General features: G+C 43.6%; 2 protein-coding genes, 3 non-coding genes and 1 pseudogene across 5 annotated transcripts; 2 read left to right on the top strand and 4 right to left on the bottom strand.

The window, feature by feature from the left end:
- Window positions 1-28,546: 28,546 nt before the first annotated feature.
- On the top strand, window positions 28,547-31,001 carry LOC100283645 (uncharacterized). The gene is made up of 2 exons (NM_001156546.2): window positions 28,547-29,819; window positions 30,457-31,001. Exon 1 carries the CDS (start codon window positions 28,673-28,675, stop codon window positions 29,813-29,815), a length of 1,143 nt encoding a protein of 380 aa, NP_001150018.2. The 5' UTR covers window positions 28,547-28,672; the 3' UTR covers window positions 29,816-29,819; window positions 30,457-31,001.
- A 19,014-nt stretch (window positions 31,002-50,015) lies between these two features.
- Window positions 50,016-50,846, top strand: LOC109939788 (uncharacterized; annotated as a pseudogene).
- A 1,333-nt stretch (window positions 50,847-52,179) lies between these two features.
- On the bottom strand, window positions 52,180-54,483 carry LOC103626986 (embryonic protein DC-8). The gene is made up of 2 exons (XM_008647343.3): window positions 52,679-54,483; window positions 52,180-52,579 (listed from the first exon to the last, which is right to left on the bottom strand). Exons 1-2 carry the CDS (start codon window positions 54,320-54,322, stop codon window positions 52,409-52,411), a joined length of 1,815 nt encoding a protein of 604 aa, XP_008645565.1. The 5' UTR covers window positions 54,323-54,483; the 3' UTR covers window positions 52,180-52,408.
- A 5,987-nt stretch (window positions 54,484-60,470) lies between these two features.
- On the bottom strand, window positions 60,471-60,542 carry TRNAQ-UUG (transfer RNA glutamine (anticodon UUG)). The gene has a single exon. It is a non-coding gene; the product is annotated as a tRNA-Gln (tRNA).
- A 9,779-nt stretch (window positions 60,543-70,321) lies between these two features.
- Window positions 70,322-70,393, bottom strand: TRNAQ-UUG (transfer RNA glutamine (anticodon UUG)). Its single transcript has one exon. It is a non-coding gene; the product is annotated as a tRNA-Gln (tRNA).
- Window positions 70,394-71,956: 1,563 nt separating this feature from the next.
- On the bottom strand, window positions 71,957-72,028 carry TRNAQ-UUG (transfer RNA glutamine (anticodon UUG)). The gene has a single exon. It is a non-coding gene; the product is annotated as a tRNA-Gln (tRNA).
- Between the last annotated feature and the right edge of the window lie 61 nt (window positions 72,029-72,089).

Here is a 72,089-nt window from a genome sequence, read left to right as displayed (position 1 = left end):
GTGCCCCAGGGGAGAGCGAATCTGAACTTGCCAGCTTCGGGAATCCGCTCCGCTAAAATTCACCGGACTGTCCGGTGAGTCAGCAGAGCAACGGCTACTTCGCGCGCAACAGTCGACTGCAATGCATTAAATGCACGCATGTGCGCGCAGAAGACAGAGCACGCGCGGGTGGCACACCGGACAGTCTACAGGACTTGTCCGGTGCACCACCGGACAGCCAGGCAGGCCCACAAGTTAGAGCTCCAACGGTCGGAACCCAACGGCCAGGTGACGTGGCTGGCGCACCGGACAGTGTCCGGTGGCGCATCGGACTGTCCGGTGCGCCATGCGACAAAGCCTTCACCAAACGGCTAGTTTGGTGGTTGGGGTTATAAATACCCCCAACCACCACACATTCAAGTCATCCAAGTTTTCCCACTTCTACACCTTACAAGAGCTATAACATTCAATACTAGACACACCAAATAGATCAAATCCTCTCCAATTCCACGCAAAGCTTTAGTGATTAGTGAGAGAGATTTGTCGTGTTCATTTGAGCTCTTGCGCTTGGATTGCTTCTTTCTTTCATTCTTTCTTGCGAACAACTCAATTGTAACCGAGGTAAGAGACACCAATTGTGTGGTGGTCCTTGCGGGGAAGTTTGTTCCCGTTTGATTGAGAAGAGAAGCTTACTCGGTCCGAGGGACCGTTTGAGAGAGGGAAAGGGTTGAAAGAGACCCGGTCTTAGTGACCACCTCAACGGGGAGTAGGTTTGCGAGAACCAAACCTCGGTAAAACAAATCCGTGTGTCTCACTTCTTATTCGCTTACGATTTGTTTTTGCGCCCTCTCTTGGACTCGCATTTATTTCTAACGCTAACCTGGCTTGTAGTTGTGCTTAAGTTGTTAAATTTCAGATTCGCCCTATTCACCCCCCCTCTAGGCGACTTTCAATTGGTATCAGAGGCAGGTTCTTCATTAGAGCCTAACCGCTCGAAGTGATGTCGGGAGATCACGCCAAGAAGGAAATGGTGACCGGCGAGAAGCCCGCTACAAGCCACGGGAAGGCTCCATCGGGAGAGTCCTACAACAAAGGGAAGGGGAAGGAAAAGGAATCCCCTTCACACAAGTCGCGTTGGAGCGGTGACAAGAAGAAGAAGATGAGGAAAGTGGTCTACTATGAGACCGACACCTCGTTGCCATCCACCTCCGGCTCCGACACGCCATCCGTAACTTCTAAGCGCCATGAGCGCAAGAAGTTTAGTAAGATCCCCCTACGCTATCCTCGCATTCCTAAACATACGCCTTTACTTTCCGTCCCATTAGGCAAACCACCAACGTTTGATGGTGAAGATTATGCTAGGTGGAGTGATATGATGCGATATCACCTAACCTCACTCCACAAAAGTATATGGGATGTCGTTGAGTTTGGTGTACAGGTACCATCCGTAGGGGATGAAGATTATGATGAGGACGAAGTGGCCCAAATCGTGCACTTCAACTCCCTAGCCACCACTATACTCCTCGCCTCTCTAAGTCGAGAGGAGTATAACAAGGTGTAAGGGTTGAAGAGCGCCAAGGAGATTTGGGACGTGCTCAAGACTGCGCACGAAGGAGACGAGGTGACCAAGATCACCAAGCGGGAAACGATCGAGGGGGAGCTCGGTCGCTTCCGACTTCGCCAAGGGGAGGAGCCACAAGATATGTACAACTGGCTCAAGACCTTGGTGAACCAAGTGCGCAACCTCGGGAGCAAGAAATGGGATGACCACGAAATGGTTAAGGTTATTCTTAGATCACTTGTCTTCCTTAACCCTACACAAGTGCAATTAATTCGTGGTAATCCTAGATATACACTAATGTCTCCCGAGGAAGTGATAGGAAATTTTGTGAGCTTTGAATTGATGATCAAAGGCTCAAAGAAAATCAACGAGCTAGATGGCCCCTCCACGTCCGAAGCACAACCGGTCACATTCAAGGCGACGGAGGAGAAGAAGGAGGAGTCTACATCAAGTAGACAACCCATCGACGCCTCTAAGCTCGACAATGAGGAGATGGCGCTCATCATCAAGAGCTTCCGCCAAATCCTCAAGCAAAGGAGGGGGAAAGATTACAAGCCTCGCTCCAAGAAAGTTTGCTACAAATGTGGTAAGCCCGGTCATTTTATTGCAAAATATCCACTATCTAGTGACAGTGACAGGGGCGACGACAAGAAGGGGAGAAGAAAGGAGAAGAAGAGGTACTACATGAAGAAGGGCGACGATGCCCATGTTTGCCGGGAATGGGACTCCGACGAGAGCTCCTCCGAGTCCTCCTCCGACGAGGACGCCGCAAACATCGCCGTCACCAAGTGCCTCCTGTTCCCCAACGTCGGCCACAAGTGCCTCATGGCAAAGGACGACAAAAAGAAGAAGGTTAAATCCAAATCCTCCACTAAATATGAGTCCTCTAGTGATGACAATGCTAGTGATGAGGAAGATAATTTGCGCACCCTTTTTTCCAACCTCAACATGCAACAAAAAGAAAAATTAAATGAATTGATTAGTGCTATTCATGAGAAGGATGATCTCTTGGACACCCAAGAGGACTTCCTTATTGAAGAAAACAAGAAGCATGTTAAGGTTAAAAATGCTTACGCTGTAGAAGTAGAAAAATGTGAAAAACTATCTAGTGAGCTAAGCACTTGCCATGATACTATTGCCAACCTTAGAAATGAAAATGCTAAACTTATTGCTAAGGTTGATTCTAATATTTGTGATGATTCTATTTCCAATCTTAGAGATGATAATGCTAATTTGCTTGCTAAGATTGAAAAGTTGAATGATTCACTTGCTAGCCTTAGGATCGAAAATGAAAAATTAATTGCTAAGGCTAAAGATTTTGATGTTTGCAATGTTACTATTTCTAACCTTAGGAGTGAAAAATGATATATTGCATGCTAAGGTTGTTGAATTAAAATCTTGCAAACCCTCTACATCTACCGTTGAGCATACTTCCATTTGTACTAGATGTAGAGACATTAATGTTGATGCTATCCATGATCACCTAGCTTTAATTAAGAAACAAAATGATCACATAGCTCAACTTAATGCTAAGATTAGTGAGCATGACTTAGAAAACGAAAAATTTAAATTTGCTAGAAGCATGCTCTATAGTGGGAGACGCCCTGGCATAAAGGATGGCCTTGGCTTCCAAAAGGGGGACAATGTCAAACTTAATGCCCCTCCTAAAAGATTGTCTAATTTTGTTAAGGGAAAGGCTCCCATGCCTCAGGATAACGAGGGTTACATTTTATACCCTGCCGGTTATCCCGAGAGCAAAATTAGGAGAATTCACTCTAGGAAGTCTCACTCTGGCCCTAATCATGCTTTTATGTATAAGGGTGAGACATCTAGTTCTAGGAAATCAACACATGCAAAATTGCCTAAGAAGAAAACTCCAAAGGCATCAAATGATCATAATATTTCATTTAAAACTTTTGATGCATCCTATGTTTTAACTAACAAATCCGGCAAAGTAGTTGCCAAATATGTTGGGGGCAAGCACAAGGGGTCAAAGACTTGTGTTTGGGTACCCAAAGTTCTTGTGTCTAATGCCAAAGGACCCAAAACAATTTGGGTACCTAAAATCAAGAACTAAACTTGTTTTGTAGGTTTATGCATCCGGGGGCTCAAGTTGGATCATCGATAGCGGGTGCACAAACCATATGACAGGGGAGAAGAAGATGTTCTCCTCCTACGAGAAAAACCAAGATCCCCAAAGAGCGATCACATTCGGGGATGGAAATCAAGGTTTGGTCAAAGGATTGGGTAAAATTGCTATATCACCTGATCATTCCATTTCCAATGTTTTTCTTGTAGATTCTTTAGATTATAACTTGCTTTCCGTTTCACAATTATGTCAAATGGGCTACAACTGTCTATTTACTGATGTAGGTGTCACTGTCTTTAGAAGAAGTGATGATTCAGTAGCATTTAAGGGAGTGTTGGAGGGTCAGCTATACTTGATAGATTTTGATAGAGCTGAACTCGACACTTGCTTAATTGCTAAGACTAACATGGGTTGGCTGTGGCACCGCCGACTAGCCCATGTTGGGATGAAGAATCTTCATAAGCTTCTAAAGGGAGAGCACATTTTAGGATTAACAAATGTTCATTTTGAGAAAGACAGGATTTGTAGCGCATGTCAAGCAGGGAAGCAAGTTGGTACTCATCATCCACATAAGAACATCATACGACTGACAGGCCACTCGAGCTCCTACACATGGATCTATTCGGCCCGATTGCTTACATAAGCATCGGCAAGAGTAAGTACTGTCTAGTTTTTGTGGATGATTATTCTCGCTTCACTTGGGTATTCTTTTTGCAGGAAAAATCTCATACCCAAGAGACCTTAAAGGGATTCTTGAGACGGGCTCAAAATGAGTTCGGCTTAAGGATCAAGAAAATAAGAAGCGACAACGGGACGGAGTTCAAGAACTCTCAAATTGAAGGCTTCCTTGAGGAGGAGGGCATCAAGCATGAGTTCTCTTCTCCCTACACCCACAACAAAATGGTGTAGTGGAGAGGAAGAATAGAACTCTATTGGACATGGCAAGAACCATGCTTGATGAGTACAAGACTTCGGATCGGTTTTGGGCCGAGGCGGTCAACACGGCGTGCTACGCCATCAACCGGTTATATCTACACCGAATCCTCAAGAATACATCATATGAACTCCTAACCGGTAAAAAGCCCAATATTTCATATTTTAGAGTCTTTGGTAGCAAATGCTTTATTCTTGTTAAAAGAGGTAGAAAATCTAAATTTGCTCCTAAGACTGTAGAAGGCTTTTTTACTAGGATATGATTCAAACACAAGGGCATATAGAGTCTTTAACAAGTCCTCAGGACTAGTTGAAGTTTCTTGTGACGTTGTGTTTGATGAGACTAACGGCTCTCAAGTAGAGCAAGTTGATCTTGATGAGATAGGTGATGAAGAGGCTCCGTGCATCGCGCTAAGGAACATGTCCATTGGGGATGTGTGTCCTAAGGAATCCGAAGAGCCTCCAAATGCACAAGATCAACCATCCTCCTCCACGCAAGCATCTCCACCAACTCAAGATGAGGATGAGGCTCAAGTTGATGAAGAAGAAGATCAAAAAGATGAGTGCCACCTCAAGATGACGGCAATGATCAAGGGGAGATGCAAATGATCAAGAAAAGGAGGATGAAGAACCAAGACCACCACACCCAAGAGTCCACTAAGAAATCCAACGAGATCACCCCGTCGACACCATCCTCGGTGACATTCATAAGGGGGTAACCACTAGATCTCGTGTTGCACATTTTTGTGAGCATTACTCTTTTGTTTCCTCTATTGAGCCACACAGGGTAGAGGAAGCACTCCAAGATTCGGATTGGGTGGTGGCGATGCAAGAGGAGCTCAACAACTTCACTAGGAACGAGGTATGGCATTTAGTTCCACGTCCTAATCAAAATGTTGTAGGAACCAAGTGGGTGTTCCACAACAAGCAAGACGAGCATGGTGTGGTGACAAGGAACAAAGCCCGACTTGTGACCAAGGGGTATTCACAAGTCGAAGGTTTGGATTTCAGTGAAACCTATGCACCCGTAGCTAGGCTTGAGTCAATTCGTATATTACTTGCCTATGCTACTTACCATGGCTTTAAGCTTTACCAAATGGACGTGAAAAGTGCCTTCCTCAATGGACCAATCAAGGAAGAGGTCTATGTTGAGCAACCTCCCGGCTTTGAAGATAGTGAGTACCCTAATCATGTTTATAAACTCTCTAAGGCGCTTTATAGGCTCAAGCAAGCCCTAAGAGCATGGTATGAATGCCTTAGAGATTTCCTTATCACTAATGGATTCAAAGTCGGAAAAACGGATCCTACTCTATTCACTAAAACTCTTGACAATGATTTGTTTGTATGCCAAATTTATGTTGATGATATTATATTTGGGTCTACTAACGAATCTACATGTGAAGAATTTAGTAGGATCATGACACAAAAATTCGAGATGTCTATGATGAGGGAGTTGAAGTACTTCTTTAGCCAAACGAATCTACAAGTTAAGCAACTCCAAGAGGGCACCTTCATTAGCCAAACGAAGTATATTCAAGACATTCTAAACAAGTTTGGGATGAAGGATGCCAAGCCCATCAAGACTCCCATGGGAACCAATGGGCATCTCGACCTCGACACGGAAGGTAGATCCGTCGATCAAAAGGTATACCGGTTGATGATAGGATCTTTACTCTATTTATGTGCATCTCGACCGGACATTATGCTTTCCGTATGCAAGTGTGCAAGATTCCAAGCCGACCATAAGGAAGCTCACCTTACGGCCATAAAACGAATCTTGAGATATTTAGTTTATACTCCTAAGTTTGGGCTTTGGTATCCTAGGGGATCCACTTTTGATTTGATTGGTTATTCGGATGCCGATTGGGCGGGGTGTAAGATTAATAGAAAGAGCACATCGGGGACTTGCCAGTTCTTGGAAAGATCCTTGGTGTCTTGGGCTTCAAAGAACTAAAATTCCGTAGCTCTTTCTACCGCCGAAGCCGAGTACATTGCCGCAGGCCATTGTTGTGCGCAATTGCTTTGGATGAGGCAAACCCTTAGGTACTATGGTTACAAATTAACCAAAGTTCCTCTTCTATGTGATAATGAGAGTGCAATCCGCATGGCGGATAATCCCATTGAACATAGCCGCACTAAACACATAGCCATTCGGTATCATTTTCTAAGGGATCACCAAAAAAAGGGAGATATCGAGATTGCATATATTAACACTAAAGATCAATTAGCCGATATCTTTACCAAGCCACTATATGAACAAACCTTTAACAAACTTAGGCATGAGCTAAATATTCTTGATTCTAGGAATTTCTTTTGATATTTTGCACACATAGCTCATAAATATACCTTTGATCATGTCTCTTTTATATGCCATGACTAATGTGTTTTCAAGTGAATTTCAAACCAAGTCATAGGTGTATTGAAAGGGAATTGGAGTCTTCGGCGAAGACAAAGGCTTCCGCTCCACTCATAACTCATCCTTCGCCGCCGCTCCAAGCAAATCTCCAACTTTGGTATAATCTTCACTCATATTTTATTTGCCAAAGGGGAGAAAGTAGTTTTCAAAGGGCTTATATTTCACTCTAAGTATCCGTTTTTGGCGATTCATGCCAAAGGGGGAGAAAGTATTAGCCCAAAGCAAAAGGATCGCACCACCACCCTATTTTTAAAATGAATTTTCAATTTGGTATCTTATTATGTTCAAAAGGGAGAGAAAGTAGTATTTTCAAAACTGATATCCTAAAACCCTCTTGAACACTAAGAGGAGGAATTTATTAAGGGAGAGTTTTGTTTAGTCAAAGGAAAAGCATTTGAAACAGGGGGAGAAAATTTCAAATCTTGAAAATGCTTCGCAAAATCTTATTCATTTACCTTTGACTATTTGCAAAAGGACTTTGAAAAGAATTTACAAAAGAATTTGCAAAAACAAAACATGTGTGCAAGCGTGGTCCAAAATGTCAAAATATAAAGAAAGAATCCATGCATATCTTATGAGAATTTATATTGGCTCAATTCTAAGTAACCTTTGCACTTACAATCATGCAACTAGTTCAATTATGCACTTCCATATTTGCTTTGGTTTGTGTTGGCATCAATCACCAAAAAGGGGGAGATTGAAAGGGAATTAGGCTTACACCTATTTCCTAATTGATTTTGGTGGTTGAATAGCCCAACACAAATAATTGGACTAACTAGTTTGCTCTAGTCTATAAGTTCTACAGGTGCCAAAGGTTCACAAAAAATCCAATAAAAAGACCAAGAAAAGGGTTCAACAAAGAGAGCAAGGGATAACCGAAGTGTGCCCTGGTCTGGCGCACCGGACTGTCCGGTGCACCAGGGGACTTCAAGCTGAACTCCTCACCTTCGGGAATTTCCAGAGGCGCTCCGCTATAATTCACCGGACTGTCCGGTGTACTACCGGACATTGTCCGGTGCCCCAGAGGAGAGCGACTCTGAACTCGCTAGCTTCGGGAATCCGCTCCGCTAAAATTCACCGGACTGTCCGGTGTAACACCGGACTGTCCAATGAGTCAGCGGAGCAACGGCTACTTCGCGCGCAACGGTCGACTGCAATGCATTAAATGCGCGCCTACGCGCGCAGAGGACAGAGCACGCGCGGGTGGCACACCGGACAGTCTACAGGACTTGTCCGGTGCACCACCGGACAGCCAGGCGGGCCCACAAATCAGAGCTCCAACGATTAGAACCCAACGGCCAGGTGACGTGGCTGGCGCACCGGACAGTGTCCGGTGGCGCACCGGACTGTCCGGTGCGCCATGCGACAGAAGCCTTCACCAAACGGCTAGTTTGGTGGTTGGGGTTATAAATACCCCCAACCACCCCACATTCAAGTCATCCAAGTTTTCTCACTTCTACACCTTACAAGAGCTATAGCATTCAATACTAGACACACCAAATAGATCAAATCCTCTCCAATTCCACGCAAAGCTTTAGTGATTAGTGAGAGAGATTTGTCGTGTTCATTTGAGCTCTTGCGCTTGGATTGCTTCTTTCTTTCATTCTTTCTTGCGAACAACTCAATTGTAACCGAGGCAAGAGACACCAATTGTGTGGTGGTCCTTGCGGGGAAGTTTGTTCCCGTTTGATTGAGAAGAGAAGCTTACTCGGTCTGAGGGACCGTTTGAGAGAGGGAAAGGGTTGAAAGAGACCCGGTCTTTGTGACCACCTCAACGGGGAGTAGGTTTGCGAGAACCGAACCTCGGTAAAACAAATCTGTGTGTCTCACTTCTTATTCGCTTACGATTTGTTTTTGCGCCCTCTCTCGGACTCGCATTTATTTCTAACGCTAACCCGGCTTGTAGTTGTGCTTAAGTTGTTAAATTTCAGATTCGCCCTATTCACCCCCCCTCTAGGCGACTTTCAAGAAATCACTCCGAAGCCAGAAAATGGTGAGGTGGTAGTTTTCAGAAGTTTCTTTAAAGCAGGACTGATGTTTCCTCTGCATGAGATGATTGCGAATGTTTTGGAAAATTTCGAAATTTACCTTCATCAGCTGACTCCTAACGCTATCGTTAGGCTCAACGTCTTTATCTGGGCTCTTCGAAGCCAAGGAGTGGAGCCACTTGCCGAAGCCTTGTGCCGGGTGCACGAACTTCACTATCAGACAAAGGCTAGAGAAGATGGACTGCACAAGAATTTCGGCTGCTATAACTTTGCCTACCACAAATACATGAAGACATCAGTGGTTAGCTACCGCACCAAATGGCCAACCGGTTGGAAAACTAAATGATTTTATGTTAAGGTTGATGAGAAGAAGGAGAAGCTAGTTCAGAGCCCACTGGACGTAACCTTCGGGTTAACTAGGCCCCAGTGCCGCATGACGCCGGGATCATCATGCCCAAATGCTGTGGGCGAATTTAGAGTTGTGTCCGAGCATATCAGTACTAGGGATTTGGTTCAGGAATACTTAGCCAATAGAGTATTCCCAACGTTAAAGGAATGGAGTATGCCGAAGCTTAAAGGAGAGAAGAAAAAGAATGAACTTGTTCGACTGTCCTATCATTTTAAGTTCAAGAAACACTTCAAAGAACCCTGCCAAGAATGGTTGGATACGATTGAAGTTATGTGCAATGAAATCATGGGCAATTATACGAAGAAATAAGATCAATTGATGACGGCAGCCTTCGGCACCCGATCGAAACGAAGGCTGAACCGAGTAATGGACGCTCTGAAATTTGAATACCCAGACTATGAACGGTTAAGCAAAGGTGCCGAAGGGCCGAAACTAAAAAGAGTTGTCAATGTTATGCAAAGACAAGCTGCCGGAATGATAAAAGAAGATGAAAATTTAGCAAAAAAGAAAAAATCCAGCCCTGAGCCGAAGGTGGCCGTTTCAAAGAAAAGAAAAGCTACAGCTCCAAAGCCAAAAGCTGATTTAGAATAAGGAATTCCCTCAACACCTTCTGCCACTGACGCAGAAGAAATTTTAAAGGTAATGACCGAATCTCTACCTAATAAGCTAAGCCCGCTGGGACCGGAACTGATGAAGCTTTTACAGAAGAAGAAGGAGCCTTCGGTTGCCGAGAAGCCCGCTGAACCAAAAAAGCGAAGGATTATTACTGTCATTGAGGCTATTGAAGAAACACCACCGTCGGCCTCAGCGCTGAAAACAACAGAAGCCGAAGCTGCTCCTGCCGAAGCTTCTACTTCCGAAGCTGCAGCAGCCGAAGCCACAAATTTGGAAAACACACTTACTGACATTGATGAAATGATTTTGAATATGGCTGAGGAAGAAACTGCTGCAGCTGCTGAGGAAACCCCAGCTACTGTGCCTGAAAAAGAGAAGGAGCTTGCCGAAGATGCTTCGGAAGAAAGAAATTTCAACTTTCAAAACAAAATTGGGCAAGAGTTGTCTAAGGCTGAAAAGAAGAGCTGAGGGACTTTGCTATATCTTGTGGGTACTAGCCAGGGGCGCTGCTCTTCGGTGGTATAGACGAAGAGAGTTTAGGTTGCCTTCGAGACCGGACTGGAGCGAAAGTTCTCAGCACTTTATCGAAAAGTGTTGGTTTTCTGAAGCTCGAAGCCGATCTCAGCAGATACCTTCGGCAGCATATCGCCGATAGCTTGTTTTATTCTAACTTTAAGGTAAAATTCTTCCCTTAACTTTTTTATTGTTTTGATATGAAGATGTTTTCTGATGAAGGTTATTTTGTCAGAGCCTACTACTAAGCAAAACCTTGAGGATGCAACAAGACCTCGAGGACAAGAAAAACGAAGTTATAATTGAGGGCCTAGAGAATAAGATAAAGATCATGAAGCTGCCCTAGAAAAGAAAGACTTTGTGATTCAAACAATGGAAGGTTCACTGGCAGAAGCTCAAGCCGAGATCGCCAGATTGAACAGTGAACTTTCCATGAAGTCAAAAAGCTTTGAGCAAGAGAAGAAAGATTTCGAAACAAAACTCGAAGCTGAAGTTGAAAAAGTTCAAATCTGTAGAAATCACTCAAAGATCTTCAAGAAAGATGTTTAAGCTTCGGCACCCGGTGCATTCAACGGCTGGAACATGTCTTCAACTCAGCTAGAGCCAGTTCTGAAAAGTTTAAACCTTCGGTTGAAGACCTGTCGGGCACATTTGATCATATTGAAGGTGAAGTTGATGCTCTCGACGAAGTTATAGCTAAACATGGTGACTTTTGTGCTCTGCTAGCTTCTCGAGACACAACTGTTGCTTTCATGAAGGCTGGCTGTACACATGGAAATATTGTAAACAGACCAAACTTCAGCCTGTCACCAGCAGACTTCGATGACATCCCCGGCCTGGCCCGAAGCATAGGAAACAGATTCGTTACTCAAATCTGGGCAAAGGGCGGGCGAAACTTGGCTGGTGACGAAGCTCGAAGCCACCTCAAGCCGGTAATAAACTTGTGCCTGCTGCTTTACCTTCTCCTTGAAATTTGCACTTTCCTTATACCACTTTGTTATGTACAGGATGATGAAGCCGAAGATCAGTAAGCCGAAGCTTAATGAGTAATGATGAAGTGATGAATCTTGTAATATATTTTACCTTTCCATCCATGTATGAACTGCTTTGATGTGGACGAAACTTGTCCTTTTTGAGCCGAAGGCGAAAAACACCTTCCCTTTTTTCGTACACAACGAAGCATAAATCTTGCTTTTTTCATATTTGCCGAAGTCTTTACATTGGAGCTGAAGGAATTGTCTGTACTCTATGATATGATGATGATGATCCTACGGATGTCGAAATGAATGTTTATGTATGCAATGTTGATGTAATGTAACATGCAAATGAATGCCCAAACACACACATACGAAGCCACATCCATAACCTTCATTCCCTTAGGAATGACTGAAGTCTCTTTGCCGCTTATTTTTCGGCTTCACCGCTTATTTTTTGGTGTAAGTTCTGCATCCCCTTAGGAACGTCTTTTGAACTTCTTCGCCTTCTATTTCGGCGGTATCTTTCACGTTGACTTTTCGCGCTTCGCCTTATATTTCGGCGGTATTTGGCTCTGCATTCCCTTAGGAACGACTTTTGAGTAGAAAACTTACGCTGCGCTCCCTTAGGAGCAGCTTTTTGTAGCTTCGTCGTGCTCTGCATCCCCTTAGGGACGACTTTCGAGCTTCTCCCTGTTCTCTCTTTTCTTTCTCTGCACTCGAAGGTGCATGCTCAGATTTTATATTTTACATATTTTGGGGGATTTTGCTCTCGTAGAGCTGAATAAGAAAAGGCAAATTACATGCTATGGCCCCATTAAAAACCTTTCTCCCCCTTTAGAAAGGAAAAGGGTGCCATAGGAAAAAATAAAAAAATTTACATCAAGTTACACATAGTATCGTCGAAGCTCATCTGCATTCCAAGATCTAGGAATGTCGTTGCTGTCCATATCCTTTAATCTGTAAGAACCCGGTCTTGACGAAGATACTACCAGAAAGGGTCCTTCCCACTTCAGCTGAAGCTTGCCTACTGTGTCAGGGTTGGCTACTCTCCGAAGCACCAGATGTCCTGGCTTAATGTTTTTCAACCGAACTTTTCTATCACGCCATTTTATTATTTCGGCTTGATATTTGTTGATATTTTCCACAGCCTGAAGTCTAGTCCCTTCTATAGTATCTTTTGCCACAGAATAATTAGCTTCGCCTTCTACCGAAGCTACTGTTCTTATTGACCCCGCTTTAGCCTCTTCGAGGGTTATAGCTTCGTCACCGAACAATAACTTGAAAGGTGTAAAACCTGTTGATCTTGATATAGTTGTATTGTGGCTCCACACCACTTTAACCAACTCATCTGGCCACTTTCCTCTGGGCTGATTGAAGATTAACTTCATTATTCCCGTCATTATAATACCATTTGCCCTTTCAACTAGTCCGTTTGATTCCGGGTGCCTGACTGATGCAAAATGAATTTTCGTGCCGATCTGATCGCATAAATCTTTGAAAGTTTCAGCATCAAACTGTGTTCCATTGTCCACAGTTATAGACTTCGGCACACCGAAGCGACAAACTATATTCTGCCAGAAGAATTTTTGGACTGTAGCCGAAGTTATTGTAGCCAAAGGCTTCACTTCGATCCACTTAGAAAAATATTCTACCGCCACCACGACATATCTCAAGTTGCCCTGCGCTGGTGGAAGTGGACCTAGCAGATCGAGGTCCCATCTTTGCAACGACCAGGTTGGTTGTATTAGCTGAGTCAATGGCGAGGGTTGCTTCTGATCTCTTGCACACTTTTGGCAATTTTCGCATTTTTGAACCAAATCTGCTGCGTTCGAAGCTGCCTTCGGCCAATAGAATCCTTGTCGAAAAACCTTTCCCAGAAGAGGTCTGGACCCAATGTGGGATCCACACAATCCTGCATGTATCTCCTTCATCAGTTCTATACCTTCGGTTTTGGATAAGCACTTGAGAAGTGGGGAACAAACTCCATGTTTATATAATTCCCCTTCTATTATAACATATGGTCTTGTTCTTGCTTCCATTCTTTTGTTATAAACCTCATCATCCGAGAGACAGTTACCCTGGAGGAAAGAAATAATCTCATTCCTCCAATCTTCACTATGGACAGGAGATATTGTGAGCACTGCTCTTTCGAGGAGTTCAACCGAAGGTGCTCTTATTGTCTCAAAAAATACTTTCGAAGGTAGAGGAAGCCCCTGTGCCGCTGACTTGGCTAGCAGATCAGCATGCTCATTTTCCCCTCTTGGAATATTCTTAACAGAAAATCCTTTGAAAGAAGCTTCAAGCCTTCGAACTGTGTCCAAATATTTCTCAAGCTTCGGATCTCTTGCCTTGCAACTTTTGTCAATATGACCAGAAATAACTTGAGAGTCTGTTTTAAGGACTTCCCTTCTTATTCCCATTGCCTTTAACTTTCGAAGCCCAAAAAATAAAGCTTCGTATTCAGCAATATTATTTGTACAGCTAAAGTCAAGCCTTGCTGCATAGCATGTTCTGACTTTGGATGGTGCAACTAGGACAGCAGCCGCACCTGCACTGAAGGTTCCCCAGGAACCGTCGCAGAACACTGTCCAAGCTTCGACATCTTTATTCGCTTCTTCTTCCTGAGCCCATGGCGTCCAATCAGCAATGAAGTCTGCTAACACCTGGGACTGAATTGAGGATCTATGCACATTGTCAATACTGAATTCGTTAAGCTCCACAGCCCACTTTCCAATTCTTCCAGTAGCTTCTCTGTTCCTCATAATATCCTTTAGAGGCTGTGATGAAGGAACAATTATGTGGTATGCTTGAAAATAATGACGAAGCTTCCTGGAGGCCATTAACACTGCATACAAAACCTTCTCCAACTCTGTATAGTTTTTCTTTGATAAACTTAGAACTTCAGAGACAAAGTATACTAGGGTTTGCTTTTTAATTTGTCCTTCAAGCTTCTCCTGTACAAGCGTCGCACTCACTGCAGAGTGCGAAGCTGCCACATAAAATAGTAATGGAGCCCCTAGCGCAGGTGGAGTTAATGTTGTTAGATCAATCAAGTATTGCTTCAGCTCTTCGAAGGCTTTCTGAAAGTCGCCTAGAGGGGGGGGTGAATAGGCAAATCTGGAATTTATAAAGTTTAAGCACAACTACAAGCCGGGGTTAGCGTTAGAAATATAATCGAGTCTGAAAGATAGGGCGAAAACAAATCACAAGCGAATAAGAGCGGATGACACGGTGATTTGTTTTACCGAGGTTCGGTTCTTGCAAACCTACTCCCCGTTGAGGTGGTCACAAAGACCGGGGTGCTGTTTGGTTCACGAAATGTAACGTAAAGGGTAATGGTAACGGTTTACACTCGATTACGGACGGTAACAAGTTTGAATAGTCCGGTATCAATTTTTAGTATGGTATCTGATTACAGTTGGACTAAAACAAACATAATTTAACGTTATCACTTACCCATTACGTTACAAATATTTGAACCAAACGGTACCCGGGTCTCTTTCAACCCTTTCCCTCTATCAAACGGTCACTTAGACCGAGTGAGCTTCCTTCCTTGATTTCCCGGGTCACTTAGACCTCGCAAGGGCCACCACACAATTGGTGTCTCTTGCTTTGCTTACAAGGCTTTGAGAGTAAGAATAAGAGAAAGAAGAAAGCCAACCAAGCAACAAGAACAACAAAAGAACACAAGCCGATCTTCTCACAAGTCCTAAAAACTAGAGTTGAATTGTGGACTTTGATTTGATCGGAGGCTTTGATTTGTGTCTTGGAGTGTTGTGTATTGCTCTTGTATTGAATGAGGAGTAGTGAATGCTTGGATGCCTTGAAGAGTGGTGGTTGGGGGTATTTGTAGCCCCAACCACCAAAATGGCCGTTGGGGAACTCTGCTGTCGATGGGCGCACCGGACACTGTCCGGTGCGCCAGCCACGTCACCCAACCGTTAGGGTTCGACCGTCGGAGCTTCTGACATGTGGGCCACCGGACATGTCCTGTTCACTATCCGGTGCGCCATCTGCGCCTGCTCTGACTTCTGCACGCGTAGTCCGCGCACTGTAGCGTTATCAGCCGACCGTTGAACTCGACCGTTGCGCTGGCGACCGTTGCTCCGCTTGGCACACCGGACAGTCCGGTGCTACACCGGACAGTCCGGTGAATTATAGCGGAGTGGCTTCCCAAATTTCTGAAGGTGGCAAGTTTAGAGTTGATCTCCCTGGTGCACCGGACACTGTCCGGTGGTGCACCAAACACTGTCCGGTGGTGCACCGGACAGTCCGGTGCGCCAGACCACGGCAGCCTTCGGTTGTCTTTTGCTCTTTTTATTTGAACCCTTTCTTGGACTTTTTATTGGTTTGTGTTGAACCTTTGGCACCTATAGATCTTATAATCTAGAGCAAACTAGTTAGTCCAAATATTTGTGTTGGGCAATTCAACCACCAAAATCATTTAGAAAAAGGTGTGAGCCTATTTCCTTTTCAATCTCCCCCTTTTTGGTGATTGATGCCAACACAAACCAAAGCAAATAAATAAGTGCAGAATTGAACTAGTTTGCATAAGGTAAGTGCAAAGGTTGCTTGGAATTAAACCAATATACATTTCATAAAATATGCATGGATGCTTTCTTCATATTTAACATTTTGGACCACGCTTGCACCACTTGTTTTGTTTTTGCAAATAGTCGAAGGTAAATGAACAAGATTTTGAGAAGCATTTTCAAGATTTGAAATTTTCTCCCCCTGTTTCAAATGCTTTTCCTTTGACTAAACAAAACTCCCCCTCAATGAAATTCTCCTCTTAGTGTTCAAGAGAGTTTTAGATATTTATTTTGAAAGGGGTCATACCAATTTGAAATTATATCAAAAATAAGATACCAATAGAAAACCTTCATTTAATACAAATTGAAAGACTACATTTTTGAAATTGGTAGTGGTGCAGTCCTTTTGCTTTGGGCTAATACTTTCTCCCCCTTTGGCATGAATCGCCAAAAACGGATACTTGTGAGTGAAATATAAGCCCTTTTTTTAAACAGTCTCCCCCTTTGGTAAATAATATATGAGTGAAGATTATACCAAATTGGAGAACAATGTGGAGTGACAGCGAAGGATGAATAATTCGATGGAGTGGAGTGGAAGCCTTGTCTTCGCCGAGGACTCCATTTCCCTTTCAATCTATGACTTAGCATGAAGTACACTTGAAAAACACATTAGTCATAGCACATCAAAAGAGAGATGATCAAAGGTATAAATGAGCTATGTGTGCAAAATATCAATCAAAATTCCTAGAATCAAGAATGTTTAGCTCATGCCTAAGTTTGGTAAAAGTTTTCTCATCTAGAGGCTTAGTAAAGATATCGGCTAATTGTTCTTTGGTGTTAATATATGCAATCTCGATATCCTCCCGTTGTTGGTGATACCGAATGGCTATGTGCTTAGTGCGGCTGTGCTCAACGGGATTATCCGCCATGCGGATTGCACTCTCATTATCACATAGAAGAGGAACTTTGGTTAATTTGTAACCATAGTCCCTAAGGGTTTGCCTCATCCAAAGAAATTGCGCGCAACAATGGCATGCGACAATGTACTCGGCTTCGGCGGTAGAAAGAGCTACAAAATTTTGTTTCTTGGAAACCCAAGACACCAGAGATCTTCCCAAGAACTGGCAAGTCCCTGATGTGCTCTTTCTATCAATCTTACACCCTGCCCAATTAGCATCTGAATATCCAATTAAATAAAAAGTGGATCCCTTGGGGTACCAAAGGCCAAACTTAGGAGTATAAACTAAATATCTCAAGATTCGTTTCATGGCCCTAAGGTGAACTTCCTTAGGATCGGCTTGGAATATTGCACACATGCATACGGAAAGCATTATATCCAGTCAAGATGCACATAAATATAGTAAAGATCCTATCATCGACCAGTATACCTTTTGATCTACGGATTTACCTCCCGTGTCGAGGTCGAGATGCCCATTAGTTCCCATGGGTGTCTTAATGGGCTTGGCATCCTTCATCCCAAACTTGGTGAGTATGTCTTGAATGTACTTCGTTTGGCTGATGAAGGTGCCCTCTTGGAGTTGCTTCACTTGAAATCCTAAGAAGTACTTCAACTCCCCCATCATAGACATCTCGAATTTTTGAATCATGATCCTACTAAACTCTTCACAAGTAGATTTGTTAGTAGACCCAAATATGATATCATCAACATAAATTTGGCATACAAACAAATCTTTTGCAATTGTTTTAGTAAAGAGAGTAGGGTCGGCTTTTCCAACCTTGAAGCCATTAGCGATAAGAAAATCTCTTAGGCATTCATACCATGCTCTTGGGGCTTGCTTGAGCCCATAAAGCGCCTTAGAGAGTTTATACACATGGTTAGGATACCCACTATCTTCAAAGTCGGGAGGTTGCTCAACATAGACCTCCTCCTTGATTGGTCCATTGAGGAAGACACTTTTCACATCCATTTGGTAAAGCTTAAAGCCATGGTAAGTAGCATAGGCAAGTAATATACGAATTGATTCAAGCCTAGCTACGGGTGCATAGGTTTCACCAAAATCCAAACCTTCGACTTGTGAATAACCCTTGGCCACAAGTCGGGCTTTGTTCCTTGTCACCACACCATGCTCATCTTGTTTGTTGCGGAAGACCCACTTGGTTCCTACAACATTTTGGTTAGGACGTGGAACTAAATGCCATACCTCATTCCTCGTGAAGTTGTTGAGTTCCTCTTGCATTGCCAACACCCAATCCGAATCCCTTAATGCGTCTTCTATCTTGTATAGCTCAATAGAAGACACAAAGGAGTAATGTTCACAAAAATGAGCAACACGAGATCAAGTGGTTACCCCCTTATAAATATCGCCGAGGATAGAGTTCACGGGGTGATCTCGTTGTATTGCTTGGTGGACTCTTGGGTGTGGCGGTCTTGGACCCTCATTATCTTCCTTGTCTTGATCATGAGTATCTCCCCCTTGATCATTGTTCACTTTTTGAGGTGGCTCATCTTCTTGATCTTCATTTTCATTCTCTTGAGCTTGATCCTCATCTTGAGTTGGTGGAGATGCTTGCATGGAGGAAGATGGTTGATCTTGTGCTTGTGGAGGCTCTTCGGATTCCTTAGGACACACATCCCCAATGGACATGTTCCTTAGCGCGATGCACGAAGCCTCTTCATCATCTAGCTCATCAAGATCAACTTGCTGATGTCTTCTTGAGGATTCGGTGAAGGTAGAGATGGTTGATGGCGTAGCAAGCGGTGTTGATTGCTTCCGCCCAAAACCGGTTCGAAGTCTTGTACTCATCAAGCATGGTCCTCGCCATGTCAAGTAGAGTTCTATTATTCCTCTCCACTACACCATTTTGTTGTGGTGTGTAGGGAGAAGAGAACTCATGCTTGATGCCCTCATCCTCAAGGAAGCCTTCTATTTGTGAGTTTTTGAACTCCATCCCGTTGTCGCTTCTAATCTTTTTTATCCTTAAGCCCAACTCATTTTGAGCCCGTCTCAAGAATCCTTTTAAGGTCTATTGGGTTTGTGATTTTTCCTGCAAAAAGAACACCCAAGTGAAGCAAGAATAATCATCCACAATAACTAGACAGTACTTACTCCCGCCGATGCTTATGTAAGCGATCGGGCCAAATAGGTCCATGTGGAGTAACTCGAGTGGCCTGTCAGTCATCCTGATGTTCTTGTGTGGATGATGAACACCAACTTGCTTTCCTGCTTGACATGCACTACAAATCCTGTCTTTCTTAAAATGAACATTTGTTAGTCCCAAAATGTGCTCTCCCTTTAGAAGCTTATGAAGATTCTTCATCCTAACATGGGCTAGTCGGCGGTGCCAGAGCCAACCCATGTTAGTCTTATCAATTAAGCAAGTGTCGAGTTCAGCTCTATTAAAATCAACTAAGTATAGCTGACCCTCTAACACTCCCTTAAATGCTACTGAATCATCACTTCTTCTAAAGACAGTAACACCTAAATCCGTAAAAAGACAGTTGTAGCCATTTTACATAATTGAGAAACGGAAAGCAAATTGTAATCTAAAGAGTCTACAAGAAAAACATTGGAAATAGAATGGTCAGGTGATATAGCAATTTTACCAAGTTCTTTGACCAAACCTTGATTTCCATCCCCGAATGTGATAGCTCTTTGGGGATCATGGTTTTTCTTGTAGGAGGAGAACATCCTTTTCTCCCCTGTCATGTGGTTTGTGCACCCGCTATCGATGATCCAACTTGAGCCCCCGGATGCATAAACCTACAAAACAAATTTAGGCCTTGTTCTTGGGTACCCAAACGGTTTTGTGTCCTTTCACATTAGAAACAAGCACCTTGGGTACCCAAACACAAGCCTTTGACCCCTTGTGTTTGCCCCCAACATATTTGGCAACTACTTTGCCTGATTTGTTAGTGAGCACATATGAAGCATCAAAAGTCTTAAATGAAATATTAGGTTCATTTGATGCAATAGGAGTTTTCTTCTTAGGTAATTTGACATGAGTGGATTGCCTAGAACTAGATGCCTCACTCTTATACATAAAAGCATGATGAGAGCCAGAGTGAGACTTCCTAGAATGAATTCTCCTAATTTTGTGTTCGGGATAACCTACAGGGTATAAAATGTAGCCCTCGTTATCTTGAGCCATGGGAGCCTTGCCCTTAACAAAGTTAGATAATTTATTAGGGGCATTAGGCTTGACATTGTCTCCCTGTTGGAAGCCAATGCCATCCTTAATGCCAGGACATCTCCCACTATAGAGCGTGCTTCTAGCAAATTTAAAATTTTCATTTTCTAAGTAATGCTCATTAATTTTAGCACTAAGTTGAGCTATGTGATCATTTTGTTGTTTAATTAAAGCTAGGTGATAATTAATAGCATCAACATTAATATCTCTACATCTAGTGCAAATAGTAACATGCTCAACGGTAGATGTAGAGGGTTTGCAAGTAGTTAATTCGACAATCTTAGCATGTAAAATAGCATTCTCATCTCTAAGATTGGAAATAGAAACATTGCAAACATTTAAATCTTTAGCCTTAGCAATTAATTTTTCATTCTCAATTTTAAGGCTAGAGAGAGATGCATTCAATTTGTCAATCTTAGCAATCAAGTTAGCATTATCATTTCTAAGACTAACAATTGAATCATCACATACATCTAACTTCTCAACCTTAGCAATTAGTTTGGCATTTTCATTTCTAAGGTTTGAGATAACATCTTGGCAAGTGCTAAGCTCACTAGTCAAATTTTCACATTTTTCTATCTCCTGAGCATAAGCATTCTTAACCTTAACATGCTTCTTATTTTCCTTAATTAGGAAGTCCTCTTGAGTATCCAAAAGATCATCCTTCTCACGAATAGCTCCTATCAATTCATTTAGTTTTTCTTTTTGTTGCATGTTGAGGTTGGCAAAAAGGGCAAGTAAATTATCCTCATCATCACTAGAGTTTTCCTCATCACTAGATGTCGCGTATTTAGTGGAGGCTCTAGATTTTACCTTCTATTTGCCGTCCTTTGCCATGAGGCACTTGTGGCCGACGTTGGGGAAGAGAAGGACCTTGTTGATGACGATGTTTGCGACATCCTCGTCGGAGGAGGAGTCGGTGGAGCTCTCATCGGAGTCCCACTCCCGGCAAACATGGGCATCGCCGCCCTTCTTGTAGTATCTCTTCTTTTCTCTTCTCTTTCCCTTCTTGTCGTCGCCCCTGTCACTATCACTATATAATGGACATTTAGCAATGAAATGACCGGGCTTACCACACTTATAGCACACCTTCTTGGAACGGGGCTTGTAGTCTTTCCCCTTCCTTTGCTTGAGGATTTGGCGAAAGCTTTTAATGATTAAAGTCATCTCCTCATTGTCGAGCTTGGAGGCGTCGATGGAAAGCCTACTCGATGTAGACTCTTCCTTCTTCTCCTCCGTCGCTTTGAAGGCGACGGGTTGCACCTCGGGTCTGGAGGTGGCGCCTCGCTCGATGATTTGTTTGGAGCCTTTGATCATTAGCTCAAAGCTCACAAACTTTCCTATCACTTCCTCGGGAGACATTAGTTTATATCTTGGATCACCACGAATTAATTGAACTTGAGTAGGGTTAAGAAAAAGAAGTGATCTAAGAATAACCTTGACCATTTCATGGTCATCCCATTTGGTGCTCCCGAGGTTGCGCACTTGGTTCACCAAGGTTTTGAGCCGATTGTACATGGCTTGTGGCTCCTCCCCTTGGTTGAGCATAAATCGATCGAGCTCCCCCTCGATCGTTTCCATCTTGGTGATCTTGGTCACCTCGTCTCCTTCGTGCATGGTTTTTAGTACGTCCCAAATCTCTTTTGCACTTTTCAACCCTTGCACCTTATTATAGTCCTCTCGACTTAAAGAGGTGAGGAGTATAGTAGTTGCATGGGAATTAAACTGTTGGATTTGGGCGACTTCGTCCGCATCATAATCTTCATCCCCCACGGATGGTACCTGTGCTCCAAATTCAACAATGTCCCATATGCTTGTGTGGAGTGAGGTTAGGTGATATTTCATCATTTCACTCCACCTAGAATAATCTTCACCGTTAAAAGCCGGTGGTTAGCCTAATGGAACGGAAAGTAATGGAGTATGTTTGGAAATGCGAGGATAGCGTAAGGGGATCTTACTAAACTTCTTGCGCTCATGGCGCTTAGAAGTGACGGACGACGCGTCGGAGCCGGAGGTGGATGGCGACGAAGAGTCGGTCTCATAGTAGACCACCTTCTTCATCTTCTTCTTCTTGTCGCCACTCCAGTGCGACTTGACGTGGGGAGGTGATTCCTCCCTCTTGTTGCCAGACTCCCCCGATGGAGCCTTCCCGTGGCTTGTGGCGGGCTTCTCGCCGGTCACCATCTCCTTCTTGGCGTGAGCTCCCGACATAACTTCGAGCGGTTAGGCTCTTAATGAAGTACCAGGCTCCGATACCAATTGAAAGTCGCCTAGAGGGGGGTGAATAGGCAAATCTAAAATTTATAAAGTTTAAGCACAACTACAAGCCGGGGTTAGCGTTAGAAATATAATCGAGTCCGAAAGAGAGGGCGAAAACAAATCACAAGTGAATAAGAGCGGATGACACAGTGATTTGTTTTACCGAGGTTCGGTTCTTGCAAACCTACTCCCCGTTGAGGTGGTCACAAAGACCGGGTCTCTTTCAACCCTTTCCCTCTCTCAAACGGTCACTTAGACCGAGTGAGCTTCCTTCCTTGATTTCCAGGGTCACTTAGACCCCGCAAGGACCACCACACAATTGGTGTCTCTTGCTTTGCTTACATGGCTTTGAGAGTAAGAATAAGAGAAAGAAGAAAGCCAACCAAGCAACAAGAACAACAAAAGAACACAAGCCGATCTTCTCACAAGTCCTAAAAACTAGAGTTGAATTGTGGACTTTGATTTGATCGGAGGCTTTGATTTGTGTCTTGGAGTGTTGTGTATTGCTCTTGTATTGAATGAGGAGTAGTGAATGCTTGGGTGCCTTGAAGAGTGGTGGTTGGGGGTATTTATAGCCCCAACCACCAAAATGGCCGTTGGGGAACTCTGCTGTCGATGGGCGCACTGGACAGTCCGGTGCACCACCGGACACTGTCCGGTGCGCCAGCCACATCACCCAACCGTTAGGGTTCGACCGTTGGAGCTTCTGACATGTGGGCCACCGGACAGGTCCTGTTCACTGTCCGGTGCGCCATCTGCGCCTGCTCTGACTTCTGCGCGCGCAGTTCGCGCACTGTAGCGTTGTCAGCCGACCGTTGAACTCGACCATTGCGCTGGCGACCGTTGCTCCGCTTGGCACACCGGACAGTCCGGTGCTACACCGGACAGTCTGTGAATTATAGCGGAGTGGCTTCCCAAATTCCCGAAGGTGGCAAGTTTGGAGTTGATCTCCCTGGTGCACCGAACACTGTCCGGTGGCACACCGGACAGTCCAGTGCGCCAGACCAGGGCAGCCTTCAGTTGTCTTTTGCTCTTTTTATTTGAACCCTTTCTTGGACTTTTTATTGGTTTGTGTTGAACCTTTGGCACCTGTAGATCTTATAATCTAGAGCAAACTAGTTAGTCCAAATATTTGTGTTGGGCAATTCAACCACGAAAATCATTTAGAAAAAGGTGTGAGCCTATTTCCCTTTCACTTTCTGTTGAGCTGGGCCCCATTGAAAAACTTCGACTGACTTTAGTATTTCAAAGAATGGCAAGTTTCTTTCTGCTGATCTAGATATGAATCTATTCAATGATGCCAGTCTTCCTATCAGCCGTTGGGCCCCCTTCTTTGTGCTTGGCGGCTCCATCCGAAGGATAGCTTCGATCTTGCTTGGGTTAGCTTCAATCCCCTTCGTTGAAACTAGACAGCCAAGGAACTTACCCTTCTTCACTCCAAAGATACATTTTTCTAGATTTAATTTCAGGCCAGCTTGCCTGAAATTAGCAAATGTTTCTTGCAGAACAGTAATGTGATTTTCTTGCTTTGTGCTTTTTACTATGATATCATCAACGTATGTTAGCACATTTCTGCCTATCTGGGAATGAAGGACCTTGGCTGTCATTCTACTGAAGCTTCCTCCAGCATTCTTGAGCCACTCAGGCATCCGAAGATAACAATAGGTGCCACTGGGAGTTATGAAGCTATTCTTCAGCTCATCCTCCTTCTTCATCCATATTTGATGATATCCTGAGTAGCAATCCAGCAGACTCATAAGCTCTGAAGAAGCTGCTGCATCTACAAGCGAGTCTATTCTTGGTAATGGAAATTCGTCCTTTGGACATGCCTTGTTAAGATCTGTGAAGTCAATACATATTCTCCATTTGCCATTGGCCTTCTTCACCATTACAGTATTGGCTAGCCACTCTGGATATTTTACCTCTCTGATGACACCAGCACTGAGAAGTGTTTTTAGTTCATTTCGAGCACCTTCGGCTTTATCATGAGACATTTTCCGAAGCCTTTACTTTCTTGGCCTGAAGGATGGGTCGACATTGAGTGAATGTTCAATGACGTCTCTGTTGACACCACAGAGATCATTGGCCGACCAAGCAAAAACATCTTTGTTGTTGAATAAAAACCTTATCAAAGTTTTCTCCTGCTCTTTAGATAGTTGAGACCTCAGCAGTACTTTCTGCTCTGCTATGTCTTCACATAGAAGCATGGGTTTCAGCTGATCAACCGAAGCAGCCTTCTCTCTTCTGTACTTGAACTATTCACAAGCTTCGACTCCATCTATATTGTGGATCGCTTTTGAGTTTGTCTAGTTTCCTTCGGCTTTCCTAGCGGCTTGCTGACTCCCATGAACAACAATGGGCCCTTGTTCCGAAGGTATCTTCATGCATAGATATGCTGGATGAAGTATTGCTTCGAAAGCATTAAGTGTCCCATGACCAATGATTGCATTATAGGGGTATTCCATATCAACAATGTCAAACACAACCTGTTTTGTCCTTGTATTGTGGACGAAACCGAAGGTCACTGGCATCGTGATTTTTCCGAGTGCTGCAATATGCCTTCCTCCGAAGCCACAAAGAGGGTGTGTAGCATCATGAATCTTGTCCTCAGGCTCTTGCATCTGTTTGAGGGTCTTAGCAAATATGATATCCATTGCACTGCCTGTATCAACCAGAACATTGTGGACCAGAAATCCCTTGATGACACAAGATATGACCATAGCATCATTGTGAGGGTAATCCTTGAGCTGAAAGTCCTACTAGGAGAAGGTGATTGGGATGTGGGACCATTTTGACTTGATGAAGGGTCCCTGCACCCCAAAACATGCTGCACCCTTCTCTGTGCTTCCTTCTTCTGCTTCTTGTTAGCCGGCTCTGAACTTGAGCCACCTGTTATCGGGAGCACCAGCTTCGTAGCCGAAGCAACTTCAGCTTGATTGTTGAACGAAGCCATCAACTCAACAGTGGAAGTGAGTTCATCGGAGGTGGGTGCCAATGTTGGGGACTTGTTCTCAAATTCTATGAGTTAAGAACAAGGCAACACAAAATGTTAAATGTTAATGTCCTTCGTCCTTCGAAGCATTATTTTCCTTAGGATATAACGATCTTCGAATGAAGGTTATGAAGGACATACCTTCATAAATATGACATATGTAAACAGAGGATGAAGCTTATAAAACATAGGAAAACAACATAAACAATCATATGACATCATAATATAAATATTTATTATTGAATAATCATGAATACATGAAAGCAATATCAAATTACATTTGTACCTTGAGCTTGACAGAAGGCAAAGGTAAAAGTAAGATGCGAAAGCGTGAACAGTACGGGGGTGTTGTTCACCTATTTATAGGCATAGGGCACAGCCTGTATGAATTTACATTCATGTCCTCTACAAATGATTACAATCATAACACAGGTTATCATGGATCGATTGGTCATTTCATCTTTAAGTCGGTGCATCTGGAAATACGCTACGAAGCTCCCTGATTGGTAGCGTTCGTGTTCTGGCCTTCCGAAGGTGTTTCTTCTGACAGGACCTTCGGCGACGAAGCAAACCCCCAACATCTTCTTTATTTTTATGTATAAATTGAGTTTTTAGTTTAAATTCTGTTGATTCAATTTACCTCTTAACAAAATTTCTTTTTTTATAATTATTTTTGATATGTTATGGATCAGATAAGATAATAAATTTAATGGTACAAAAATAAATATAAAATAAAATGATAGATTCTTAATATATTTACTAACATAAGCTATGATGTCCCCAATCACCTCAGAAAATATAAATTTAAAATTCAACTTATACATGTAGAAATGAAAAAAATAAATCATATTAGGAAACAAATTGTCTTTTTTTTTGTTTCTTCACGTATAAGTTGAATTTTAAGTTTATGTTATGTGATTGAGCACATCATACTTTACTTTAGAAAATATGTTAAAATTAAATATTATTACTTTATATTTAGTTTTGTACCAATCCAGTTATTACCTTATCTGATTATAACCTATTAAAATAATTATAAAAATCATAATATATTTTCTTAGGCTAATTATGCTATTCTCTATTAACCGACAAAAATTAAACTAAAAACTCAGTTTGTACATAAAGATATAAAAAATATAAATTTGTTAATGGGTAAATTGAACCAACAAGTAACAAAATAAGATAAAAATATTTTAAGAGGCTACGTAAATATTGTCCATAGGTGAGGGGAGCAATTTAAACTATGGTTGAGCTCTGATACGTCGTCCAACAGTTCATCAACGATATTTTCAACATGTGTTAAAGAAAATCGAATCCGTCCAACAGACCTCAACGTGCAGTATTACCCAGTTGCAATTTGCAAGATGCCCCGTATCACCGGCAACAATGGTCGGGCTCTGTGCACTGCAGTTTGGACTTTGGATCGGCAAGGCGAAGAATATTGTCACATGGGCCGTACGTACGTCTTCTCTCAAAGTTCAAAATGCACGCTACATTCTCTAAAAAAAACACTAAAAACTAATCTCATGCTCGCTAGAACGCTGTTTGTGTTTTGTGATCTTTCCTTTATACTTCCCTTTGACTTGTTTTCACATGTTGTTTCGTATATAGTTTCATTTGCCTTGCTGCAGTGGTAATTTTAGGCGCATACTTTGTAAATTTTGTGTTTTGCCTTTTTACTTACCCGTCATGTATAGCTTGGATTGTTGGTGCGTCATCTTCTTGGACAATTTTACTAATGCTGAAGCCTTTTAGTTTATTCATATCAATTATAGCATTACATATTATAACAATAGTTGTGGGTTTAATGTCAATGAGTTTATGCTTTACTATTCTTCTTCATCGTATTTTTATTATTTTTTAGGTATCATTTCAAGAATGAGTTAACAAATAATGGCAATGTAAAATCAATACAGTCCCTGTTGGTATATACCAAAGGGAATTTATGATACTTCAGATTGCTGGCCATTCTGGTTTCAGGTGTATCTAGAGGTCTACCTGACTGTCGGTCTCCATGATCAACCCTTGCCCATCTCACTAGTGATTTTTATGTATGTTTAGAGTTCTCCCGAGTGTAATGTGAGATGTAACACATTTCTGCAATTCAGTCAAACTTGTGCTTATATATGTGCTATCTCATAGCATGCACGAGGTTGTGGTTGTAGTAGCATCTGCTGAACTTTTATTTATGTTGAAAAGCCAGAATTTCCCATCATCTAGTCCTAAGGAGAAACTGAACTTTCCTCTCTACACTTTCAAAGTTTTAAATTATGTGTTGGCGCTGAAACTGTTAAAGTCCAGGGCACCGGTATATAAATGTAAAATTTCCTGCTGGCTGGTCCTATATGGGAGATGCTGGACGGACGCCCACCACAATCTCTAGGTGCGGGCTATTGTGATCAAGATCTAGAGAGCTGCGTTCGATTCAGTTGCTTCTATGCTGTTCAGGCTGCTACTTTGGATCGGGACTGCAGAATCTGAACCTGGTGGATGGCTGCACGAAAACAAATTGCTAAGAGAATGAACTAGTGTATAATGTGTGACTTTTTTAATTAAATAAACTTGGTCCATCAGCTAACAGCTCTGCTATGGAATTAAATTTTTTTAGCTAGTGTATCGAGCGCGAGAAGGCGATAACTTCAGGCTGCTGCTCTCTAGTTGCCTTAAATTGGCGTTCTCTGTTTCATCTCTCTAGTTACTCAATTCTAGAAGTTAAAAAAGACAAATTTTCTGACAAATAGTAATAGTTCAAATGCCCCTAAATTTGTTTTTTTTAACTGCTAGAGTAGGATGAATTTAACCATGAAATTTTATATAGATAAGGTAGGCTGAGATATGGATTCATGATTTCTTTTAGAATTTTTTGAAACTTTTTTTAAGTAGGGTTGCACGGTGTTGCAACAAAACTTGGTTTGCACTGGATATCTTCCCTTTTAAAAATCCTGAAATTTCTCTTTCCCATCTTGCTTGATTCAAATTCATGTGCGTTCTAAAAAAAGAAAAAAATTTGAAAAAAATTCCCATAGCTTGTGAATTAGGCCTATTGGGCAATCCAACGAGACACATGTCCTGACCACCAACTCAGATGGGCCGAGCCCAGGCCCACTTCGTCTCCTCCACGTTCACCCACTTCGCAGTCTAGGGCTCTAGCATCCCCAATCCCATCGGTCAGCCTCATCCATCCGCAGGGCGCCGGCGGCGGGAGTCTTGCCGGCCACATCGTCGCCGATTTCACCGATCCGAGCTCCGGCCTCTTAGCCATGGAATCTCCACGAACTCTGGAAGCCCTCACCAACGACCTCGTGGTGGAGATATTCCTCCGGATCGGCTCCCCTGCCGACCTCGTTCGCGCCTCCGCCGCCTGCGTCGCCTTCTGCCGTCTCATCGCCAACCCCTCCTTCTTGCGCCGGTACCGCTCCGTCCACCCGCCGCTACTTCTCGGCCTCCTCGACCCTTATGGCGATATCGAACCCACCGAGACACCCCATCCCTCCGCTGCTCTCGCTGGCGCCGTCGCTCGCGCCGCTGACCTCCGCTTCGGCGAGTATTTTCCTAGCAGCAAGTTATCCGGCTATTGTGTCTCTGACGTCCGAGACGGTCATGTCCTCCTCACCATCACGCCCTACCTTGAGGACGACGAGGATGAGAAGTTGGTGCCAGACCTCGCGGTGTGCGACCCCCTGGCCCGTGTATGCCTGCGACTGCCCCCCATACCAGACGACCTTCTCGCCTCCGTCCAGGTTCAGCAGCAAGATCTCGTACATTATAGTTGCGATACATTCCTTGTCCCTTCAGGAGATGAAGAAGATGTCACTTCTTTTAGAGTGATCGTCATGATGAGATCTACACAGATGCTAGTCGCTTTTATCTTCTCTTCAACCACTGGTGATTGGAGTGCTGGTTCACCTTTCAGCCTGGGTTCTCTGAGAATACCATACGACAACATTCCGAGTTATGCTTATGGCTGCTTCTACTGGAAAGTCGAGTCTGAGAACAGGTTGCTCACGCTCAACATGAGCAGTATGGAGTTCTCAGTCGTTGACCTCCCACCTGGGCCCGATAGGAGTTTCGTCATCATGGTGGAGGCAGGCGAAAGCAGGCTTGGGATGTTTAGTCTAATTAACCATGGTACCACTCTCTGTTATGCCATTAGGCAAATTGGGAGCGAGAAGTCCAATCAGTTGGAGATGGACAGTGTGATCCCTTTACCTGAGGGTTATATTTACTTTCGCATTCACGGTTCATATGAAGGACACATTCTCATATTTGGATACGCGTTTAGTGAAGACGCATGCTTCGCACTTGAGATCAAGACTATGAAGATTGAGAGAGTCTGTCGGAAGTGGCGTGGTTTCTGTCCTTATTTTGTGTTCCTGCCATCCATGTCACAAAGGAGGATATAATGTGGTAAGCATTTATCACAGGATGTGTTTTAATTTGTGCTTTGCGGACCTTTTTCATACTTCCCTTTGACTTGTTTCACATATTTTTTTTGATAATTCCATTTCCCTGGATGTGCAGTAATCTTAGGTTCATTTTTTTTTGTAATGTTTGTGTTTTGCCTTTCAGCTGTCATGTATAGCTTGGATTTGTTGGTGCATCTTTTAGATTGTTCCTAGCAACTTAGTGTTGTCTTATACAATAACTGTGTTCTTTTAGATCAAGGGGCTTCATGGCTTAACTTGTAGCAGGATTACTCTGTGTATGTTTGTTTTGGGGTTGGTGCGTGGAGGCGCTAAAAAAAGGCAATGTAAAATCAATACAGTTCCTGTTACACTCCTTGTCCTTGATTGTTGGCCATTCAGATTTTAGGTTTGTCCAGAGGTCTACAGTCTACTACACCTGACTGTTCGTCTTCATGATCATCTTTTTTATCTGCAAACTGGTGCTATTTAGTTTGGATTTTTTTTTGAAGAATTGATCTAAACTGTGTTCAGATTGACCAGCTTTCATATTATGTTTTTATCACTGAAATTGTGGAATGTAAAAGTTAACACAATATCTATAATGAGGTTTCTGATGTTTTGATTGGATTCATCTGCAGGACTGAATTCACATCCAGGTTTGGGGCTTCTTCCAATCCATTCTGCTGGTGTGGAGTTGAGCTAGGTGATGGCACAGGCCCTCATGTAGATGTAGCACATCTGCAACACTGTCCCATGTTATCCTCCTAGTCTGTCGTATTGTCTAGCTTACATTAGTAGCTACTGAAACTTTAGTTATATCTATATTTTTAAGTTCTCCCGACTGTAATTTAAGATGTGACAAAGGCGTCTTTAGTGTATCAAGAGCCAACTTTTATAAGCCGGCTCTGTGTGCTGCGAAATCACGTGTTTGCTAGTCTTGTGTAGAATTATCATGCCAGCATCATCAGACATGGTACGGTCAGCATGTTTCTCACTTGAGACTCAGAGAGAGGTGTCCAAAAGCTATTGGACAAGGAGGAATAGTTAAGCTTGGCTTAACATTCATCTCCGTGATCCTTCCACCTGGACTCTTTTCTGTGCTTCTCTCTTGAAAACCTCATCTGAGGTTGGGTTAATGGATCAGGTGGAGGTCCTCCGCGTGCTCAGCCTGACAATTGGTCAATAGCTTTCGAGTCCCCTGTCTTTTGGCACGGTTCAAATGAACCTGTCAAAACAGAAAGAATATCAAAATTTAGATTTGTTGGAAAACAGTAGCACTATGAACTATGATATGTAGTCCACAGAAGTTCACAAACCGGTTAACAAGAAGCTCCCTTTTCACTGATCATGTATTCATCCTCATGTTTTGTTCCTTGTCAACTGAGTCAGCAATCTGGTACATAAGAAAACAACTACTGCCTACTGGAATCAACAAAAAATCATGTGAAGAAGACAGTCAAGTTACAACAAGAATTCCACGTGTTACCATTTACAGTCAGAGATGTACGTAGTGTGTATATATATATTTCCAAGCTCTCGTCGACCATCCCTGCGATTTGGTCCAGGCTAGTGCGCTTACTCACACCCCATGCCAGGCTATCGGGTGCGCCCCCACCTACGTTGTATGCGCAAAAAATAGAAAGGCATGTATGCGTTAAACATATTTCTTTACATGCGCATAAATTTAAGAAAGAGATATGCAACAGTTTCTATTTTTAAATGTTTTATTTCCTCCATAAATAAAAGATCGTTGTAACAGTCATGCATCTAGACTCGTCAGGACTAGTTTATTATATATACTGATACTAATTATGTTAAACGGTGTATATATTTATGCAATTCGGTACACTACGTAAAAATTTGTTACCTGCTACATGCACACAAAATTAGGATGACAAAAATGTACGATGGAAGGAAATGAATTGGTATACATGGAAACAAAAAATCGTATTTAATGTTATATTTTCTCCAATATATGATCGCTCCAACAACCATGCAGTTAAACTCGTTAGAACTAGTTTATGATATATACTGATACTAATTATGCTACACTGTATATGTATTTATGCAATTTGGTACATTGCGTAAAAAATTGTTTCCTACTGCATGTGCACAAATTTAGGATGTCAGAAATGTGCGATGAAAGGAAATGTATTGACATGCATGGAAACAAAAAAATCTTATTTAAATGCTTTATTTCCTTCATAAATATAGTATCGCTGCAACAGTCATGCAACTAGTGAAAGTCGCCTAGAAGGGGGTGAATAGGCGGAATCTGATAATTACAACTTAAAACACAAACTACAAGCCGGGGTTAACGTTAGAATAAAATCCGAGTCCGGGAGAGAGAGGAAAAACAAATCAAGAGCAAATCAAGCGGATGACACGGTGATTTGTTTTACCGAGGTTCGGTTCTAAAGAACCTAGTCCCCATTGAGGTGGTCACAAAGACCGGGTCTCTTTCAACCCTTTCCCTCTCTCAAACGGTCACTTAGACCGAGTGAGACTTGTTCGTTAATCTCACGGGTCACTTAGACCCCGCAAGAACCACCACACAATTGGTGTCTCTTGCCTCGCTTACAAAGCACTTGAGAGTAAGAAGTGAGAAAGAAAAGAAAGCCAAGCCAAGCAAACAAGAACAACAAGGAACACAAATAATCCTTTCACAAGTCCTAATGCGCTAGAGTTGAATTTGGGACTTTAAGCGGATCAATCACTTGAATTGTGTCTTTGGAGTGAAGTGTATTGCTCTTGTATTGAATGCACTGTTGTGAATGCTTGGATGGTTGGAGTGGTGGTGGTTGGGGGTATTTATAGCCCTCAACCACCAAAACAACCGTTGGGGGTGGCTGCTGTCGATGGGCGCACCGGACGCTGTCTGGTGCGCCAGCCACGTCACCCAACTGTTAGGGTTCGAGCGTTGTTGACCGTTGGAGCCTTTGTCTTCTAGTGGCACCGGATAGTCCGGTGTCGCACCGAACAGGCACTGTTCACTGTCCGGTGCGCCTCTGACTTCTGTTCTACCTTCTGCCGCACACTGTAGCGCTGTCAGTGGCACTGTGCAGTCAACCGTTGCGCTGGAGAGCCGTTGCTCCGCTGGTGCACCGGACAGTCCGGTGGCACACCGGACAGTCCGGTGGCACACCGGACGGTCCGGTGAATTATAGCAGAGCGCGGCCTGAGAAACCCGAAGGTGGCGAGTTCGGAGTTGTACGGTACTGGTGCACCGGACACTGTCCGGTGGCACACCGGACAGTCCGGTGCGCCAGACCAGGGCACACTTAGGTTTCTTCCTCCTTTGAATTTGAACCTTATCTTTTATCTTCTAATGGTTTGTGTTGAACCTTAATGCACCTATAGAACATATAATCTAGAGCAAACTAGTTAGTCCAATATTTATGTAGGGCATTCAACCACCAAAATTATTTATAGGAAAAGGTTAAACCCTATTTTCCTTTCAACTAGGCTCGCTAGAAACTGTTTATGATATATACTTATACAGATTATGATACACAGTGTAGGTATTTATGCAATGCGGTACACTATGTAAAAAAATCTGGCATGTGGTTCACTAGTGGATGCATCTCCAGGTTCGAGCGTAAAAACCTTAAGTTTTGAGCATAAAACCCCCAGTTATAAGTGTAAATACCGAGCCAATGTGGGAGGTTGATAGCTCTGGTGTGTTGTATTCACGATCCTGTTTTTATAGCAGATCCTAAAAATATGGGAGTCGCATGCATGAGACTACTATGTTTATGTAGATCTAAAAATTATGGCAGGTCGTGGGAGTTTCCATTGCATGCGCGCAAATTATGAATGATATTTTCGTTTCCACGGCACTCGCGCAAAAAATTGGATGACATGAGTCACACATAGCATATATTCTTATACAAAGTTAGATAAATACTACACCCTATAACATAATTGATAAAAAAACCCTAATATCGGTCCAACTAAGGAAGCCAACAGGAATTAGGGATAATTTTATGGCAGATATAAAAATCTGTCAGTTACAAACATAAGTGATTTGATTTTTATGGTAATTACGAACAACATAAATCAAGGATTTTCCTTTTCAATGTGCATGCAAAAAATATGCATGCAGTAATCGGATGTACGAACTCCATGTTCAATCATAAAACCCTACGATTTTTAGCATAAATAGTGTATATGGTAGGTATAAAACACAATAATCAAAAGACATAGCACAAATCAGAGGAGGCAGTCGCCGGAGTACGCCGTCGAGGACAGAAGAACGGAGGAAGGTCGTCACTCGGGCCGCCCGAACTGTGCCGGATCGAAGAATGTCACGTGCGACCGTCGCCTCGCGCACCTCGCGCCTTCCGTGGATGTCGCTCGAACCTCATGCCACGTGTCGCACCGTCGATACTCACTGAAAGGGAATTAGGCTTACACCTAGTTCCTATATAATTTTGGTGGTTGAATTGCCCAACACAAATCTTTGGACTAACTAGTTTGCCCAAGTGTATAGATTATACAGGTGTAAAAGGTTCACACTCAGCCAATAAAAAGACCAAGTTTTGGATTCAATAAAGGAGCAAAGGGGCAACCGAGGGCACCCCTGGTCTGGCGCACCGGACTGTCCGGTGTGCCACCGGACAGTGAACAGTACCTGTCCGGTGCACCAGGGGACTCAGACTCCAACTCTTCACTCTCGGGAATTCTCGGTAGCCGGCACGCTATAATTCACCGGACTGTCCGGTGTGCACCGGACATGTCCGGTGCTCCAAGGAAGCTCGGCCTCCTGAACTCGCCAGCCTCGGGTTCGCGCGGCAGCCGCTCCGCTATAATTCACCGGACTGTCCGGTGTGCACCGGACTGTCCGGTGTGCCAGCGGAGCAACGGCTCCCTGCGGCGCCAACGGCTCCCTGTGGTGCATTAAATGCGCGCGCAGCGCGCGCAGAAGTCAGAATCGCCCATACCGGTGCACCGGACATCAAACAGTACATGTCCGGTGTGCACCGGACACCCAGGCGGGCCCACAAGTCAGAAGCTCCAACGGTCGGAATCCAACGGCAATGGTGACGTGGCAGAGGCACCGGACTGTCCGGTGTGCACCGGACTGTCCGGTGCGCCATCGAACAGAGGCTGCCAGCAACGGTCACTTTTGGTGGTTGGGGCTATAAATACCCCAACCACCCCACCATTCATTGCATCCAAGTTTTCCCATTTTCTTAACCACTTACAAGAGCTAGGCATTCAATTCTAGACACATACAAAGAGATCAAATCCTCTCCAATTCCACTCAAGCCTTTAGTGACTAGCGAGAGAGATTTGCCGTGTTCTTTTGAGCTCTTGCGCTTGGATCGCATTCTTTCTCTCTCTTGTGCTCTTGTGACCAACACTCGATTGTAACCGAGGCAAGAGGCACCGATTGTGTGGTGACCCTTGCGGGGAAGTTTTGTTCCCGGTTGATTGAGAAGAAGGAAAGCTCACTCGGTCCGAGGGACCGTTTGAGAGAGGGAAGGGTTGAAAGAGACCCGGCCTTTGTGGCCTCCTCAACGGGGAGTAGGTTTGCGAGAACCGAACCTCGGTAAAACAAATCCGCGTGTCACTCTCCTTATTTGCTTGCGATTTGTTTTGCGCCCTCTCTCGCGGACTCGTTTATATTTCTAACGCTAACCCGGCTTGTAGTTGTGATTATTTTTGTAAATTTCAGTTTCGCCCTATTCACCCCCCCTCTAGGCGACTATCAATTGGTATCAGAGCTCGGTGCTTCATTAGAGCCTAACCGCTCGAAGTGATGTCGGGAGATCACGCCAAGAAGGAGATGGAGACCGGCGAAAAGCCCACTACAAGCTACGGGAGCACTTCATCGGAAGAGTCCCGCACCAAAAGGAGGGAGAAGAAGAAGAGCTCCTCCAACAAAGGGAAGGAGAAGAAATCTTCTTCTCACCACAAAGAGAAGAAGGAAAAATCTTCTTCCCACAAGCCGCATCGGAAAGGCGATAAGCACAAGAGGATGAGGAAGGTGGTCTACTACGAGACCGACACTTCATCAACTTCTACCTCCGACTCCGATGCGCCCTCCGTCACTTCTAAGCGCCAAGAGCGCAAGAAGTATAGTAAGATCCCCCTACGCTACCCTCGCATTCCTAAACATACACCTTTACTTTCCGTCCCATTAGGCAAACCACCAACTTTTAATGGTGAAGATTATGCTATGTGGAGTAATTTGATGCGATTTCATCTAACCTCTCTCCACAAAAGAATATGGGATGTTGTTGAGTATGGTGTACAGGTACCATCAATAGGGGATGAGGACTATGACACGGACGAAGTGGCCCAAATCGAGCACTTCAACTCCCAAGCCGCAACCATCCTCCTTGCCTCCCTAAGCAAGGAGGAATACAACAAAGTACAAGGATTGAAGAACGCCAAGGAGATTTGGGACCTACTCAAGACGGCGCACGAGGGTGATGAACTCACCAAGATCACCAAGCGGGAAACGATCGAGGGGGAGCTCGGTCGCTTCCGTCTTCGCCAAGGGGAGGAGCCACAAGACATGTACAACCGGCTCAAGACCTTGGTGAACCAAGTGCGCAACCTCGGGAGCACAAAATGGGATGACCACGAAGTGGTTAAGGTTATTCTAAGAGCTCTTATTTTCCTTAACCCCACTCAAGTACAATTAATTCGTGGGAATCCTAGATATCCACTAATGACCCCCGAGGAAGTTATCGGGAATTTTGTGAGTTTTGAATGCATGATTAAGGGCTCCAAGAAGATCAACGAGCTTGACGAGCCTTCCACCTCCGAGGCGCAACCAGTGGCCTTCAAGGCAACGGAGGAGAAGAAGGAGGAATCTACACCAAGTAGACAACCAATTGACGCCTCCAAGCTCGACAACGAGGAGATGGCCCTAATCATCAAAAGCTTTCGGCAAATTCTCAAGCAACGGAAGGGGAAGGACTACAAACCCCGTTCCAAGAAGGTTTGCTACAAGTGTGGTAAGCCCGGTCACTTCATTGCAAAATGTCCTATGTCTAGTGACAGTGACAGGGGCGACGACAAGAAGGGAAGAAGAAAGGAGAAGAAGAAGTATTACAAGAAGAAGGGCGGCGATGCCCATGTTTGTCGGGAATGGGACTCCGACGAAAGCTCAAGCGACTCCTCCTCCGACGAGGACGCCGCCAACATCGCCGTCACCAAGGGCCTTCTCTTCCCCAACGTCGGCCACAAGTGTCTCATGGCCAAGGACGGCAAAAAGAAGGTAAAATCAAGGCCCTCCACTAAATATGAAACATCTAGTGATGAGGATGATGATAAAAATGAGGAGGATAACTTGCGCATTCTTTTTGCTAACCTTAACATGGAACAAAAGGAAAAATTAAATGAACTAATTAGTGCCATCCATGAAAAGGATGATCTCTTGGACTCCCAAGAGGACTTCCTAATCAAGGAGAATAAGAAACATGTTAAGGTTAAAAATGCTTACACTCTACAAGTTGAAAAATGTGAAAAACTGTCTAGTGAGCTAAGCACTTGCCGTGAGATGATTGACAACCTTAGAAATGAAAATGCTATTTTAAATGCTAAGGTTGATTCACATGTTTGTAATGTTTCAATTCCCAATCTTAGAGATGATAACATTGACTTGCTTGCTAAGATTGATGAATTGAATGCATCTCTTGCTAGCCTTAGATTAGAGAATGAAAATTTAATTGCTAAGGCTAAAGATTTTAATGTTTGCAATGCTACTATTTCCGACCTTAGAACTAAAAATGATATGTTGCATGCTAAGGTTGTTGAACTAAAATCTTGCAAACCCTCTACATCTAATGTTGAGCATATTTCCATTTGTACTAGATGTAGAGATATTAATGTTGATGCTATCCATGATCACCTAGCCTTAATTAAAAAACAAAATGATCACATAGCTCAACTAAATGCTAAGATTAGAGAGCATGACTTAGAAAATGAAAATTTTAAATTGGCTAGAAGCATGCTCTATAATGGGAGACGTCCTGGCATCAAGGATGGCATTGGCTTCCAAAGGGGAGACAATGTCAAACTTAATGCCCCACCTAAAAATTTGTCTAACCTTGTTAAGGGCAAGGCTCCCATGCCTCAGGATAACGAGGGTTACATTTTGTACCCTGCCGGTTATCCCGAGAGCAAAATTAGGAGAATTCACTCTAGGAAGTCTCACTCTGGCCCTAACCATGCTTTTATGTATAAGGGTGAGACATCTAGCTCTAGGCAACCAACCCGTGCCAAGTTGCCTAGAAAGAAAACTCCTAATGCATCAAATGATCATGCCATTTCATTTAAAACTTTTGATGCATCTTATGTGCTTACTAGCAAATCCGGCAAGGTAGTTGCCAAATTTGTTGGGGGCAAGCACAAGGGTTCCAAGACTTGTGTTTGGGTACCCAAAGTTCTCATTTCTAATGCCAAAGGACCCAAAACCGTTTGGGTACCTAAAACAAAGAACTAAACTTGTTTTGTAGGTTTATGCATCCGGGGGCTCAAGTTGGATACTCGACAGTGGGTGCACAAACCATATGACAGGGGAGAAAAAGATGTTCTCCTCATATGAGAAAAACCAAGATCCCCAACGAGCTATCACATTCGGGGATGGAAATCAAGGTTTGGTCAAAGGTTTGGGTAAAATTGCTATATCACCTGACCATACTATTTCCAATGTTTTTCTTGTAGATTCTTTAGATTACAATTTGCTTTCCGTATCCCAATTATGTAAAATGGGCTACAACTGTCTTTTTACTGATACTGGTGTTACTGTCTTTAGAAGAAGTGACGATTCAATAGCTTTTAAGGGAGTGTTAGAGGGTCAGCTATACTTGGTAGATTTTGAAAGAGCTGAACTCGACACTTGCTTAGTTGCTAAGACTAACTTGGGTTGGCTTTGGCACCGCCGACTAGCCCATGTTGGAATGAAGAATCTTCACAAGCTTCTAAAGGGAGAACACATTTTGGGACTAACCAATATTCATTTTGAGAAAGACAGGATTTGTAGCGCATGCCAAGCTGGGAAGCAAGTTGGCATCCATCATCCACACAAAAATGTCATGACTACCGACAGGCCGCTGGAGCTACTACACATGGACTTATTCGGCCCGATCGCTTACATAAGCATCGGCGGTAGTAAGTATTGCCTTGTAATTGTGGATGATTATTCTCGCTTCACTTGGGTATTCTTTTTACAGGAAAAATCTCAAACCCAAGAGACTTTAAAAGGATTCTTGAGACGGGCTCAAAATGAGTTCGGCTTAAGGATCAAGAAAATAAGAAGCGACAATGGGACGGAGTTCAAGAACTCTCAAATTGAAAGCTTCCTTGAGGAGGAGGGCATCAAGCATGAGTTCTCTTCTCCCTACACGCCACAACAAAATGGTGTAGTGGAGAGGAAGAATCGAACTCTATTGGACATGGCAAGAACCATGCTTGATGAGTACAAGACACCGGACCGATTTTGGGCCGAAGCGGTCAACACCGCCTGCTACGCCATCAACCGGTTATATCTTCACCGAATCCTCAAGAAGACATCATATGAACTCCTAACCGGTAAAAAGCCCAACATTTCATATTTTAGAGTTTTTGGTAGCAAATGCTTCATTCTTATTAAAAGAGGTAGAAAATCTAAATTTGCTCCTAAAACTGTAGAAGGTTTTTTACTTGGTTATGACTCAAACACAAGAGCATATAGGGTCTTTAACAAGTCCACTGGACTAGTTGAAGTCTCTTGTGACGTTGTGTTTGATGAAACTAACGGCTCTCAAGTAGAGCAAGTTGATCTTGATGAGATAGGTGAAGAACAGGCTCCATGCATCGCGCTAAGGAACATGTCCATCGGGGATGTGTGTCCTAAGGAATCCGAAGAGCCTCCAAGTACACAAGATCAACCATCCTCCTCCATGCAAGCATCTCCACCAACTCAAAATGAGGATGAGGCTCAAAATGATGAAGAGCAAAATCAAGAAGACGAGCCACCTCAAGATGATAGCAATGATCAAGGGGGAGATACAAATGATCAAGAAAAGGAGGATGAGGAAGAACCAAGACCGCCACACCCAAGAGTCCACCAAGCAATCCAACGAGATCACCCCGTCGACACCATCCTCGGCGACATTCATAAGGGGGTAACTACTCGATCTCGGGTTGCTCACTTTTGTGAACATTACTCTTTTGTTTCCTCTATTGAGCCACACAGGGTAGAGGAAGCTCTCCAAGATTCGGGTTGGGTGGTGGCAATGCAAGAGGAGCTCAACAATTTCACGAGGAACGAGGTATGGCATTTAGTTCCACGTCCTAACCAAAATGTTGTAGGAACCAAATGGGTCTTCCGCAACAAGCAAGATGAGCATGGTGTGGTGACAAGGAACAAAGCTCGACTCGTGGCCAAAGGGTATTCACAAGTCGAAGGTTTGGATTTCGGTGAAACCTATGCACCCGTAGCTAGGCTTGAGTCAATTCGCATATTATTGGCCTATGCTACTTATCATGGCTTTAAGCTCTATCAAATGGACGTGAAAAGTGCCTTCCTCAATGGACCGATCAAGGAAGAGGTCTATGTTGAGCAACCTCCCGGCTTTGAAGACAGTGAGTACCCTAACCATGTCTATAGGCTCTCTAAGGCGCTTTATGGGCTCAAGCAAGCCCCAAGAGCATGGTATGAATGCCTAAGAGATTTCCTTATTGCTAATGGCTTCAAAGTTGGCAAGGCCGATCCTACACTCTTTACTAAAACTCCTGAAAATGACTTGTTTGTATGCCAAATTTATGTTGATGATATTATATTTGGGTCTACTAACGAGTCTACATGTGAAGAGTTTAGTAGGATCATGACACAGAAATTCGAGATGTCGATGATGGGGGAGTTGAAGTATTTTCTAGGATTCCAAGTCAAGCAACTCCAAGAGGGCACCTTCATTTGCCAAACAAAGTACACTCAAGACATTCTAACCAAGTTTGGGATGAAGGATGCCAAACCCATCAAGACACCCATGGGAACTAATGGGCATCTCGACCTCGACACGGGAGGTAAGTCCGTGGATCAAAAGGTATACCGGTCAATGATTGGTTCATTGCTTTATTTATGTGCATCTCGACCGGACATTATGCTTTCCGTTTGCATGTGTGCAAGATTCCAATCCGACCCTAAGGAATCACACCTTACGGCCGTAAAACGAATCTTGAGATATTTGGCTTATACTCCTAAGTTTGGGCTTTGGTACCCTAGGGGATCCACATTTGATTTAATTGGTTATTCGGATGCCGATTGGGCGGGGTGCAAAATTAATAGGAAGAGCACATCAGGGACTTGCCAGTTCTTGGGAAGATCCTTGGTGTCTTGGGCTTCAAAGAAGCAAAATTCGGTCGCTCTTTCCACCGCCGAAGCCGAGTACATTGCCGCAGGACATTGTTGCGCGCAATTGCTTTGGATGAGGCAAACCCTGCGGGACTACGGTTACAAATTAACCAAAGTCCCTTTGCTATGTGATAATGAGAGTGCAATCAAAATGGCCGACAATCCCGTCGAGCATAGCCGCACTAAGCACATAGCCATTCGGTATCATTTTCTTAGGGATCACCAACAAAAGGGGGATATCGAGATTTCTTACATTAATACTAAAGATCAATTAGCCGATATCTTTACCAAGCCACTTGATGAACAATCTTTTACCAGACTTAGGCATGAGCTCAATATTCTTGATTCTAGAAATTTCTTTTGCTAAGCTTGCACACATAGCTCATTTGAATACCTTTGATCATATCTCTTCTATATGCTATGACTAATGTGTTTTCAAGTCTATTTCAAACCAAGTCATAGGTATATTGAAAGGGAATTAGAGTCTTCGGCGAAGACAAAGGCTTCCACTCCGTAACTCATGCTTCGCCATCACTCCGAGCAACTCTCTATTCCTTGGGAGAAATGAGCATAAAAAAAAACGGACTCTATTCTTGGGGGAGAGAGTAAAAGCTCAAAAGCAAAAGGACCGGACCTCGTCTTTGGTATAATCTTAACTCATTTACTTATGACCAAAGGGGAGGAACTTACTTCAAGGGCTCTAATGATTCCGTTTTTGGCGATTCATGCCAAAAAGGGGGAGAAATGAGCCCAAAGCAAAAGGACCGCACCACCACCACCAAATTCAAAAACTTAGTGCTTTCCAAAAGTCTTTATCATTTGGTATCCTATTGTGTTCAAAAGGGGGAGAAAGTAGTATTTCAAAAATGGTATATCAAAACCCTCTTGAACACTAAGAGGTGGATCTCTTTTAGGGGGAGTTTTGTTTAGTCAAAGGAAAAGCATTTGAAACAGGGGGAGGAAATTTCAAATCTTGAAAATGCTTTTGCAAACTCTTATTTATTTACCTTTGACTATTTGCAAAAGATCTATGAAATGGATTTACAAAAAGAATTTGCAAAAACAAAACATGTGGTGCAAACGTGGTCCAAAATGTTAAATAAGAAAGAAACATTCCATGCATATCTTGTAAGTAGTTTTATTGGCTCAATTCCAAGCAACCTTTACACTTACATTATGCAAACTAGTTCAATTATGCACTTCTATATTTGCTTTGGTTTGTGTTGGCATCAATCACCAAAAAGGGGGAGATTGAAAGGGAATTAGGCTTACACCTAGTTCCTATATAATTTTGGTGGTTGAATTGCCCAACACAAATCTTTGGACTAACTAGTTTGCCCAAGTGTATAGATTATACAGGTGTAAAAGGTTCACACTCAGCCAATAAAAAGACCAAGTTTTGGATTCAATAAAGGAGCAAAGGGGCAACCGAGGGCACCCCTGGTCTGGCGCACCGGACTGTCCGGTGTGCCACCGGACAGTGAACAGTACCTGTCCGGTGCACCAGGGGACTCAGACTCCAACTCTTCACTCTCGGGAATTCTCGGTAGCCGGCGCGCTATAATTCACCGGACTGTCCGGTGTGCACCGGACATGTCCGGTGCTCCAAGGAAGCTCGGCCTCCTGAACTCGCCAGCCTCGGGTTCGCGCGGCAGCCGCTCCGCTATAATTCACCGGACTGTCCGGTGTGCACCGGACTGTCCGGTGTGCCAGCGGAGCAACGGCTCCCTGCGGCGCCAACGGCTCCCTGCGGTGCATTAAATGCGCGCGCAGCGCGCGCAGAAGTCAGAATCGCCCATACCGGTGCACCGGACATCAAACAGTACATGTCCGGTGTGCACCGGACACCCAGGCGGGCCCACAAGTCAGAAGCTCCAACGGTCGGAATCCAACGGCAATGGTGACGTGGCAGAGGCACCGGACTGTCCGGTGTGCACCGGACTGTCCGGTGCGCCATCGAACAGAGGCTGCCAGCAACGGTCACTTTTGGTGGTTGGGGCTATAAATACCCCAACCACCCCACCATTCATTGCATCCAAGTTTTCCCATTTTCTTAACCACTTACAAGAGCTAGGCATTCAATTCTAGACACATACAAAGAGATCAAATCCTCTCCAATTCCACTCAAGCCTTTAGTGACTAGCGAGAGAGATTTGCCGTGTTCTTTTGAGCTCTTGCGCTTGGATCGCATTCTTTCTCTCTCTTGTGCTCTTGTGACCAACACTCGATTGTAACCGAGGCAAGAGGCACCGATTGTGTGGTGACCCTTGCGGGGAAGTTTTGTTCCCGGTTGATTGAGAAGAAGGAAAGCTCACTCGGTCCGAGGGACCGTTTGAGAGAGGGAAGGGTTGAAAGAGACCCGGCCTTTGTGGCCTCCTCAACGGGGAGTAGGTTTGCGAGAACCGAACCTCGGTAAAACAAATCCGCGTGTCACTCTCCTTATTTGCTTGCGATTTGTTTTGCGCCCTCTCTCGCGGACTCGTTTATATTTCTAACGCTAACCCGGCTTGTAGTTGTGATTATTTTTGTAAATTTCAGTTTCGCCCTATTCACCCCCCCTCTAGGCGACTATCACTCACACGTCGGGGGGCGCCACCGTTGTTCGTGGGTTAGGGTGTGCCGCCGCTGCTCGGCCCTGCGGGTGTGTCACCGCTTGCCCTCCCACCTCGGGAGTGCTGCCGTCTCTCGCCAGCCTCGGAGCCCTAGGGTCGCCGCCGCTCGCCCGCACCGGGGACCCGCCAGATCTCTCCCTCTGGATCGAGGAGCCACCGCCACCATGCCATCGATCTGGGAACCGTCGCTGCGACTTGGGATCGAGGAACCGCCGCCATCGCATGTCTGGGTCAGGGAGCCACCACCACCGCAACCGTCGGCCAGGGGTCCACCTCCGCGCGCGCTCTCGGGCAACCGCCGCCGTCGCACGCGTCTAGGTGGGCACCATCGCTCGTTGCCTGTGGGTTATTGGTACTGCATTCACACTCCATATGAAGGGCACATTTTCATATCGAGGTATCAGTATCAATCGATGGGTTTACCAGATGCATGTTTCTCACTTGAGATCAAGACTTTAAAGATTGAGAGAGTCTGTCAGCCAGGGTTCCCTGATTTCTACCCTACTTTGGGTTCCTGCCATCCATGTCACAAAGTAGGATATGAAGTGGTAAGCATTTATCACATTGTGTGTTTGCGGATTTTTTATACTAACCTTCGACTTGATTTGCATGTGCTTTGCCTTGCCGCGGCAGTAATTTAGGTGTGTATGTTGTAATTTATATGTTTTACCTTTCCACCTATCATGTGTAGCTTGGATTGTTGTTTGTGTCGTCATCTTGGTTGACAAATTTGCTGAAGTTGAAGGTTTTTAGGATGTCCATATCAACATTGTGTTGTATTATAATACTGTGTTTTTAAGGTCAGGGAGCGCCACCGCTTAACTTGTAATAGTTGTTCTGCGCATTCTTGCGCTACATCACTAGACTCCTTGGTATCCAAGGGAGCCTTTCTTACTGGTGATGTTAGTACATAATCCTTACTTTGATGAGAGGCCTCCATTTCCATGAAAATATTAGGGTTACAAACCATTTAGAGCAAAAAATACCCACCCTTGAGCAATTGATCTAAACTGTGTTCACATATGCCACCTTTCATGTTATCTTTTGTCACTAAAACCGTGGAATGTAAAATTTATCACATCATCTGCAATGAGGTTTCTGATGTTCTAACTTCATGCATCTACAAGACTGAATTCACATCCTGGTTTGGGGTTTCCTGCATGCCATTCTGCAACTAGGTGATGCTTCAGGTCCTTGCGTTGCAAAGTTGTTCCATGTTATCATAGTACCATTTTATCTTGCGTACACTATTTATCTACTGAACTTTAGTTGTTCTATATATTTAGGTTTCTCCTAAGTGTAGTGTAAGATGTAACTTCTATGAGGAGGCTTTAGAGCATCTCAACAATGCCTTAAATTGGTGCCTCAAATTGAAATATGGGGCTGCTCTACGCAGGAAAAACTATTCCAACGATCTCTCATTTTATAAATTTGATCAAAAAATTATAGGGCACCCTCTTCATCATCATCTTCTTCTTCCTCCTCTTAGGCTTGATCATCATCTTCTTCTTCCTCTTCTTCACTTGAGCTTGGAGCCTTATTCTTGCCTTTTCATATTTTTGTGTTCATCACATGCAAAAGCATATGGCTATAAAGAAGTTGGCTTTTCTCCCTGACCCATTTTCCACGATATCTCAAAAGCCGCAATCTTTCCAATCCAATCGTCGGGGTCATTTGGCTCAAGTCCTCAAGATTGTGAAGGATGGTGATGATGCTCCCATATCTTTGTTGTGGTAGAAGGGAGATGGTCTTCCTCACAATGTCCGCATCACCTAGCTTATTTATTCCAATATAGTTGAGCTCATTAATCACAAGATTTAAGCAGGAATACATGTCTCTAACAAGCTCATTTTCTTTCATAGCAAAGGAATTATAGTCATTTAAAACTAGACAATAATTTTGCTCACGGACATTAGATGTTCCATCATGGAGCTCATGCAATTTTAGTCAAATCTCATTAGCAGTTTTCAAGGTAAATACTTAATTGAAAATTTCCATTCTAAGAGATTCATACAAACAATTTTTGGCTCTAGCATTTAAATGATTTTTTTCGTCACTCGTGGTGAGCTTCTTGGGATTCTTGGGTGGTTTCATCCCGTCATGAGTGACTCTCCAAACACCTAGATCAACCGCTTCTAGGTAACAAGCCATTCTAGCACTATAATATGACAAGTTAGTGCCATCGAATTGTGGTGGCCTATGGGTATCCATCCCCTTCCTCTAAAAAGTGTCGGCTCGATTAGCAATTGAAAGTGCATTCATCCCTTTTGTGAGTTTTGGTGATATGGATAACAACACATTTAAAGGTCTAACAAGTTTGCTAAGTGTTGAACAGGAAATTCAGTATGATGAACATACTTGGATAATGTATAATGATCAGTGAATAAAGATTCAACACAAGGTTAAATAACCAATGAGACAATGCAAATGGATATAATATGGTCTCTGTAAGGTGACTTGAAGCCACGATTTAAACTCATATATGGTGAAATGGTACAAGTCATAGGGTTTGATTTGTGTTTGCTTCAAAAGGTGAGACAAAGATGTTTTTGATCCTTATGAAGCAACGCCATGGAGAAATCACACATGAGACACCAATTACTCAAGGAGTTTACTTAATTATATTTTATTTAACTTGAGTATAGAAATCGTCGTACTATTAAGGGGGATCCAAAAAGAAGGTTGATGTTTGCCAAAGCTCAAGCCTTCAAAAGATATTTCAAAAAACCAAAATCCCTTGGACACTCTATGTATGACTATTGTTAGGATTAAGAAACTGTGAGTGTTCCTGTTGAAAAGCAGTTGAACTTCTTCAGCTGTAGTTGAGCTTTTTCAACTACAGTTGAACTTCAACTTCAACTGTGTCTTCAGCTGCAGCTGAGATTTTTCAACTGCAGTTGAACTTCAACTTCAACTGTGTCTTCAGTTACAGTTGAGCTTTTTCAACTGCAGTTGATCTTCAACTTCAACCGTGTCTTCAACTGCAGTTGAGCTTTTTCAACTGCAGTTGAAATTCAACTTCAACTTTGAACCTCTCTGACCATACATCAGTTGAACTTGCCTCTGGGCCAGTTGAACTGGGGTTTTCTCTCCTAAACTTTATGGTCAAGACCATTTGAACTGGTCCCCAGGGGCAGTTCAACTGGTTTATGGGACATATGCTATAACACCCTGAATTTGGGGGTATAAAATTTCTTCTCTAAATTCCTAGCAAATTCAGGTGTTACTCCTTTTCTCACTCCTATAGTTTTTCTTTTCTATTTTCTTTAATAGGACTTTGGGTTAATTATGTGGGAGATGTAGTATTTTCATGAGAATATCAAAACCTAGGGTATATGTGAATGTTTGGATCATGCTGAGCCTAGATTATTTCTTTTTGTTTGATGCACATGTTTGTATTATTTGAATTTGAATTATGGTTGAATTTGATTTGAATTCCATAGAGAAAATAAAAAAAAAGGCATTTAGAAATTCAGGAAAAATGGAAAAGGCAATTTCAGCCCAAGCAGCCCAGCTCGGCTCAGTCGACCGCGCGCGCGCCCGCTCTCCCTGATAGGTGGGACCCGCCTATCAGCGCCAGCCCGCGTCCGCGCGCCCTCCCTCCTTCTCTCCCTCTGCCCGGTGGGGCCATCCTGTCGGCGCCAACTCCCCTCTCGCGCATGCCCCGCCCTCTCAATGTCCCACGGGCCCCGCACATCAGCGCTGATCGGTCGTTCGCTCGCCCGCTCTTGATGGTCTGTGGGCCCCACCTGTCGGACCCATCCCATCCAATTGTCCGCGCGCACGATCCGCGCGCACGCCATTGACTCTGCACCCACGACACACGCCAAGGCCACGCCCGCCCCCACCTCGGCCATTTCTAGCACCCGCACCCCACTCCCTCTTCCCCTCGTCGCTGTCGAGCCCTGACCGTGTCTGTTGCCTCGGTGAGCTTCGCCTCGTCACCAGCGACTTGGGACACTCCTCGGTTCGCTCCCTTCCCCTCTATCTCCCTCGATCCACGCTCACTGACCCTTTCTCCGCGCTGCAGCAGCTCCGCCGCCGTCGACCTGCCCAGATTTAAAACAACCACGACCTACTCTCTCACGTCCGATCCTAATGCAATGACTCAGATCTAATCGCGCGAAAGGATACACGATCATCTAATCACCATCGTCCACTAACGGATCTATGACTCTCAATTCGTCTTCTACCTCCGGTGAACCGCGGAGACGCTGACCGCACAAAGACGGCGACCACACCGTCGAGCGCGCCAGCCGAGTGTAAATCCTTGAATTAGGTCGCGCAACACGTTGTATAGAGTGGTACGAGTACTGGGGAGGGTTGCATATCGAGGCTAACGCTGTGTAGAGCGCTGCCCGCGGAAGCCTGGGATCCGCGGCGATTACCGGAGCTCAGATGAGAAATTCCAGTGTTCCAAAGCTCCCCGCGCCAATCCTCTTGCACGGCCACGACGTCGAATGTATCCCGCGCCCACCGAACACTGGATCAGGGTCCAAGCGGTGCAGAACACCCGTGTCGACGACGGAGGCGGCGTGCTTCCCCTTCTCTCGCGGTTCACGATTGGAGCTAGAGATTCAGTGCTAGGGATAAGGCTTGCGGTGGTTGGCTATACCCTAATGCGCGCTGGTAGGTTTTAACTTGGCGAGGTTGGTGGACAAGTCCGCACGAGGCCATGGATCACGACATGCCGCCGCCATGCGCGGCACGCCCGTTGTGAAGGAACGCCTGACATCCTGGTTCCACAAGTCAGCGCACAAATCCGGGTAAGGAGTGGCGGACAGCGTGTCCCACATGTCGGCGCACGCTCCTGTGGCCGGATAACGGCTTACAGGCGGGCCCCAATGGCAGAGCAAGGAGAGGGTGAGGCTGACTCCCGGGGACCACATGTCGGTGTCGTTTGGCTGTTGGGCCGTGCGCTGGAGTGGTTGATGGGCCGGAACATGGAGATTGAGCCCATACGACATTTTCTATTTTCCCTTTTTCTTTTCTTTTTCCTATTTTGTCTTTTTTTATTTTGAACAAATTTGAATTCTGAATCTTTTTATGAGTTTCACCTTTGAGTCAAATGTACAAATTCATTTCCATAGTGTAAAAATATTATATTTTTATATACTTATTTTTATCCACATAATATTTTCTTTCTTCTCTTTTCTAAATTCTAGAATTTATTTTAAATCTTAAATTCCAATTTAGACATTAATATATTTGTTTTTACATTATTTTTATATTATCACAAAATGCACACAAAATGAAACCTCGGCATGATGCATAATTTAGTGGTATGCCTTTTATTAATCATTTGTTTTTAAATGAGGTGTTCACGTGTGATGGTAAATGAAGATGTCACATATAAATGAAATAATGTCTCCTTTAATATTTTTTTTTACAAATTGGGTATTACAGAGGGAGAAGAGAAAGAAGTGAAATCCAGATGACATGACTGCATAATGTGGTATAGGGAAAAATTGAAGGAGCTGCCGGAGGGAGAAGAGAAGGATGTGAAATCTAGATAAAAAGCGGCAAACGTAGGTATGCCCCTGCCTGCCCCCGCGTCCTCCTCCTCTGGGCGACACGAGCGGCTCCCCATCGACCGCACCCAACTGCACCCACCGCGCCGGTCTTCACCCCCGCCGTCGCTGGAGCGGCTCGCCGGAAGTTCGACGAGCAGCGAGGAGGGCGGCGGCGGGACTGCTCTCTCACTCATTTCCCTCCCTTCTTCCACCCACTCCACTCCTCCCTATTCCTGGAGGTGGCCGCCGACCTGATCCGCCGCTGGGAAGGCTGGATCGGCGGGCGGACTGGCCGGATCTAGGGGCTGGTCGCCGTCCGCCGCTCCTCCCTGTTGGCATGGGCGGATGGCCTTGCGGCCGCGACCATGGTGGCTCGCGCGGCTAGCCCGCGACGGTGGTGCCCGCGCGCTCGCGTGGCCATGGCCGTGGCTGGCCAGCGAAGTTGGCGCCCACACACGTGGCCGACCCGCTGCGGCGGCGGCGTGGCTCACTTGTGCTTGTAGCGTGGTGCCTGGATCGGGGCGTTGGTCGTTGGTGGATCTGCGGCTGCCAGCGGTGCCTTCTGCAGGTGGTGGGTCATGGTCATGGGGCTGGGGGTCGGATCTTGAGCCTCTTCGGCTAGATTTATCTCTCCGCCTCTCGTTTCAGCCTGTGGTGTGGGCAGGGCCTGCTGGCTCTGTGCGTTGAGGCGTGTGGTGGGAGGTCCTCTGGCGAAAGCCATGCTCGCTTGCGGGCGGACAGCGGTGACGCCCGCGGGCGCCACCCCTACCGGGGTGTCGTCTTTGGACCTCTCGCCCCATGCGGGAACCCTCGCCTCGGCCTTCTTGGGGTCTCTCGCTGGTGATCGACCGGTGTTGGGGCTGGTGGGTTGGTGCGTCAGTGGACGATAGAAGGTGACAACACGCGATAGCTTGGCGAGGTGACATCGGCGTGGCTGACCCTTCAGCTTTCTCCTTGGTGCTGGCGATCTACACTGCTCTGCTAGGTCTTCGGAAGAAACTTTGCTTGGTTTGTACTAGGCGGGCGGCGACGACTTTTCGACGTCGTTTCTCCTTCTTGAAGGCGCGGCCCAGATGACCTCCAGTTTGTGTGTTCGTCCGTGTTGTGGAGGCTCTTCGTCACTCCGCTTGGCTCGATGGTGTCCGGGCCTTTGTCGCTTTAGGCGTCTGCTCGCTCTCGGAGTTCGACGTTGTGGATCTTTGCTCGTAGTGAAGAATCGGAGCTGCGTCGTGTGGGTGTGCTGAGGCTGGGCAACGATGGTGCGCCGCGGTCTTATTCCTTGTGTCGGTGTCTGGATGTAAGCGTCGTCGAGTTGCTTTGGCAGTGTGCGGTTTGTCTTGGAAAGTCAGAGCTACTCGTCTCTTGTGTTTGAGCTTGACAACGATAACTCTAGATGTGTTTGTGTGTGGGAACTGTCGTTGTCTAGGTTTTTTGTTAGGGCGTTCGCCGATTTTTCTACTGTGCGCTCTGTGTAGGTTTTGGCCCGATTTTTCTTAAAACTGGATCAATTCCATTTTTCTTAATTGAGAGGCAAAACTTCTATCATTACATTCAAAAAAAAATCTAGATAACACGACTGCATGGCGTGGTTATAGGGAAAAATTGAAGACCGCTACGGACAACCTCAGATTGATGCAGCCAAATGCGCGCGAACGCTGCTGTTGCCGAGCGCGCCAATGCAATAGCTCGCGCAGTAGACGTCCACACCGCGACGCTATTGGCCACCACTCGCTGACGATCCAAGGATCGCAGTAGAAGTGTTGTGCGGTTCTAAAGACAGTAAAAGCATAAGCATTTCAGATATTGCATTCTGAATAGAAAATATCAAGCAAAATGCTTATTGAATAACGATATATAAATTTCCGAGCATGATCGAGCTTGACCTTATTTAAGTAGCATATGTATTCTGTCCATATATTTATTTGTATTCTGTCCATATATATTTATTTGAAATTAAATTCCATTCTAACAATTATAATTTAGACACAAACTAACAAACTAATTAAGTTATATATTTATATACTTAAATTATATGAGATAAATAGTTATATAAAAATTATATGAGAGTTATACACTTTATTTATGCTATGCTATGGAATTCTAATAATCATAATTTAAACAAATACTAATTAAGTTATATGTTTGTATACTTAAATCTAAGAGAGATAATTAAATACTTTATTTATGCTATAAAATAGAAGAGTGTGGTATAAGGGCTTATTTAGTAGGGCTTCGGCTCTGATTTTTCTCTAGAAAAAAGTCAGAGCCTTAACAAACACTTTTTTTTAGAACGACTTATTGTGAAAAGCATCTAAGTTAAGAGTCATTTGTACTACGGAGAAAAAGCTATAAATAATAGCTTCATCGTCGGTTTTAGATGTTAGACTTTAATACAAAGAAATGGCTCTAGCTCTACCATAAGCTGTTTCTGACAAACGGGTTTACGAAATGGCTTATAACAAAAAAAAAGTTGCTTTTCAGGAAAGCAAGAGGTAAAGCTTTTTGGGACAAATCAGAGTCCTGGCAAACGTTGCCAAACGGACCTGGGGCAAGTCAGAGTCATGTCTTGCCCTGGACCTGAGGTATGCTTATATATAAATTTTAAAAATTTCACTCACTTTATAAATTATAAATTTGAGAAGACTTATATATAAAGTTTGAAAAAAAATCGTGAAATATCATATTTTAAAAAATAGTCTGGAAGCAAGCAAGCAAGGCCTTATATATTTGTAAGTTTTAAGTATTCCAATAAGCACGGAGTTTACTTCACATAGGTTTTTATAGATGATACAAAGAAGAGGCGCGGATGAGGAGACGTGCTGTTTTCTGAATTTCCCCATGTTTGATGAGACACGAAAATATTACGATAAGGCACACAAACTCTCAAGCCATACGTTATAAACACACTATATTATGGATAGCTGCACTCGTACGAGATCGCAGTTCACACCGGCCCCGCACGGCCGCACCGGACGGACACACACACCGACCGACAACATTATTCTACTATACTATACACAGATGGACGTGTCTTAAAAGCGGTACAGGGCGGAACCCATACAGGCGACTGAACCCAGAGACTTCCCCGCCAACCACCCAAAGAAGCACTCCATCACGCGAGCTTGGTCTTCTCCTCCGGTGACTTCCCTTTCTCACCTCCGACTGGGACGAGCTCCTCCTCGCCGGCCACGATCCCCTTGGTGTGCTTCGCGAGCCCAACCACCGTCGCGCCCACCGCCTCCAGGACGTCGCCCACTACCGTCGTGTTCTCGTCGCCGCCACCCTGCATCACAGCTGAGCCGTCAGCTACGCATGCACACGCTTGCCCAAATTAAACCAGCAGTCGCGACGTCGAAGACCACCATGGCGTGCACGTACGTACCTTCGCCTTCGTCGTCGAAGCGCCACCGCCGGTCTTGACGGTCCCTGACGCTCTCTCTTTCAACTCCCCTGCCTCCTGCTCAGCGCGCCAAGTGACGTCCTCCGCCTTGTCACCGGCCTGGGCACCGGTGTCTCTCGACCTCTGCGCCATGCCGCCGGCCGCATCCCACGCCGTGTCCTTGGCACGTACGGCGGTATCGCCCGCCTTCTGAACCATGGATACGGCCGTGTCCCTCACCTTGTCCTTGGCCTGTACGGCCGTGTCCGCGGCCTTACGCGCCATGTCGCCGGTGGTGTCCTTGTGCTGTCCGGTGATGTCGCGAGCCTTATTGTCCGCCGTCTGGGACGCCGGTTCCTTGGCCTGCGCGGTTGCGCCACTCCCTGGCTCCTCCACCTCGTCGGCGGCGCGGGCCGCGCGCTCCTTGCCTTGCTCCGCCTTCTCCTTGGCGTACTCCGCCACCTTGCGCGCGGTGTCGGCCGTCACCTCCGTGGCCTTCTGCGCCACCTGCGCGCCCGTGGAGACCGTCGCGTCCTTGGCCTTCACGGCTGCCTGCTGCGTGTACCCGGCCGTCGTCTTTCCCGTTGCCACCGCTGCCTCCTTCGCCTTCTCGGCCGCGGCCTTGGCGTACTCCGCGGCCGTCTCACCGGTGCTCAGCGTCACGTCCTTGCCTTTCACCGCCGCCTGCTTAGCGTACTCTGCTGCCGTCTCCCCGGTGGCCAGCGTCACGTCCTTGGCCTTCACAGCCGCCTGCTTCGCGTACTCCATGGTCGTCCCGGCCGCACCGGCAGTGAGATCCTTCACCTTCGCGGCCGCCTGCTTGGTGTAGTCGGCCGCTTTCCCCGTGGCCTCCTGGGTCTTCTCCTCCGCGGCCTGCGCGCCGCTCGCGCCGGTATCCTTGGCATCGGCGCCCTTGGCCGAGGCGTAGTCCGCCGTGGCGCCAGCCGCGCGCGACGCCGTGTCCTTTACACTCTTTCGTCCCGCGGTCGCGCCGGTCTCCCCGTACTTGTCGTGCTTCGCCGCCGTGTCCTTCACGCCCTGTCCCGCGGCCGCACCGGTCTCCCTGCCTCCGTCGTGCTTCTCCACCGCGGCACGTGCGGCCTCCGCGGTCGAGTTCTTCTGCGCCTCGCTGCCGTGCTTCCCCATCTCGTCCTGCCTTGTTAGATGGCCGTGGACTTGACCACCCTCCTGCTCGTTCTTGGTTTGCTGGTGTGGAGCTGCGCCAGCCGTCGCGTGGGCGGCCGACGCCTTGCCTTCGTGAGCGGCGGCCGGGCTCGTCCCCAGGGCCTTGTTGCACCTCTCCCTGGCATCGGCCGCGGCGTCCGCCAGCCACTGCTGCGGCTCAGAGCCGTGGCTACCGCGGCCGTGGCTCTCCGTCTCCACCTGCTTCACGCTCTCCTGATACGGGACCACAGTGGCGACGGGCGCCTGGGCCACGGTGACAGTCCCGCGCGCCCCGGCGCCGCGCGCCTGCTGGTTGTTGGCCTTGTGGAACCGGTCCTCGGCGGCGCGGATGGCGTCCGCCGACCGCTGCTGCGCCTCGGCGCGGTACTTGCCGATCTCCTCCAGGTTCATCGCCTGGCCTCGGTCGGCCTCCTGGTGGCCCTTGGTGGCCTGCTGCTTCCTGGTTTGCTGCTGTGACGCCATTGTGCGGCGATCGAGCTGGCCGGCGAAGACTGCAGTGGCACTTCGAGAGCTAAGACGAGTAGAGCGTGGCTACTATGCTATTACGAACGGAGGTGTGTGAGCTGATAGTCAGCAGTTGTAATGGCTCGACGCTAGTGGATTGCGGCTTGGTGATGGCCTGCGGATCGCCGGGAGGCTATATAATATTGGCGTTGAGCGGCCGGGTTTGATCGTCGAGGTTGCTGTGGCAGGGGAGCGTGACGCGTGTCAGGATGAGCTGACACGTACGACGGAGCGGATGGGATCGAGGAGCTCGTGGTGCGTCCACGGTTTACAAAACCGTTTTGTATACTAAAACCGTTACCCACCGGTAACGTTTACCGACGGTAAACCGGTAAAAACCGACCGGTTTGACCAATTCAAATTAATTTGAATTCGAACCGGTTTACCGGTGAAAAACCGGCGAAAAACCGCTCAAAACCGTCGATTAACCGCGAAATGAACCGGTTTTTGCTGTTTTTTTACAGAAAAATGGAAAATTTTAACAATATTTATTTGTAGTTTGCTCAATTCACATTGCATAGTAAATATTAATTGATCCACACGACATGTGTTCACCAAAATAACATATAACATACATATGAAACGAAAAACTCCAGTTCTCATGCAACAAACAACCATCGAACTTCGCAATACTCAAATACAAGTTCTTTTACAACTCTCCAACGAGGCAACGACACATAGGTCGACTTATTTCATAATACTCACATGTTTATCTCGAGTCATAGTGATAGTACTCAGGTATGTCGGAGAGATCGTGATATTGTTCCAATCCGTTATAGTGATAGTGATAGGTCTGTGATCGTGATATTGTTCCAATCCATTACAAAAAAACACATCGGTATGTGTGTTTAGAGATGGCAATGGGTACCCGTGATCCGATACCCGACGAGTATTTACTCCATTAGGTATGTATGTGGGCTAAATATTCTACCAGACTGGCAAAAATCTTCAACCAATGGGTAAACAGGTATTAGAAGACCTACAACAATTTAATGACCATGTAATGGAACATGTAATTTGCTATGTAGTACTGTTCTAGTGTTACTATTTAATCCAATTATCTTTGGTGTGTTGAATGGATGGTTAAATGATGCTAAAATTTTGTAATGTTATTTAGATGGATATACTTGACATTTGTATAATATAATATTTTGATAGATGTTTAATTTTTGTGGGTACGGGTGACCCGATGGGTGACTCATACCCACATGGGTATGGGAGTAAATCCATACCCACTAGTGTATATGGGTGATCCAATAGGGTTATTTTTTGTCGCGGGTATGGGTATGGAGCACTAATACCCGGTGGGTATTTACCCATTGCCATCTCTATGTGTGTTTGGTGTTTGTATATTGCATGTGCACCTCACCAAGTGTTAGATTTTTCTCATGATCAGCAAATCTTAAAAACACATATAGAAGAACTGGAGCTAAAGGTTCTAAATTGAGTCTTGTCTAGACGGATAGTTATTGAAAGAAATGAAGCTACTTGATCTTCGGATTCCATCTTGGACAGGAAATGAAAACAAAATTAACCACTAAATGCCTAAACTGGACTTGAGCTACGGGTTTATCTTCACATATAACATATAATATCTTCACATATATCATATAATAGTAAACAAGACTAATATGACTAAATTGACCACTAAATAATCAGTTTTGGCATTAAATCTGGTTTTTCGGTAAAAATTAACGGTTTACCGGTCTCAAATAACGGTTTACCGGTCCCAGAAAACGGTTTCTCAACGGTTTTTCGGTTTTTATGAATTTTTTCAAAATTTTTAAATTTAGAACGAATTTTGAAAAAAAACCGGTGGTTTACCGAAACCGCACCCAGCGGTTTCGGTAAACCGACCGGTTTAACGCCGGTTTTTACCGGTTTTGTAAACCATGGGTGCGTCAGGAGCTCACCGAGAGGAGAGTGAGCACCACGTTTGCCGCGAGCGCGAGGGGACACCAACACGACGCGGATCATGACTCATATAGTCCGTGCGAGCCCATCTCACACGCACGCGTGGACGGACTCTTTCTGATTTTCCCGAGTCCCGGCGCGCGGAGATAACGTGGGCTAAAACTACCGGGCCAGCCTAATATCTTAACAATGTTGGGCCGACGGGAAAACGGATCGAGACGGACAAGTCTTTCGTCGCTGGCGGCCACCCTTCGTCTCCCTCTGCATTTCATCGCCGCCTAGTGTCTGCGTGCCTTCAAACCCTACCCCTACTTGCGTCGCGTCGTCCTACGTACGTGCACCCTCACCACCAAAAACCCATGGCACTTCCTCCTCCTCTCGTACGAAGGCGAGCGCCGTAGCTTTTAGGGAGCGTGTTCAGCGGCGCTGGTGTCTGTTGTCGTCGTCCCTGAGATCTAGCTTGGGCTGTCGAACTTGCCGCAGATACGGTCCTTCCATCACGACTATTTCGGCCGCACCTCAGTTGGTCGGTCGGACGCAGATCCCTTGCCACGTTCCATTTTAATCTGCAGCCCGTTGCAATGCATGTGAGGGTTTCCATTTATTAATGTTATTGCACAGTTTAGTGTTCAGGATTGGCAGAGTTGTGCTACCAGGATGGTTGGTTGCCTCATTGATAGATAGGATTTGTTGTGTTTACAGTTCGCCAGTTTCTGCTGCGCCTGCCAAACTTGTTGTTTCATTGGGTGCTGCTCAAAATTTGACATGCTAGGTAATTTCGGATGCCTATTTGATACACAGCTGTTGTGTCATGTCCTGATGCGTACCTGTTGTGGTGGCTTCTTTTGGTGCCATCGTGCCAACACATTTCATGTCAAGCTTTAAAGGTACTATCATTGTCTCGTTAATTCCTGCATCTTGTAGTATTTTTGTTTGCTCGTTGCTCATGTATTAAGGGCTATCAGGAGAGATTTGAGTTTTCCAAACTAGCCCTAAGAGCCTGATTAATTAGGTCTAAGTGCCAATTGCTAACTAACTTGTGTTGGAAATTTAGAACTTGGATAGTTTGTATGTGTAAATTCCTAGAAATATATTCAAAGATGCTTAACTTCCGTAACACAATTATGAATGTTCTATGCAACATGGTCTACAAAACATAACAAAATTAGGAGTGTTCAATGCATCACGTCCCGTAAAACGTAACAAAATTAGAAACATTGTATGCGACATGGTCTACAAAACATAACACAATTAGAAACATTCTATACATCATGCTCCCCAAAACCTAACAAAATTAGGAATATTTTGCAAAGCAGGGCCAGAAATACTACACAAATGTGTGGCCGTTGGTGACGATGTGATGTACACAACCTTGACACCATCCTTAACTAACTTTATCTCTTAATTGCATATTTGTGATGGTGTCATTCCTTGTTGTTAGTGTCAATATATTTAGGGTATTTTTAGTTTCATCTCATTGTGCGGATCGTTTTGTATTTAACTACAAGATTTTGGAGGCCATGTTTGAGGGTTCAGCAAAATATGTGGTGCAAACAACGTACTAGGCATGGTTTTAAAGGCGGCTAGGCAAAACTAGGCGCCCAGCCACCGCCTGAACGCCTAGGCGACTTAGGCGAGCGCTAGGCGATGCCTTACTAGCCAAACTGCAGCAGCCAACCAACATACATTCTATAAACATCCTGTATAACAAGGAAATAAAACCAAGCAACCAAACAACTCATAAACTATAAATCATCACAATAGTGGATCTGAAATGGCCACAAAGTAGTCTCTAAAGGAACAAAATATAAAGCAACATAATATCAAATCTGAAATAGCCACATAGATAGTTTCTAATGGCATAATTAATAGTAACTAGCTGTAGCTGCTAATGCAGCAAATATGCTAATGCAATCTAGCAATAGCTAGTCTCCCATGTCTCAAAAATCATCATCAAACTCTCCTGGGGTATTGGGTGCCTCCCCTTCACCATCATTGCCACCATTAGGTTCATCTTCACAATCTGTGATTTCTGCATCATCATGTGGATCATTTTCTTCATCTTTATCTTCCTCTTCAGCCTCTGACACATTTTGTGCAGTAACCGAATTTCTCCTTGAATACATATTATATGATCTTATTGGTAAGTTTCGGCCACGAAGTGTTTTTGATGCTCCAATGGCATTATCCACAAGGTATCATGTAAGGTCACACTCACACCCACGTCCACCTTCGTGGCCTACATGCAAAGAATCAGCCCACTCATTGTCCCAGTTGAAGTCCTCATGAACCAATGGATCAAAATTTTTCCCCTTCTTCTGGCGTAGGTTTTGGAACCTAGCTTTCATCTTTCGGTTATAGGAAGTGAAGACAATAGAATTGAACCTCTTATGCAACAAATGGTTTCTTTTTTGTATAGATCTACAAAATAGGAAAACACCTAATCACTAATTCCTGAAATATTGGTTACAAAAGTAGCCAAGTATGTAGATGTGAACTTGAGGAGGCACACATAATAACTTACAAATTCAAAGGTACTCCAATTGCGTTCACAACATGATGATGACACAAAGACTCACCAAACGCCTAACAAATCTCTGTAATTTAATAGCACGATCACCATACTAACGCCACCACTCAACTGCAAATAACAACACAATAATTTAGCAAGCCAAGAGCAACAGCTACTTGCTGGAATTACAAATTATATTAGCCCCACAACAGCAGCAGCTACTAGCAACAAGTATAAAAGCCACAAAACAACAACTAGTAGCACCTAACCAACTATTGCCAACTAGCAGGTACTAGCATCTACTAACAACAACAGCTACTAGTAGAGTAGCAGCCAAAAACAGCAGCTACTCTAGCAGCCACAAACAACAGACAACATCTAGTAAGTAGTAACAGCCACAAACACTTACGTGGGGTCATAGTTTGTAGGTTATCTTTGGCCATCTTATTTGAAAAAAGCTACTCCTCTAAGAAACTCATAATCCATTGCTTGAGAATTAATCTTGTCTCTAGTTTCCTCATCATCTACCATTCTTGCAAGCACATAAAAAAGCTCTTAGATGCCCAATAGTAGCATCATCATTTCTTATGAGAAGATGCAACTTTCCTGGGTTCAAATACATTGCAGCCCCATACAATAGGTGATCCATTTGTATCTCCCAACGTTGTTCAATTATAGTCACAATTTTCTTAAGTAAACTCCTTTTGCTTTGGACAACAAAGCTTTGATTGATCTTTTCCTTTTTCTGTTGCATGTATGACCTTTCTCACTAGCCAAGTTGTCCTATTCTTGTTCTGTATTTTTGTGCAATCCTATCTCCTCTATACAACCCTACTTGCAGAAATCAAGGGACAATTCTTGCTATTTTTGCTTTCTTCATGTTGTGTTTTGGGGTGAATTTGCTGGACTTGCTTTTATGTTCTCCATTTCTATCTTCGAAATCAAAACATTGTTATGTCAGTTCTACTAGGTTTCGCTATCCCTAATTCTTTCCATCCTTTTGAGGGTATCAATGTGATTGGGTTGTTAATGGTGCATAATATTATCATTTGGAAGTACCATGTCAATTGTTTGATTATGAAATATAATATATTGGATATTTGGGTGGGCTGTATTTGCATTTTACTCTACATATTAAGAAATGCATGGGGTGTCAAGAATCTTTTACAAATGTGTAGCAAATAGAAAATTATTGGTCATGCGAGAAGATGTTGTATCTCATGTATATTGTTTATCTTTTGTCTCCTGAGTATCACTATCCAACCAACTTATCTCTTTGGTGGTCAATAAACGGCAAATATATCATCTCCCTTTTTGTCACATGTATGTCATTTCTCACTAGCCGAGCTATCCTATTCCAATTCTATATTTTTCTGACTATTCTACCCCAGGTCTAGTTGCACAGTGCAAGGGGAAATACCATTAAGACATTTCTATATACCTCTCGCTCTTTCTATCTTAGAATCATACAACACATATAATAGATTAAGTACTCAAAGAATTGAACTACATAAATATGATTGTACTTTTTAAAAATCAAAAGATTGCACCTTCTGAGTACACATCACAAATTCCCTTTTTATAAGTGAACTACACAACTATGGTTGTACTTTAAAAAAAGCCAAAAGGATGGACCTTCTAAGTACACATCACCAATTCCCTTTCTATATAAAATAAAATAGGTCCCACCGGGATTCGAACCCAGGTTGCCAGATTCAAAGTCTGGAGTGATAACTACTACACCATGGAACCATTTTATGTAAGTTATTCCTAGATAATATATTTATTATAACTTATCTCCATAGCACTGTCTCATTTTTTCTATGTTATTTCTACCATTACAAATAGTTGTGTTAGAATTTATTTATTTTCTATATACTAACTAATGCAACTTGCTCCTTTACTAAGTGGTGTCTACATAATGAATTCAATGGAAGGGAAATTTGATTCCGGTTGAATTTTGTGTATTTTGAATCAATCATTTCTATTTAGGTATTTGGCCTATTGTGTTTTGGTGAGATTATTTTGGGCTTGCGTTTATGTACACATTTTTAGTAGGGAAATCAAGACATAGTTAAGTCAGTGCTATTGGATTATACTATGCTTCATTCTTTTAAGCTTTCAAGTGCATTATGATTATAAGGTTGTTTATGACACACCATATAGGCAACTCGACGTACTATATCAATCTCTGATTAAGAAATATAGTATATTTGCTTTGGTAGGCTATATTTGCAAAATATCCCATATATTAAGGAATGTGTTGTATTAAGCTTCTTTTACAAATTTGTAGCAAGTAGAAAACTAGTTGCATTGGCATGTGGACATACCTCTCCTCCATATATTGAGTATCATAAGCCAACTTGCATATTTGTTGGGTGGCCAACAAAAAACCAAATTTGTCATCTCCCTTTTTCTGTTGCATGTATGACCTTTCTCACTAGCCAAGTTCTCCTATTCATGTTCTGTATTTTTGTGCAATCCTATCTCCTCTATCCAAGCCTAGTAGCAGAAAAGCAAGGGACAATTCTTACTATTTTGGCTTTCTGGATGTTGTGTTTTGGGGTGAATTTGTTGGACTAGCATTTATGTTCACCTGTTTTATCATGGAAATCAAAACATTGTTATGTCAGTGCAACTAAGTTTCATTATCCCTAATTCTTTCTCTCCTTTTGAGTGTATCATGGTGATAAGGTTGTTAATGATGCATAATATTATCAACTGGAAGTACCATGCTAATTGTTTGATTATGAAATATAATATCTTGGATACTTGGGTGGGCTGTATTTGCAAAATGTTGTGTATATTAAGAAATGTATGGCGTGTTAAGAATCTGTTACAAATGTGTAGCAAATAGAAAAATAGTTGCTTTGGACATGCAAGAAGATGTTGTCTCTCTCATGTATATTTCTTATCTTTTGTCACTTGAGTATCACTAGCCAACCAAGTTATCTCTTTGTTGGTTAGTAAACACCAAATTTATCATCTCCTTTTTTTCAAAGAAGGAGGTAAACCTATTGGCAAGAAAGGCATAAAGAGTTGTTCTTTGTGTGGATCTCATTGTTTATTTACTCTTGTATTTCTCACCATCCACACTTAGTTTATCCTCCGCGTTCCCTTTCTAAAGGAATCTCTCATTGTGTTTTCTCGTTGTTTGAAGCCTTGATCTACTCTTGCAGTTGGACTGGTTCAGAGTGGTTAAACTCGCCTCTATCGAGTTGAACTAGCATGCAACAGTCGAACTGTTGATTTGACATTATTTTGAAGTTTGTGGTGATAATTTTTAGGTTTAGCCTATTCACCCCCTCTAGGCCACTTTCAGAAGGACCTCAATCTCTTGCTCACCACAGTAGATTGGGTAAACACTACTTTTGTGCACATTGTTTTCAAACCTGAGGCCTCACCAAACAAATGCAGGATGCCAAGAACCACCTAGATGTCACTTCCTTAGGATGGAGGAAGAGCAAAACATCATCTGCATATATAAAGGGAGATTCTATGCTGTAACATTCTCGTAGATAAGGAGTGCAGCAGCCCCTCCTCTTCAGCTTGGAAATCATGCCACCGAGGACATCCATAACCAATATAAAGAGCATAGGAGACAAAGGACCCCCCTTCCTTAACCCCTTTTATGATGGATGATCTTTCCTGACACTCCATTCAAGAGGACCATAATGGAAGAAGAGCCCAACGGACCACTAATAATATCACGCCATATTTGCCCAACGCCTAACACATGCATCACTTTCAACAAGAATGACCATGAAACCGAATCAAAGGCCTTTGTGATATCTAACTTAAGCAACATTCTTGGTCTTTTTGTTGATAGAGCAAACAAGTTGTTTGTTGAACAAGCATGAAATTATCTTGAATACACCGACCCTTGATGAAAGTACTTTGCTTTAAGGAGACCATAGACTGCAATTTTCTGGACCCGTTGGCTAAAATTTTGGTGATCAACTTGGCAAAGCTATGGACTAAACTGATAGGACAAAAATCCTTAACCTCCCCCGCTCCTTCCTTTTTAGGAATAAGGGTCACTTAGGCTGTGTTCAGACGACCAAAGTTATCAAATTTTCTGCTCCAAACTGTTGAAATAGCTGCCAAAACCTCATCCTTGATAATAGACCAACACACCTTATAAAAGAGGCCAGTGAAACCATTCGACCCAAGAGCTTTATCGGATGGCAGTCCCTTAATTCCCTCCCAAATCTCATGCTTTTTAAAAGGAGAGTCCAAAGTAGCAAGATCATGGGCCTGAATCCCTAGAACATCAACATTAATGGTAGTAGATCTGTCCAAACAACAACCCAACAACGAAGAGTAGTACTCATGCACGAGTGTCTAGAAATCCTTCCGATCTCGGCCAATATGATTCAAAGTGAAATCTTCTTTTACTAGGGACAATATCATTTAAACAAAAAATGAGTGGGTAGTGATCTGAGTCATATGTGGCAGCACTCTACAACAAAAGCATTTGGGTTAAGCCCTTCCCAATCAATGGAGCATAGAACTCTGTCAAGCTTAACAAGAGTGGGAGAGTCTTGCAAATTGGACCATGTAAATTTTCTTCCATGCAGGGGAGATCAATAAGACCTAAATCATTCACCAACTTCCGAAATCGACCCATCAAAGCTCTATTTAGATTGTTATTGCTCTTGTCCTCATCATTAAGAATGAGATTGAAATCCTCAACAATTACCCATGGACTAGGGCAGTTTCTTTAATTGTCCTCAATTCTTGTAGGAAGGAAAAGTTTATAAACAAAACTTTGGGGCCCATAGACACATGTTAACCACCAGAACTGCCCAATATTTTGCTTTAATTGGGCAGTTACATTGTAAGAATCCACTCTAGTTGCCCGAGAAACATTAATATGACGTCTCCAAGCAAACAAGAAACCTCCCCTTGCCCCATCAGACAGAAGAATCAGTGACTGCTCAAACTCAAACCCCAACATCGATAGCAATGTTCTTTTAGGAGAACTTGGGACCAAAAGCAACCTAGATATCTGCTTGGATAACTTCTTGAAGAACAAATCCTGCATTGAGGCCAGATTTGGCTCACTCGACAAGTTTCTTGTTGAACAAACATTCTTCATTGTTCCAGAATTAGGATTAACATCTTGACTCATATCAGTCTTAGAGTGGATGAAGGTGAGAGGGGTGGGGACAAGGGTAATCTGATTAACAGCCACCAAAAGGGACCTCTTGTCCTCCCCCCTTCTATCAGAAGCCTCAACATCTATTGTCTCCAACTCCTGAGTTTGATCATTCGCCTTAAGCCATCTTCTAGAGCAAACCAGAAGATTACCCACATCCTTTTTTTCCTGTATCATTGATGGATATAGCTGCAGGGTTGTCATCTTGGATCTGCAGACCACCTTCCCCTTCCTCCACAACCACAGAAACACTGCCATTTCCCCTAGATCAGATTCATCAGTCACAACACCAGAATTCTATCTCCCATCTCTCATATCATCTGAACAATTATTTGACTAGCCAACACCATCATCCCTAAGACCTACTCGGTCATGAACTAAACGACGAGCAGACCCCTGGGCACTATCACGTAGCCCACGTTCAGTCCCCTAAGAATGAGAGATCAGACGTCTGCTTTGCGAAGATTGATCATCCTCCTCAGATTCCATAGATAGAGAAATAGGTGAAAGTCGACTAAAGGGGCGGGGGGCGGGGGGGGGGGGGGGGGGGGGGGGTGAACAGGCGAAACCTGTAAATTATAAACTTTGAACACGAACTTCACCTGGGGTTAGGATTAGAAACAAACTATAATGAATACAGAGTGCGGAAGAAAGTTCTTTTTGCAATAAGTTGCTCAATCAATGCAGATAACTTTGGGAGCAAACTCAAAAGATTTTGAGCAACAGAACTTTAGAGAGAGGGGAGAGGAAGAACCAAATAGTAGAGTAATGATCAACACAAATGAACACGACGATTTGTTTCCCGAGGTTGGGTTCCAATGAACCTACTCCCCGTTGAGGAGGCCACGGAGGCCAGGTCTTTTTCAACCCTTTCCCTCTCTCAGTCGATCACTTAGACCAGTTGAGTGCTTCTTTTTAATCTCAAGGATCACTAAGACCCTGCAAGGATCACCACACAGTTAGGTGTCTCTTGCTAGCTTTACAAGTCACTTAGAGAGTTTAGAAGGAGATGAAGAAAGCACGACCAAGCAACAAGAGCAATAAATGAAACATGAATCACGCTCTCTCAAGTCACTAACCATTAATGATCACTTGTCTTAATGTGGCACTTGAGGAGATTGGAAGCTTTGAATGTGTATTGGAATTGATTCTTTGCTCTTGTATTGAATGTGTGAGAGTGGAAGGCTTGAATGTACTGAATGGAGGTGGTTGGGGTTGTATTTATAGCCCCAACCCCATTTCTAGCCGTTGGACAAAAAACAACAGCTTTCTGTCGATGGGCACACCAGATAGTCCGGTGCACATCGGACAGGCACTGTTTATTGTTTGGTGCCCTGCCACGTCAGCCGACCGTTGGGGTACGTAGCAGTCGATCGTTGGATCCGACCGCTACCCAGATTGTCCGATGCACACCGGACAATCCAGTGCCCTGGCCATTTCTGACCTTCTGACCGTTTCTGACTCCGGTGTCAGTCGACCGTTGGCCCCCTACGGTGAAGTCAACTGTTGGCCGTGGGCTCACTGGACAGTCCGGTGCACACCGGACAGTTCGGTGAATTATAACCGCAGAGCGATGAGTTTTTCCCTAGAGCAGCCTGTTCATCGGGCGCGCCAGCCTGGACACCGTGCAAGTTTGAGTCGCCTGAGCCAAACTTCTTCGATCCGATTTCTCTCGATTTGACAAGGTTCCTAGCACTTAGAAGAATATGTTAGTACCAAAACAATTTACTAAGGCTCAAAGTCATACCTTGCTTTTCCATTTGCATCTCTTTGATACTTATCACAAAACAATATGTGTTGAGCATCTAATCACCAAAACATTTATAGAAATGGCCCAAGGGCACATTTCCTTTTTAATAGGAATAGAGCCATCCTGCTAGAGAGTGATCGAAATCGCAATTTCTACTGAATAAACCAACACTCTTTTTCCTGCGGGATCACTCTCAACTTCAAAAGGAAGTTTGACGATCCATAATTATTTAGATGAAGGGATAGTAGAAGGATCCAAACACCAAGCGGAATAGCAAAAAACCGCCACATCCTTCAAATTCAAAGTATTATGGTGGACTTGGTGGACCCAAGCAAAAGGGTTTAGCAAATGATCCACTATGCTTGTTTCCCAAACATGAATAGGGATTCCTTGGATCTCAACGTTGATCATCACATGAAGTAGGGAACCCCTAGACTCCATGAGACAAGATCACTTCTTGCAAACCACAGTGAACGACCCTACTATGAGAATAGACCATCTACCAGTCAATTCCTCTACCAAAGCTCGGGTAGGGAGGAAAAGGAGATAATTTGACATTCAGGCGTGTCGCAACACCAAAGAGCTCTCTTCAACCTCCAGTCTCGTGGCCAACAACTCAACGATCTCGAGGCTAGTACCAAAGCCCAGTCACTAATAATTGTCACTGTCACCATAATCGCATTTTGAAGATCATCCTCCGCTCTCATCATTGGGTGGATCCACCCCAAGATGCAAGGCGGTACATGGTGTATTGGGGCAACTACTGCATCATGGGCCTCCATGCAATCCTGGCGTTCCAAGGATGAAGGAACGAGATCACCCTTAGGCTTTGCTCTAGAACGTCGCTTCCTAACCTGCTTTCTCTTGGAACTAACACCATCATGCTTAAGAATATTGGGATTACCTCCAACAGCATCACTCTCGCTAGCTTGTGAAGGACAATCACCCGAAGCGCCATCACCCGAGGATTGATGATGGGTAATGTGCCTGCAAATCTGATCTTTACTGATGGTCATCCGCTTCTCTTAGACAGACCGAATGGCTGCCTGGGTGATTCTCCTCTAGACCGAAGCTCTTGCCTCAGGTCGAGAACTACCACCCCAATTGTTGTCACTGACTGAGTTGTCTGCCGGTAGTTTGACCCTCCTCCAGACTAAGAATCCACACACACGGAGTGACACAGCAGTAGTGATTCTCTGCCATACTAAATCTTTAGTCTTCACATAATTATAGGAGAGATGTCCTGGGCCATGGTAGCGGAAGCATCTAGTCTTCTTCAGGCACCGAAAGGCAAAATGACCCTAGGAGAGGAAGTTAAAGCATCTTCCGATGAGATCAAACAACACAACATGTCTCTATCGATCCCAATTCAGATGTTTTCTCTTCGAATGCCTAAATTCTACCAATTTCCAACCATGGTCTTCTAGGCATGCTTTTCTTGGTTCCGTCGGACCAGTCCCCTGCTCCAGACCGCACGTCCTCTTTGTTGACTTCCTCTACTCTTGATCGCAACACGCCAACGACATCACCATCTGTTCTAGAACGTGAACCACGTCCTTAGCTACAACAGGAAGATGTCCGTCCATCCCAAAAGACACCATGTCGCGGTAAAGCCTTTAGAGGTTCTTCGAGGAGGGACGTCCAAACCTTCCTCCGACAAGGAGTCCTGCCACCCTTCTACCCACGAGCGGCCGCACGAGGCATGTTTGGTAAAGGTTGGAGAGGGATTGGTTGACACTGGCGTCGAAGAAGATGGTCGGGGATGGAAGGGAGGTTGATTGTGGCCATCGAGGCCTATGGCGGCGCTGACGTGGGGGTGGAAGGCAAGACGACGGGAGGGCAAACACCAGCGAGGAGGGGAAACACCATCACTGGGCTATTGATAAAGTTGTTGGTGCAACTTAGAATGTGTGATGTGTTAAGCTTGTTTTACAAATTTTTAGCAAACAGAAAATTAGATGCATTAGTCATGTGGAAATACCACTCCTCCGCATATTAAGTATCACAAGCTAATTTGTTCATCTGTTGGGTGGACAATAAGACAACTTGTTCATCTGCATGTATGACCTTTCTCACTAGCCAAGTTGTCCTATTCTTGTTTTGTATTTTTGTGCAACCCTATCTCCTCTACCCAACCCTAGTTACAGAAAGCAGGGACAATTCTTTATATTTTTGCTTTCTGATGTTATGTTTTGGGGTGAATTTGTTGGACTTGCGTTTATGTTCAACATTTTTATCATGGAAATAAAAAATATTCTGTCAGTGCTACTAAGTTTCACTATCCCTAATTCTTTCTATTTTTGCTTTCTGAGCGTATTAGTGTGATAGGGTTGTTAATGACACGCAATATTATCAATTGGAAGTACCATATCAATTGTTTGATTATGAAATTTAGTATCTTGGATACTTGGGTGGATTGTATTTGCAAAAATACTCTGTATATTTAGTAATGCATGTCGTGTCATGGATCTTATACAAATATGTAGCAAATAGAAAATTAGTTGCATTGGTCATGTGAGAAGATGTTGTCTCTATCATATACATTGCTTATCTTTTGTATCTTGAGTATCACTATCCAACCAACTTATCTTTTTGGTGGTCAGTAAACACCAAATTTACCATCTCCCTTTTTGTCACATGTATGTCATATCTCACTAGCCAAGTTGTTCTATTCCTATTCCATATTTTTCTGACTATTCTACCCAAGTCTAGTATTAATACATTCCTATGTACCTCTCAATCCTATCTTAGAATCATATTACACATAAAATACTAAATACTCAGAGAAGTGAACTACAAAAATATGATTGTACTTTTTAAAAATCAAAAGGTTGAACCTTCTGAGTACTCATCACCTCCTTTTCTATAAGTCAACTACAAAACAAGATTGTACCTTTTAAAAATCAAAAGGTTGGACCATTTGATTACACATCAACAATTCCCTTTCTATAAAAAAATAGAAAGGTCCCATCGGGATTCGAACCCAAGTTGCCAGATTCAAAGTCTACAGTGCTAACCACTATACCATGGAACCAATTTATGTATGTTATTCCCAAATAATATATTTATCTTAGCGTATCTCCATAGAACTATTTCAATTTTTCTATGGTTCTGCTACAATTTTTAAAAATTGTGTTAGATTTGATCTACTTTTTATATATTAAATGATTTGCTCCTTTACTAACTGGTGTCTACGAAATGAATTCAATGGAAGGGAAATTTAATTGAACTTTAATTTTGTGTATTTTGAATCAATCATTGCTATTTATGCATTCAGACTGTTGTGTTTTGGTGTGATTTTTTTGGGGCTTGCATTATGTTCACCTTTTTAGAAAGGAAATCAAGACATAGTTATGTCAGTGCTATTGGATTTCACGATGCTTCATTCTTTTTTTGCTTCTGAGTTCATTATGAATTTAAGGTTGTTAATGACGCACCATATAGTCAACTTGAAGTACCAAATCAATGGTCTGATTAAGAAATATCATATATTTTATTTGGCAGACTGTATTTGTGATATACTCCCTATATTATGGAATGTGTGATGTGTTAAGATTCTTTGACAGATTTGTAGCAAATAGAAAACTAGTTGCATTGGTTATGTGGAAATACCACTCCTCATAATGAGTATCACAATCCAACTTGGTTATCTGTTGCTTGGCCAACAAAAACCAAATTTGTCATCTCCCTTTTTCTATTGCGTGTATGATCTTTCTCACTAGCCAACTTGTCCTATTTTTGTTATGTATTTTTTATGCAATCCTATCTCTTCTACCCAACCGTAGTTGCAAAAGTCAAGGGACAATTCTTGGTATTTTTGCTTTCTAGATGCTGTGTTTTTGGGTGAATTTTGTTGGACTTGCGTTTATGTTCACCATTTTATCATGGAAATCAAAACATTATTATGTCAGTGCTACTATGTTTAACTATCCATAATTCCTTTCCTCCTTTTGAGTGTATCAGTTTGACAGGGTTGTTAATGACACATGATATTATCAACTAGAAGTACCATATCCATTGTTTGATAATGAAATAGGGTACCTTGGATACTTGGGTGGGCAGTATTTGCAAAATACTACATGTATTAAGAAATGCATGGCGTGTCAAGAATCTTATACAAATGTGTAGCAAATAGAAAATTAGTTGCATTGGTCATGTGAGATGTTGTCTCTCTAATGTACATTACTTATCTTTTGTCTCTTCAGTATCACTATCCAACCAATTTATCTCTATGGTGGTCACTAAACACCAAAATTATCTTCTCCTTTTTTGTCACTTGTATGTCATTTCTCACTGGCCAAGTTGTCCTATTCCTATTCAATATTTTTCTGACTATTCTACCCAAGTCTAGTTGCACACTACAAGGGGCAATAGCATTAAGACATTCCTATGTACCTCTCACTCCTATCTTAGAATCATACAACACATAACATATTAAATAAGCGAACTACAAAAATGTGATTGTACTTTTAAAAATAAAAAGGTTGGACCATCTGAGTACACATCACCAATTACGTTTCTATAAGTCAACTACAAAAATAAGATTGTACTTTTCAAAAATCAAAAGGTTGGACCATTTGATTACACATCACCAATTCCCTTTCTATAAAAACTAAAAGTAGGTCCCACCGGGATTCGAACCCAGGTTGCTAGATTCAAAGTCTAGAGTGATAACCACTACACCATGGAACCAATTTATGTATGTTATTCCTAGATAATATATTTATCTTAGCTTATCTCCATAGCACTATTTCAATTTTTCTATGGTTCCGCTCAATTTTCAAAAGTTGTGTTAGAATTGATCTAATTTTTATATATTAAATGATGCATCTTGCTCCTTTACTAAGTGGTGTCTACGAAATGATTTCAATGGAAGGGAAATTTAATTCCAATTTATTTTTTTGTATTTTGAATCAATCATTGCTATTTAGGCATTCAGACTATTGTGTTTTGTTGTGATTTTTTGGGCTTGCATTTATGTTCACCTTTTAGCAAGGAAATCAAGACATAGTTATGTAAGTGCTATTAGGTTCACTATGCTTCTTTCTTTTTTGCTTGTTAGTTCATTATGATTATAAGGTTGTTAATGACACAACATATAGTCAATTTGAAGTACCAAATCCATGGTTTGATTAAGAAATATCATATATTTGCTTTGCTAAGCTGTATTTGCGGTATACTCCCTATATTAAGGAATATGTGATGTGTTAAGATTCACTAGAAAACAAGTTGCATTGGTCATGTGGAAATACCACTCATATTGAGTATCACAATCCAATTTGCTTATCTTTTGCTTGGCCAACAAAAACAAAATTTGTCATCTCCCTTTTTCTATTGCATGTATGATCTTTCAAACTAGGCAAGTTGTCCTATTTTTGTTATGTATTTTTTGTGCAATCCTATCTCCTCTACCCAACCGTAGTTGCAAAAGGCAAGGGATAATTCTTGCTAGTTTTACTTTCTAGATGTGTTTTTGGGTGAATTTGTTGGACTTGCGTTTATGTTCACCATTTTTATCATGGAAATCAAAACAATATTATGTCAGCGCTACTAAGTTTAATTATCCATAATATTTTCCTCCTTTTGAGTGTATCAGTGTGATAGGGTTGTCAATGACACACAATATTATCAATTGGAAGTACCATATCAATTGTTTGATTATGAAATATGGTATCTTGGATACTTGGGTTGGTTATATTTGCAAAATACTCTGCGTATTAAGAAATATATGGCATGTCAAGAATCTTATACAAATGTGTAGAAAATAGAAAATTAGTTTCATATTGGTCATGTGAGAAGATGTTGTCTCTCTCATGTACATTGCTTATCTTTTGTCTCTTGAGCATCACTATCCAACCAACTTATCTCTTTGGTGGTCACTAAACACCAAAATTATCTTCTCCTTTTTTGTCACTTGTATGTCATTTCTCACTGGCCAAGTTGTCCTATTCCTATTCAATATTTTTCTGACTATTCTACCCAAGTCTAGTTGCACACTACAAGGGGCAATAGCAATAAGATATTCCTATGTACCTATCACTCCTATCTTAGAATCATACAACACATAAATTATTAAATAAGTGAACTACAAAATTATGATTGTACTTTTAAAAATAAAAAGGTTGGACCATCTAGATACACATCACCAATTACTTTTCTATATGTCAACTACAGAAATAAGTTTGTAGTTTTTAAAAATCAAAAGGTTGGACCACTTGATACATCACCAATTACCTTTCTATAAAAAATAAAAGTAGGTCCCACCGGGATTCGAACCCAGGTTGCCAGATTCAAAGTCTGGAGTGATAACCACTACACCATGGAACCAATCTTTGTATGTTATTCCTAGATAATATATTTATCATTGCTTATCTCCATAGCACTATTT

The sequence above is a fragment of the Zea mays genome, chromosome 5 (assembly GCF_902167145.1).
Source record: "Zea mays cultivar B73 chromosome 5, Zm-B73-REFERENCE-NAM-5.0, whole genome shotgun sequence".
Taxonomy (NCBI): domain Eukaryota; kingdom Viridiplantae; phylum Streptophyta; class Magnoliopsida; order Poales; family Poaceae; genus Zea; species Zea mays.
This window is presented reverse-complemented; position numbering and strand designations above follow the sequence as displayed.

What these genes read in the sequence shown, in the direction of transcription:
- LOC100283645 (NM_001156546.2), top strand. Translation starts at nt 28,673, where the DNA reads ATGGAATCTCCACGAACTCTGGAAGCCCTCACCAACGACCTCGTGGTG.
- LOC103626986 (XM_008647343.3), bottom strand. Translation starts at nt 54,322, where the DNA reads ATGGCGTCACAGCAGCAAACCAGGAAGCAGCAGGCCACCAAGGGCCAC. An exon ending in CTTCGACGACGAAGGCGAAG is followed by an intron (nt 52,580 to 52,678) that starts GTACGTACGTGC and finishes GCTGTGATGCAG; the next exon opens with GGTGGCGGCGACGAGAACAC.